Source organism: Humulus lupulus, chromosome 7 (genome assembly GCF_963169125.1).
Source record: "Humulus lupulus chromosome 7, drHumLupu1.1, whole genome shotgun sequence".
NCBI classification, from domain to species: Eukaryota; Viridiplantae; Streptophyta; class Magnoliopsida; order Rosales; family Cannabaceae; genus Humulus; species Humulus lupulus.
Genome location: NC_084799.1, coordinates 141,936,952 through 142,009,040, shown reverse-complemented (window position 1 = coordinate 142,009,040; position 72,089 = coordinate 141,936,952). Strand labels below are relative to the sequence as shown.

At 36.5% G+C, this 72,089-nt stretch overlaps 3 protein-coding genes across 3 annotated transcripts; 2 read left to right on the top strand and 1 right to left on the bottom strand.

Moving 5' to 3' along the window:
* The first annotated feature begins 33,689 nt into the window (after positions 1-33,689).
* Positions 33,690-34,131, top strand: LOC133789946 (uncharacterized). Its single transcript, XM_062227597.1, has 2 exons — positions 33,690-33,777; positions 33,861-34,131. The coding sequence occupies exons 1-2, from the start codon at positions 33,694-33,696 to the stop codon at positions 34,095-34,097; spliced, it is 321 nt and encodes a 106-aa protein (XP_062083581.1). The 5' UTR covers positions 33,690-33,693; the 3' UTR covers positions 34,098-34,131.
* A 148-nt stretch (positions 34,132-34,279) lies between these two features.
* LOC133789945 (uncharacterized) lies at positions 34,280-35,247 on the top strand. Its single transcript, XM_062227596.1, has 4 exons — positions 34,280-34,408; positions 34,500-34,686; positions 34,804-34,902; positions 34,993-35,247. Exons 1-4 carry the CDS (start codon positions 34,386-34,388, stop codon positions 35,089-35,091), a joined length of 408 nt encoding a protein of 135 aa, XP_062083580.1. The 5' UTR covers positions 34,280-34,385; the 3' UTR covers positions 35,092-35,247.
* A 14,060-nt stretch (positions 35,248-49,307) lies between these two features.
* Positions 49,308-52,814, bottom strand: LOC133792244 (uncharacterized). Its single transcript, XM_062230152.1, has 7 exons — positions 52,582-52,814; positions 51,340-52,394; positions 50,549-50,714; positions 50,357-50,462; positions 49,752-50,261; positions 49,634-49,700; positions 49,308-49,489 (listed from the first exon to the last, which is right to left on the bottom strand). Exons 1-7 carry the CDS (start codon positions 52,812-52,814, stop codon positions 49,308-49,310), a joined length of 2,319 nt encoding a protein of 772 aa, XP_062086136.1.
* Between the last annotated feature and the right edge of the window lie 19,275 nt (positions 52,815-72,089).

Sequence of the window (72,089 nt, the reverse complement as noted above, 5' to 3'; positions counted from 1 at the left end):
GAAAGTTCTTAGCCATAGAAGGTATGGTGTATTTTGATTATCTATATAGCCTATTATTAGGTCCAAACAAAGTGAGTACAATAGATTGAATATATAATATATGCTAATAGAAAATGGTCACACTAACAAACAGAAGGCTCTGTATTCTTCTTAAACTGGCCCTGAATTGCAAGATATATGACTCTTGTTTTGTTTAAATGATGTTTAAATGCATGCTCATTCCATAAGAAACAAGGGCTGATATGATTAGTATAACAGAAAATAGAAAGCCATAATTTAAAAGAAAACAAAGAAATGAAATGCTTTTGTTTATTCAAGAGAGTAATTAGCTCGTAGAGGGAAAACTGCCAAGGCTAGAGGGAAAAGAAACTGGTAAGAATATGATGGTATGGTGGAATAAAATTACAATTAAAAAGTGTAATTTCTTCAATTAATTATAACCCAAATCTGAAAGTTCTTAGCCATAGATGGTATGGTGTATTTTATTATCTATATAGTCTATAAGTAGGTCCAAACAAAGTGAGTACAATAGATTGAATTTATAATTTATACTAAAAGAAAATGGACACACTAACAAACCGATGGCTATTTATCCTTCTTAAATTGGCCCTGAATTGTGACATATTTGACACTTGTTTTTTTTAAAATGATGTTTAATGCGTGCTCATTCCATAATAAACAAGAGCTGATATGATTAGTATAACAGAAAATAGAAAGCCATAATTCAAAAGAAAACTAAGAAATGAAATGCTTTTATTTATTCAAGAGAGTAATTAGCTCATAGAGGGAAAACTGCCAAGACTAGAGGGAAAAATAACTGGTAAGAATATAATGGTATGGTGGAATAATATTACAATTGAAAAGTGTAATTTCTTCAATTAATTATAACCCTAATCTGAAAGTACTTAGCCATATGATGGTAGGGTGTATTCTTATCATCTATATAGCCTATAAGTAGGTCCAAATAAAGTAAGTACAATAGATTGAATTTATAATGTATACTAATAGATAATGGTCACACTAACAAACAGATGACTATGTATGCTTCTTAAATTGGCCCTGAATTATGAGATATATGACACTTGTTTTGTTAAAAATGATGTTAAAATGCATGCTCAATCCATAAGATACAAGGGCTGATATGATTAGTACAACAGAAAATAGAAAGCCATAATTTAAAAGAAAACCAAGAAATGAAATGCTTTTATTTATTCAAGAGAGTAATTAGCTCGTAGAGGGAAAACTGCCAAGACTAGAGGGAAAAAAAACTAGTAATAATATGATGGTATGGTGGAATAAAATTAGAATTAAAAAGTGTAATTTGTTCAATTAATTATAACCCAAATCTGAAAGTACTTAGCCATATGATGGTATGGTGTATTCTGATTTTCTATATAGCCTATAAGTTGGTCCAAACAAAGTGAGTACAATAGATTGAATTTATAATGTATACTAATAGAAAATGGTCACACTAACAAACCGATGGCTTTGTATGCTTCTTAAATTGGCCCTGGATTTTGAAATATATGACACTTGTTTTGTTAAAAATGATGTTTAAATGCATGCTCATTCCATAAGAAACAAGAGCTGATATGATTAGTATAATAGAAAATATAAAGCCATAATTTAAAAGAAAAGCATGAAATGAAATGCTTTTATTTATTCAAGAGAGTAATTAGCTCGTAGAGGGAAAACTTCCAAGACTAGAGGGAAAAAAAACTGGTAAGAATATGATGGTATGGTGGAATAAAATTACAACTAAAAAGTGTAATTTCTTCAATTAATTATAACCCAAATCTGAAAGTACTTAGCCATATGATGGTATGGTGTATTTTGATTATCTTTATAGCCTATAAGTAGGTCCAAACAAAGTGAGTACAATAGATTGAATTTATAATGTATACTAATAGAAAATGGTCACACTAACAAAACGATGGCTATGTATGTTTCTTAATTGGCCCTGAATTGTGAGATATATGACACTTGTTTTGTTAAAAATGATGTTTAAATGCTTGCTCATTCCATAAGAAACAGGGGCGTATATGATTAGTATAACAGAAAATAGAAAGCCATAATTTTAAAGAAAACAAAGAAATGAAATTCTTTTATTTATTCAAGAGAGTAATTAGCTCGTAGAGGGAAAACTGCCAAGATTAGAGGGAAAAGAAACTGGTAAGAATATGATGGTATGGTGGAATAATATTGCAATTAAAAAGTGTAATTTCTTCAATTAATTATAACCCAAATCTGAAAGTTCTTAGCCATAGACGGTATGTTGTATTTTGATTATCTATATAGCCTATAAGTAGGTCCAAAGAAAGTGAGTACAGTAGATTGAATATATAATGTATACTAATAGAAAACGGTCACACTAACAAACAGAAGGCTATGTATTCTTCTTAAATTGGCCCTGAATTGCAAGATATATGACACTTGTTTTGTTTAAATGATGTTTAAATGCATGCTCATTCCATAAGAAACAAGGGCTGATATGATTAGTATAACAGAAAATAGAAAGCCATAATTTAGAAGAAAACCAAGAAATGAAATGCTTTTATTTATTCAAGAGAGTAATTAGCTCGTTGAGGGAAAACTGCCAAGACTAGAGGGAAAAAAAAATTGGTAATAATATGATGGTATGGTGGAATAAAATTACAATTAAAAAGTGTAATTTCTTCAATTAATTATAACCCAAATCTGAAAGTACTTAGCCATATGATGGTATGGTGTATTCTTATTATCTATATAGCCCATAAGTAGGTCCAAACAAAGTTAGTACAATTGATTGAATTTATAATGTATACTAATAGAAAATGGTCACACTAACAAACCGATGGCTATGTATGCTTCTTAAATTGGCCCTGAATTGTGAGATATATGACACTTGTTTTGTTAAAAATGATCTTTAAATGCATGCTCATTCCATAAGAAACAAGAGCTGATATGATTAGTATAATAGAAAATAGAAAGCGATAATTTAAAAGAAAACCAAGATATGAAATGATTTTATTTATTCAAGAGAGTAATTAGCTCGTAGAGGGAAAAATTCCAAGACTTGAGGGAAAAAAAAACTGGTAAGAATATGATGGTATGGTCGAATAAAATGACTACTAAAAAGTGTAATTTCTTCAATTAATTATAACCCAAATCTGAAAGTACTTAGTCATATGATTGTCTGGTGTATTTTGATTATCTATATAGCCTATAAGTAGGTCCAGACAAAGTGAGTACAATAGATTGAATTTATAATGTATACTAATAGAAAATGGTCACACTAACAAATAGATGGCTATGTTTTCTTCTTAAATTGGGCCTGAATTGTGAGATATATGACACTTGTATTGTTAAAACTGATTGTAAAAATGATGTTTAAATGCATGCTCATTTGGTAATGTTTTGTTAAAATCTACATATCTTTGAAATTTTTTGTATTTAAAAGCAGTCAAATATTTGGTAATGTTTTGGGTCAGGGAATGTTTATCTTTTTCTAAAGATTATTTCTTATTCATTGAAAGGAAAATTATTTCAACAACAAGTTTTTGGGTCAGCCATTTCTTTTTATTTGAAACCAGTAAATAATAATATGCTAAAATTAGTACATATGTAAGAAAATAGGTTAACCATAATCCTAGTAAAACTTTACCCATCATTTATATTCTTGCTCATAAAACTAAAAAATAGGAAGAGAAATCAGAGATCATAGATGGAATATTATACAAAGACAAAAATCTAAGTCTGACCATTGATGATACTGAAAGGTTAAATATTTTTGTTTATAAAAGAAAAGATGGTGCTGAGGCTGACCTTCTCATCCTTCATGTGATCTATTCTATCATACAAAAATAGTCCACACTCCAAACTACACACTCCACAAGCTGCTAACATGGCAATAGAATTTTGGAGGGGACCACTCTAAATACTAAGAAATATAATAATAATAATAATCTTGAGCAAAAAAAAAATAATAAAAAAAACATAAGAGATCAATGTCTTTTCCTTTTCTTTCCTTTTGGTTGGTTACCACCATTTGGATCATATAACCAATTGTTTTTACAGATTTAAACTGAATTAATCATATTATACTCTCAAGGAACAAGTTCTTAAGAGCACATGATGTAGAGTCTGCTGCCCACTAGACATAATATCCCTTTTTTTCTTAATCAAATTAAAAGGGTCAATGCCCACTAGGCCTTCTCATTGATATATTTACAGCCCACAAAACAATTGAGGTCGAAAATAACAATATTGTCAACTTCTCTATTAACATTGACTTAATGACCTTTCTTTTCTTCTTCTTCTTCTTCTGCATCTAACCCCAAAACAATAAAGGAATTCTTCAATTTTTTATCATTCATAGGATAAATAGCAAATATAGGATATTTAACTAAAGAAAAGGATCTTTTTAACTGGTATGACCTGAAATTCTCTTTTAAGATGACCTGAAATTCAACCTAGGCATGTTTTCTTTTAAAAGCATGTGTGTTAATGACCTTGTCATGACCCTGAAATTACAACTGCAAATAATGTGATTGTCTTGTCTAACAGTTGTTAAACCCAAACAAAAAACAAGATTTTATTAAGAGAACAACATCAAATTCAAATTCATTGGAGATGGATAAAAGTTGGATCCATCTTATCAGGTTAGTAACCAAAATCATATAGTTTATTTTGGGTATAAGTTTAAGTGTCAGTGCTTGATTATTGACGTATGCTCTAAAATTGTTGAGCAATGGTGGAATATGAGAAAAAAGCTAGGGAGTTTATTAAGACAGCCATAACGAATCTTGGATTTCTAGCCAAGATTCTTTTTCCATGCAACAAATGTCACAATCTAAGACATCAACTTTTAGACGAAGTTGTCGAACACTTAGTTTTGTGGGGCATGGACCAATCTTACAAAACATGGTTTCATCATGGGGAAGATCCAGTCCAAAGCAGCACGACAAACACAAGTTTTGAATATGATTTATTTCGGGCAACAGGAGTATTTTCAAGTAACGCCAATGATTTTGGTGACGATAACAATGATGTTGATTTTCAGAGTCTATTAGCAGATGCTGAATCTCCATTGTATGAAGGTTGTTCAAAGTATACAAAAATTTCGTCTATCGTTGGGCTGTATAATCTAAAAACAAAGCATGGAATCTCAAATGTTGGCTTTAGTGAGATGTTGGAGATGATCAAAGAAAAGTTTCCAAAAGATAATCTCCTACTGACATCAATGTATGCAGTTAAAAAGTTTCTAAAGATGTTTGATCTGAGCCATAAGCATATCTATGCTTGTGTCAACGATTTTTGTTTGTATACAAAAGAGAATGCTGATGCCCAAGTATGTCCCACTTGTCATATCCAAGATGGAAACAAAATGAACAGACAAAAGAGATTCTACAAGGGCAGCCTGCAAAATTGTTAAGATATTTTCCTATTATACCAATGTTTCAAAGGATGTTTAGAAAAGAAGAGACAGCTTTAAGCTTAAAATGGCATTCAACCAATAAAAGAACAGAAGGGAAAATGCGGCACCCGATAGATTCAGAGGCTTTGGATGCAGTTTATGAGAGATGGCCAGATTTTCAACTTGAACCTAACAACCTTCGATTAAGACTTGCTGCTGATGGGATCAATCCTTACAAAAATATGAGTTCTACATATAGTTGTTGGCCTATAATGCTCGTTGTATATAATCTGCCACCTGCGTTGTGCATGAAGGATGAATTTACCTTTCTATCTATGTTGATTCCTGGACCTAAACAACCCGGGAATGACATTGTGAAACATGTCCCCTAAGCTACCCGGTTTTTGCTCCCTAAGAACTGGCTATTCCAAACAGGCATAAAAAAAAACTTTACCCAGAAAATCACCCCAGAAAGTGTACCCTATGAGTCATGCTCCTAAATAGTTTTTCCTACGGTCGATGCCCCTAGGGTAAAATCCTACGCATAAAATACCAGCAAAAAGCAAGCCCTAAATAGATGAGTTACTTGAATTATGGAATGGTGTTTATACATATGATATTTCTACAAAGAAGTTTTTTAATTTAAGGGCCATGTTGCTATGGACCATAAATGATTTTCCAGCTTATGGAAACTTAGCTGGATGTGTGACTAAAGGGAAGTATGGTTGTCCTGTTTGTGGTGAGCACTCAAATGTTGTTTGGTTGAAGCATAGAAAAAAGATGTCATTTTGTAATCATATTCGATTTCTACCACAAGAACACCGTTATAGAAAGAAGAAATATACAACAGCTAGGGCAAGGGAAAGAGCACCACAATGTCCAATTATATTGACAGGTGTTGAAGTAGCTGAGCAGTTAAGCAAAGTGACTAATGACTTTGGAAAGGGAAAAAAGAGGATTCGTGGTATAGACACAGATCAAATCTGGAAGAAGCATTCTATTATTTTTTGGCTGCCTTATTGGGAAATATTAGTTGTTCGTCATAAACTTGATGTTATGCATGTTGAAAAGAATGTTTTTGAAAGCATACTTAACACATTGCTCGATTGCAAAGGAAAATCTAAAGATCACTACAACTCGAGATTAGATTTGACAGAGATGGGAATTATGCCTCATCTCCATCCGTATGAAGAAAATGGTGTTACTCGTCTTCCTGCTGCAGCTTATACTCTATCAAAATCTGATAAGAAGTTCAATTGTGAGAGGCTATTTGACTTGAAATTGCCTTATGGATATAGCTCTAACATTAGAAACTGTATAGATGTGGAGAAACAGAAGCTGACAGGACATAAGTCTCATGATTGTCATGTGATTATGCAACAACTATTGCCTATTGCTATAAGGGGTTTAATGGAAGAAGGTTGTAGAGAGACAATTCTTCGGTTCTCTAAGTTTTTCCATGGATTGTGTCAGCGTGTGGTTGATAAGGAGGAAATTATGAAATTGGAACTAGAGGCCTTTGAAATTCTTTGTCAACTAGAAGAATATTTCCCTCCTTCTTTCTTTGATCCAATGATTCACTTGGTTGTTCATTTAGCACGAGAAGTTAGACTTTGTGGTCCGGTGCAATTTCGATGGATGTACCATTTTGAGAGATATATGAAAGTATTGAAAGGATTTGTAGCAAATTATGCACGGCCAGAAGGATGTATTGCAAATCGCTATCTTGTTGTTGAATGTGTACGCTTTTGTGAAACATTTTTAAAGAAAAATGATAATCAAGATAGTACATTACTAGAAGAAAATCCACTATCAGCAGCAGAGTGCTTTGAGCTTGATCGATTGAACTTGGCAGTAGCGCATCGATATGTGTTGTTTAACTCGGATATTATAGAACCATTTCTCAATGTCCATATGGATGAGCTGAAAGAAAGACACTTAAATCTGAATAACAATAAAACTTTGTTGTGGAATCGACATTCTGAAGGGTTCCCGATATGGTTTTATGAAAAGGTTGTATTCTATTGCCAAAATAAAAGTTTACGTTTTGTTTTAGTGTACAAAATGATAATCAAGATAGTACATTACTAGAAGAAAATCCACTATCAGCAGCAGAGTGCTTTGAGCTTGATCGATTGAACTTGGCAGTAGCGCATCAATATGTGTTGTTTAACTCAGATATTGTAGAACCATTTCTCAATGTCCATATGGATGAGCTGAAAGAAAGACACTTAAATCTGAATAACAATCAAACTTTGTTGTGGAATCGACATTCTGAAGGGTTCCCGATATGGTTTTATGAAAAGGGTTGTATTCTATTTCCAAGATAAAAGTTTACGTTTTGTTTTAGTGTACAAATTTCTTACAAGTATATTTTTAATTTCAGATTTCTAACATGAACAAAGTAGATGACATGTTAGCTCAATTGGCTGAAGGTCCAAGTTGCGGTGTCACTTCCTACAAAGGGTACATGATTAATGGAATTCGATTCCATAAAAAGGAGCTGAAAAAACAACTCAAAACAGCGGTGTATACTTGGAAGCACATGACAGTGGGCAATTGAATGATAAAGAAGAGTATTTTGGTGTTATCAAGGATATAATTATGCTTGATTATCGTACTTTTAAGGTGCCATTGTTTTGGTGCGATTGGGCGAATATTCGAATGGGTGTTAAGAAGTCGGAGTTCTATACGCTTGTAAATTTTAATATAGGACAAGCTCAATCCATTAGGGATCCATTTGTATTAGCTTCACAAGTGAAAAAAACATTTTATGCAAGGGTGAATGAGTCAAATAATTGGTATATAGCTTTAAAGGATTCAAATAGAGGGTGTTTTGGACTTGAATCCAATGAAGAAAATTGAGTTTCCTATTGTTTCTTATGTACTTTGAATGAAACAAATCTGGTTTTATTACTCTCTATGGTGTACTTTATGATTTTATTTTAATTTGAATGAGATAATTCTAGTTTTATTGTTTTGGTGTATGTTTATTACTCTTTGGTGATTCACATTTCTGATTTAGATTCTTATGTTATCTTCTTTTTATATTGCAGCAATTTCAACTTGAAAAATGAGTACATTACGAAGATCTCCAAAAAAACACCTTCGTCCAGGTGTTTTATGCAATTTTGTGGCCAAAAAGCGAAAAGCATCATTGAAGACTCAAGCTGATTGTGACGATATGTTGCTTGGAAGCCCTGTTTTAAAGAAAAAGAGTGCTCTTCGTAGGTTTTCTACACCTGTTAGAGTTGTAATTGACTCACCACCTGCTCTTAATACTAGAGCAGCAACTCGTCGTATGGTCTATAATACAGAGCCAGATCCAAATGATGATGTGGAAGACATGGAGATGTCACTTGGAAGTTCAAAAACTAGACGATCTCTTAATTATGAAGTAGATAAGGTAGTTGATAGTGTTTGTGAAAAGGGAGTAAGGGAGGAACATGAAGAGATAGCTATGAGGAAAGGGTTGGTGTAGAATTTGAATAAGGGGCTGTTGCACAATGTGAAGAAGTGGCTACTGCAGAATGTGAAGAAGTGGCTGAGATAGAACTTGAACAACCTCTTAGAAAATCTGTTAGATTACAAAAAACAACTGATGAGGCAAATCAAACTGAGATTGAAGAAATACCTCAAGATGTAGATGCGAATGTAATGAACTTAGCCAAGAAGACAAGGGGAAAAACTCTATTGGAAAATCTTACCAAGAGGAACAATGACTTAAGGATAATAAATTGGAATGAAAAAGGGCAACCAATTGGTACTAACTCAGTGCAATTTTCTTCTTTTGCGGGCGCTCTTGTGCGAGAGGTTGTTCCTTTCACTATTTCAGATTGAAGGAAAGTTTCACAAATTATGAGAGATGTTCTTTGGGCATCTATTCAGGTAGAATTACAAGTTTTATGAGTGTATTTTTTTTATATATATTCAGCTCTACACTTAACACATATAATATGTTATTCTATATTCTATTGTAGGCACAATATAACTTACATGATGATTGGCAAAAAAAGATGTGCTCAGATTGGAGGAAAGTTTCACAAATTATGAGAGATGTTCTTTGGGCATCTATTCAGGTAGAATTACAAGTTTTATGAGTGTATTTTTTTTATATATATTCAGCTCTACACTTAACACATATAATATGTTATTCTATATTCTATTGTAGGCACAATATAACTTACATGATGATTGGAAAAAAAAGATGTGCTTTGAAATGATGGCAGAACTATGGAGAGCTGGGAAATCTAGACTTGTAAAGGAATCCAAAAAACGAGAGTGAACGACTAGCCTTAAAGCCAGATTGCATAAAAAGTGATGTAGAATGGAGAGCATTTGTTGCCAAAAAAATTAGTAAAGAACATTTGGTAAGAAATATGATGTAAGAAGTGATGTTGCTGCCTCTTTTATCTCTGTTGGTGTTAAATTAAATATAGTTCGGCCTCTTTTACTTATTTATTAAATAGGATATAAGGGCCAAATACCAAGAGAGAAGAAAGAAAGCTGTTCCACACACCTTAAGTCGAAGAGGATATGCTCGAAAAATCGATGATATGGTAATAATTAAGTTTTATACTGTTTGTATTTTTGCTTCCATTATTGTAGTCTCTATTTTATAATCTCTATTGATGTATTGTGTAGAAGAAAGAAAATGAGGATGTTAAAATATCTAGAATCGATGCTTTTCGAAGAGCCCATACCAAGAAGAATGGTGAACCTGTAAACCCAACGACATCTGATATTTTTGTGAGTATTAGTCATTTAATTTTTGTGAATTTTTACTTATTTTCCATAATGCATACATTAGTTATACTAATTTATATGCAGGGTTCATTGAATGGGATTCTCCTTGAAGACCCAAAATCTGGAACTACAGACAACGCTGATGAGGATGCCTTGACAAAATTGTTTGGTAACCCAAAATCTAGTCGTTTAATCGGACACGGAAGAGGCGTAACAAGGTCAAAGCTAACTGTTGTTAATATGTGTAATAGAAAGATCTCCAAGTTAGAAGAAGAGGAACATAATATGAAGCTCAAAATGACTGAAATGATGAATCTACTTAGAGAACACTTGGTGGTATTTCTATCTTGCACTTATAAACCTTAGTTTTCTTTTCTTCCAATGAAACTTATCTTGGTTTTATATTTAGGTTGGTGGTAAAGTGACACCAAGCGAAGGACAGTCTCGCAGTGTACCTCAGTCAAATAATATTCAAGCCCCTATGGTAAATTATTAAAGTTATTATTGTTTTAAATTTTCATTTTAGAAGAACAAATACAGAAACTAATATATTGTCTTTAAAATAAATTTGGTAGAGTATTGCACTAGAAAAAAGACATAATTTTACAGAAGGGAAGAATGCTTGCTACTTGCTTGACTGGGCAGATGTAATTGTTGCTGAAGGTCGTTGGGATTCTAGTGATCCAAAGATAACTGTACATGGAAAGCCTCTTGGACCAAACTTTATGTGAGTATGGGTTGATATTGATATTGTACCAGAATCTTACTTATTTCGTCCTAATCATGCGATGCTTACAATACAAGAAGCAGTTGGTTCCACAGTTGCATGGCCTTCTAAAAAAGTTATTCCAAGAGGTACATTTTCATACTCAAAAAAAAAACCAATGTCTTATAATTTAGTGTTTGGTTTCTTTGTTTGCTTTGGTGTACTTGTGAATTCATTATTTTGTATGTGGTGTCCTTTCTTGGATATAATTTCCATAGCATTTTTCTTGAAGTAATTTGTGATGCTAGATAATAACAATAAAATATTTCTTTGTTTATTTTGCAGATGTGACAAGCGAAGTAGAAAAGGATACTTAAGACTCCTTGAAAGTAGTAACTTTGTTTATTTCTTTGTATTGAAAGTAGTAACTTTTAACTATGTTAAATATTTAAGACTCCTTAAATACTTAAAAAACATTTTGTTGTTGATGACAGTGTTGAATGTTTTAAACTAATTTGTAGATTGTTAATACAATGTTGAATGTTCTTACTTTTTGTTATTTGAAAATCAAGTTCATTTGATGATGCTAGTATATATTAGAAAGCTAATTTTAATTATATATAAAAAATTAAAATATAATAGAATAAATTAGTGTTATATAAATAAAATATATAATGAGAATTTAAACATATCTAAATATAACAATAATACGAAAATTGTGTTATAATATCTATTACAATAACACTATTTATGAAAAGAATTGTGTTATGCAAACTTCATTATATAACACAAATAATGTGTTATACTAAAGTGTAGTATAACACAAAAAATGTGTTATACTAAACTATAGTATAACACAAAAAATGTGTTATACTAAAGTGTAGTATAACACAAATTTATAAGTATTGAAATGTGTTATATAATCGACTATAAATAACATAATTAAACACTTATCGTTGACAGTATAATAACACAGAAAGTGTGTTATCGTTGACAGTATAATAACACATCTGTAAACAATGATAAAGTGTTATGTAAAGTACCCTGACCTACGATAACATAGTCGGTCTTAACACATCAAAAAGTTTTATGGTATGTTTTGATAACACATTTTCAGTGTAATTAAAAGCATTTTTTCTTGTAGTGCAAAATATACAATTCAAACAACATACAATAAGTTTCTTCCTTATAGCTCCGCAGCACACACCCAAATTTCTCAGAACCTACTTCACTAAAACACACAAGTTCTCAACCTTCCGTTATCACCGCAACACACAATTTTAATCTCAGAACCTACTTCACTATGGATGAATATTTATGATATTCAAACTCTTCTAACATTTTTTTAATAATATTAAAAGTAAAAGTAAAAGTAAGAGAATATATATGTACCTCTTCCAATTAATAATCCAAAAGCTAGCAAAATTACTTCACGTAGTAATCAAATTTATTATTAAATCCACAAACCAATAAAATTAAATTAATAAATAATAAATAAAATATCACTAAATATCTAGCAATAGATAACATATTATTGTAATTTTAGAAACTTAATTACCTCAAATGTGTGCTTGATATAGACATTTTGATGCAAAAATACCCTAAAATCTAACCAACAAAATAGCAACCTACGAAATTAAATTAATTAATATGTAAAAGTTACTAGACAAATATCACTAAATACATAATAAATAAATGATTGCTAAACAAATAAAAAAAATCCAATGAGTAACTCATTAATGTAGACAAAAAATCAATAAAACTTTTCATAACCTAAAAACTCAATAATCAACAAAAACATAAATTTTTTCATATATTTATATTTTTTAAATTATTTAATAAATTTATTTTAACATAACTATATATAATGAAAATAAATAAAAAATTGAATAATAAGTCGTAATAAGCAGGAAGGCAAAGATCGAGTTTATGCAAAATTGGACAGATTTTTAGCGATTCATAAGTGGCTGGACAAATATACTATAGCTGAAGTCACTTTCTTCCCTGAAGGTAAGTTTGATCATTCTCTTGGCCTCCTCTCTATTTACCTGAGTTTGCAAAATAGTAAAAAGCCTTTCAGGTATTTTAATTTTTGGAAAAACTTGGAAGGATTTATTGATACTGTGAATCAGAATTGGAAGGTGAAGATAGCTGGTACTCCTATGTTTTGTCTTGTTTCCCACCTGAAGCAACTCAAAATTGGTTTCAAAGTATTGAACAGACAAGGCATGAGAAATGTGGAGATTTAGGATCATGAAAGCTATCAACTTATGATCAAAAGTCAACAAATCTTGCATCATCACCCTGGTAACGCTGAGTTAATAGAGGCAGAAATAAGAGCTCGACAATTTTATGTAAAGTCTCACATGAATTATATTAGTTATCTTAGCCAAAAAGAAAATGTAGCTTGGATAAATAATGGAGATGATAATACTAAAGTTTTTCACGCAAGTCTTAAAAGAAGGAGACAACAGAATACAATTTATTCCATCAAAGATCAGATTAGAAGATGGATTGATGATCAAGAGGGTGTTATCAAAGCTTTTTTATAGTTTTATCACAATCTGTTGGGATCTCGTGGTACTAATAAAACTAGAGTTCACAAGCGAATTGTTCAAGAAGGACCATTGGTGACTCAAAGACAAGCTAATTGGTTAGTGTAAGATTATACTGAAGAAGAGGTGAAAGCTGCCCTGCATTCCATTCCTGATGATAAAGCACCGGATACAGATGGCTATAGTAGTGCTTTGTTTAAAGATACTTCGAAGATAACGGGAAATGATCTGACTGAAGTTGTTCTGTCATTTTTGAACTCAGGAAGATTACTAAAAGAGATTAATGCTACAACAATGACTTTGATTCCTAAATCAGTTTGCCCAGAGTCTGTGAGTGAACATAGACCCATTGCTTACTGCAATGTGATATATAAAATAGCCTCTAAAATGATATGCAAGAGATTACGAGAAGTTCTTACAGGAATCATTTCAGAGAATCAAAGTGGTTTTGTTAAAGGAAGGCAAATTTCTCATAATATTATGATTTGTCAAGACATGGTTCGGGGATATGATAGAAAAAGTGCAAAGCCCGCTTGTCTATTCAAGATTGACCTTCAAAAAGCTTATGATACACTTGACTGGGAATTTCTTCAAGAGATGCTTACAGCTCTAAACTTTCCTAAAAAATTTGTCAACCTTATCATGGAGTGTGTAACCACTCCTCGATTTTCTTTCTCCATTAATGGTGCTCTTCGTGGTTACCTCCAATCTCAGCGAGGTTTAAGCCAAGGCGACCCAATTTCCCACCTCCTGTTTGTTATAGGAAGGGAGTATTTGTCTAGGATATTGATCAAAGTGGCTAAGGAGGCTGAGTTTCATTATCATTCGAGATGCAAGAATTTAAAGCTCACTCATCTGTGCTTTGCGGATGACCTCCTCTTATTATGTAAAGGTGATTACAAATCTGCTACTCTGTTGCTGAGAGGTTTTAAGCTTTTTTCAAACTCCTCAGGGCTCAAAGCGAATGTTAGAAAATCTGCAGTGTATGGAGCAGGTATGAATTCTATCTCTATTGATAGAATTATGGATTTATCTGGTTTTCAGAAGAGTGAGCTGCCTTTTCAGTATCTGGGCATGAAAATTTGTTCTAAAAAGATCTCTAAAGCTGATTGTGAGTGTTTGGTGGATAAGGTGTTAGTAGAATTCGGATTTGGAGCAGTAGGTATTTATCATCTGCGGGTAGAACAGTGTTAATTAACTCGGTTCACTACACCAAATAATACTTTCTATAACACATTAATATAAGCTAATTTAAAAAGTATTATAATTGATAATATAAAAAGCGGTAAAGTAAAAATTGGCAAAACAAATGGCGCCAGAATAAAAAAAATGTGATATCCTTTCCTCTCTCTCCTTCTCTCGTTATTTCCTTCTTTTTTTTAATCTTTTTCTTGTATTCTTTTTTATCTTTCTCTTTCTTTTCTTCTCCTTTTTCCTCAACGTTCTCTCTCCTCTCTCTCTGATCTCTTTCTCCCACCAGACCTCTCTCCTTCCCTCTTTCTCTCTCACCTGTCTTTATGGAGCCCGACCTTCCCCTACACGCGCTGGCTAGGGATCTTCAGAGGCCGTCGACGGGCCCAAGCCCTCACACGACACCAGAGGTGAATGACGACATCGGAGACCAGCTAACTCCATCAGACTTCAGTTCGGTCATTCTTCGTCGCCCAGGGTTTCTTGACTGCCTTTCTCTTTCTCTCACTCAGGGTTTCTCCAATTTGTGTCCCTCTCTCAATTACAGTAAGCTTTTTTTTTAATATCCATTTTTGTATTTATGGGGTATTTTTATGCTCCGATCACTCTGTTGTGCTCATAATTTATTGTGTTTTTTTTCCGGTCTCACTTCATTACAAATATGGTTGGAAAAAGTTGATTTAGGGCTTGATTTAAACTTTCAAAAAAGGGGAAAGATCTCTAGAAACTGAATAAGAAGGTATATTCTTTTAAGATATTCTGTTTTTTATTTCAAATATTATGCTTGATCTATATACATGTATGTGTTATATATATGTGTGTAAATTTCCTTATTAATTTTCTGTGCATTGTATACGCTTGTGTTTAATATGATTTATTATAATGCGTGTCTACATGTGAAATAAAGAATAAAAATAAGAGCATCCTCTTGTTCAATTTGGGTCATTCTTGCCCGATTGGGTGTTGGTCAATTAGGCTTGATATTTGAGGTGTTGAATGCAGCCGTGAGGTGTGAGTTTTTAGACTGGAGTGACTATATTTGTACTTTAGGTCCTGTTTATATAAATGATCACCATTTTTACAGATTCGCACATATAACCACTTCTTTGCTCTTTTATTCTTTCAATTGAGGTACACGTCTTCTCTTCTCCACTCTGTTTAAGTGTGTAGTGGTATATTTGTAGAAGCTCTCTTTCTATTTGTGAGTTAAACAACATCTTGGAATGTTAACTTTGCTTGATTTTTTAACTATGTCAATATATATAAAGGGTCTCCAATACAGCAAATACTTTAGCACACTTTTGAATGATTATGTTGGCCTATACTTATTTAGCACACTTATCATCATATATGTGAACTTATCACAACTACATTATATGCTTCTTTATACAACAAAAGCAACATTTGTTTTCTTTAGATAATAAATAATTAAGTATTTCTCTATTTACTTTTTGTTGGTGTTTAGATATCCTGTCCTGTTTAGATATCAATTTGGATTGAAAAAGATAATGATTTTTTTTTTTTTATCTCAAGTTGCTGATTTTGCATTGTATTGTTATTATGTTTCTATGTATTTTAATCATGCATATACGAATATAGTTTAGCAAGGTACACTTCCAACTATTCATTTTCACTTCTTTGACTTCATTGTCTTTGAAATCCTCATAACTAATATAAAATTAAGAGGAATATAGATGATACTTGGCAGTATACAATCTAAAAAAAAAAATTAACTGATACACTTCTTTGTAATACATTTGGTTTAGCTTGGTTGTCGTTACTTTTATAATTCTGCATTTTTTTCTTTGTCGTTGCTTGTTTGATGATTCTTCATTGCTTGTAATGTCTACATTTTCTAAGTATAGAAACACACCCTAATTATAAATAAGATTTACATAATGTCTCTTAAGAAATCTTGACTAAACACTTATTAGTTTAGTTTTAGAGTGTGGTATATATGGTTTTGTTTATGGTAGTTTACAATCACCATGCTTGAATTTTATGTGTTTATATGCATTATTCTAGTGAAGTCTCTATCCACCCATCACCATATTCAAGAGATTGATCTTCTTAGTGAAATGCCTTGATTAGCTATTGCCTAGCCAATATTAATTGAAGTTGCACATAGTGAACTCATCTATATGCCAATTTCAACATATATCGTGCATATTACATCCTTTGTTGTTTTTCTCTAACCTTTTTTGCACATCAAATTAATAAGTCAGTCAAGTTCTTCTGAACCAACGTGTCGTTTACATGCATTATTTAAAAGGGTAGAATAAGAACTTGTTTTGTGAGGTGACTCTAACTTGCATTCTAATATCCCTAAAATTCTCATTTGGTTCACTAAGTCTTGCATATTTCCGTCAAAGAGACTGAACCACCCTCTCTTTGTTGTATTAAACACTTTAAACAAAATACCAACCATTATTTTTTTCTTTTCCTTTTTCTTTTAAAAATTAAAAAATTAAACAAGATGAAAGAATAGCTTTGGAGTTTCTTCAAAAGTTTATAAGCATCTTGTGTATCAGGCTCACTTGGAAGAGCTCTTCCATTCTGTCAAAAAATCTAGCCTGTTCATAAACATTAATCAGGATGTTATATCTATTGATGTCTACTTTATCTATAGAATGTCACAAGCTGAAAATTTTGTTCAACAGGTTGAAAACAGAGCTGAAAAAACTCTCTTTACAAACTTTCATTTCACTAGGAAAGTCTTATTGCTTGATCTATGGAAGATTTTGCTATGCTTTCTTTAATATGATTATTTCTAAATTATTATAGCTTAAATTAAATTTTTTGAATGCAGGTGGTGATGGCTTTCATTGGAGAAACTAGAGGCATTCAAAAGTGATAGAGTTGGAGGGTGACAAGGGTTATGGTAAGATATATTATATAGTACATACCCTGCAGACAAGGTGAGAAGCTTTTTAAGTAAAGCAAAATGTACGCCATGTACCATGATTCTTTTTTTCTTAACCAATATAGCAAAACAACAACAAGAAGAAATAACAAGTCTGGCTATTAGAGACTGTTGGTTTATACCTTAGGGAAAATGGGGAAGGGTGATGTATGTGCTGTTATAATTTTGATATATGTATTTGTGAACAAATTTCATCAGGTCTTGTAAGTGTCATTGTGGTTTTGGACTGTCAAACAGTCAAAGACACTCTAACTGGTGTCTTTTTTATTAATTTTTTAATGAATTTTCTAAACTAAACTAAATTTTATGAATTATTCACACTGATTAAGAACTTTAATTCTCATTTAGAAAAAAAAATTCTCTATTAAGATTATTTTCTAGGCTAAAAAGAAATTCTATAGTTTGTTATTTTGAGGATAATGAAATTTGAAATATCAAATACTTTAAAAGCTAACTGAAATTTTCTGTCAATATGATTTGTGGGTCTTAAAGAAATTCTCCTTTTCCGATCGCCATGGGAAAAGAAAGTTTGACATTGTCCATTGTAAATGTGTAGTTTAATTCGAGTAAAATTAATCTTTGCATTGTTAATTAGATTCCTCTTATCCATATGCATAAAAGTAATAAATAGAAGCTAATGGTTCTATATTTTGTTTGTTCATAGACTAACAGAAAAGTAATATGTAATATCAATTGAAGATAAGAAACTAATATTGTGTTGGGGTTCATATTTCTTATTGTCTTCTTAACTTTTTCTATTATTTAATATATTGTTTGTTGGATTATAAGGGAGCTTTGAGAACCTAGGCCCCAATACATACATGCAGGTACTATTATTTCTCTCTCAATTTCTAGTTCTATAGATAATTATTTACTCTTCTCACTTCTCCTTCACAGGCTTAGATTGGACTGAGTTGCTTGTATTATTTTGCTAATTAAGAAAAGTGAGAAGATTCATTTGGCTTCATTTACATATTTTGCTCAGTTTTTTTATTTCTTATGCACTCAAGATGTTTGAAAAAATGCCTAATAGAATGACAAAACAAAGTGGATTTATAATTAATAATATTCTAATATATATATACACTTATAAGCTTTATTTAGGCATTAGTTTAATCTCTTTGTTTTTCTGAGTTCTATAGATATATTATATATATAACTCTTCTTTTTTTTTACTACTATTATATAAATTAATTTGTTCATTTACTTTTTTTGGCAGAGGAAGATTAAATTATCATATATAAAGCTCAGGTGTAGTTTTAGAAATGGAAGAGAGTAGCTTTGGGCCTTATAACCAGGTACTACACTCGTAGTCTCTTGATTGTCTACTGAACATCTTTGAATCTTTAAATCTATATGTATCTGTGTGTGTAGAGTTTCCACTATTTTTCCATTCTATCATAATTGGTAAAGTAGATTGTTTTTTCTGTTTTGGTGGGTTTGCTTTGATCTAGGTTTCTTTTTGTTTCATAATTCATTTATGCACGTTGGATTGAATGGGAGTACATAATCTGATATCTAATATGGGAATTGGGATTTTTTTTGCGTGGTTGACGTGACGTGACTTTCTTGGGTTGATTATGCATACCAAATTAGTAGGTAATGAAGCTGAAAAGTTAATTGCTTTTTTTAGTGAAGAAGGGTCCAGGAAGTCTCTTTTTCCATCTCTATTTTGTTTTTGCATTTCACTCTCATTCTCTCTATTTTAGTCTCTTTACCATATTCCTTTTCCTTCTTTATAATATAATTGTCGAATAGCTGTATATATTTGTGATTTCTTATTCTGGATTTAGAGAAAGTTGGAAGTTTTACCATAGTTTTTCTTTTATTTGCAAATCTGTTGTTCTTATATTTTCTTAGTCGTTCCAAGTTTTTGGTTTTGTTGCTTATTTTTAATCAGTAATATATATTTTGATTTGGTGTTTGAAATATATTTGATGATCTTATATATGTAATCAGTATTTTTGGTGTTTTGGTGTTTAATCAGTATTGAATAACCTGGTATTGCTTGAGTTTCTACCAAGTTCAGAGTTTCTGACCCCCCAGTTGAATTCAACTTCTTATTTTTGACTGCAAAGTCATCAAAAATGATGGGACTATATCATTTTAGTATATATGTGTACTTCTTTAAATTGTATTAGTCACTGGTTCAATTTATCAGCAAAATAATAATCAGATTTAACTTGTTCATTAAATTTGACCATGGATTACTTTATATATCATTGCTATAAGACCAGACCAATGACTATATTCTTAGAAAATTCATCATATATATATTAATAATTATCTATAAATTCCCTATGTTTTGTATTTTTTTAATCAGAAATAAAAATAAATGAATAATTATTTGTGACAGCATATATATCCTTCTTTGTGGTTATAGATTGGAAACAGAGGAATTGTAGCTGTTGGAGAGAATTGCAAGTCCCTGACAGATCTTAGCCTCCGATTTTGTGATAGGTGAATTCTTCTTTTCATTGTTTATAGAATTACAAATATTTGAGTATGAATCACACTTTGATTTCTGTCTTCACTCACATATTAATTGTTAGGGTCGGGGACGAGGCACTTGTTGCCATTGGTAAGTACAACTCCCTACAGTATCTAAACGTTAGTGGCTGTCATCAAATTGGTGATGCTGGAATAATAGCCATTGCTAGAGGTTTTCCTCAACTTACCTACCTAGACGTGAGTGTTCTCCAGGTGTGTTCTCCTACTTAATAACCACCAATTACCACCACTTGATTATATGTACACATAGACCCACTACTTTAGTGCAGGTTTATCTTGCTCACTGTGGTAGAGCATATTTTTTCTGTGTAATAATGCTTATTACCATCATTTGTAATCTCGTTAAAATAAACCTTTATGATAGCTCATTGATGCCAAAGTATGTCTAGGTTAACTTTGCTCTGTTTGCTTGTATATTTTAGGGGCTATCAAATTTTTTAAAGTTTCTATGTTTTCTAAGCTTAGTTTTGATCCAATTCATACCAGCCATCTAGGGGACTCGGGAACAAAATTAATCAATAAAAGAAGTTATAAAATCAGCTTACACGTTAAAATGAGTTCATTGTGCCCTGTTTCATTGTGTGTAGCAAAGGACATGGTTTAAAAAGTTAACATGTGTTGTTAAACATACTTTTATCTGTTATCTACCTGTTTGGTTCTTTTACTGTAAAGATATTAGATAATTCTTAGTCCTTACCATCCTAGTGACACATTTCTATTTATGCTTTTGCAACCTGTCAATAATTACTATATGAATGGACAATTTATATCTCACTATATTCTTTTTGGGCTATTTGGTATTTGGACATATGTTTTAAGTGTTGTTGACAGTTGTGTATACTGAACCGTATCTTATCATTATTAGATTAAGATATCACTCTTTTAGACAAAATGGTTCTATATTTCAAATGGTATAGGCTTACCTGGTATGATTAAAATAGGACCTTGAGAGTGTTAAGCTTGGTGTAGATCACATCAGTGACCCATCTCTATGGTATCATGATGAGTAGGTCACATCATTGTGCCCCATCTTTGTTTTTTTCTTGAATTGAACCTCAGTTTCTGACGCGAATGCGTCAACTAAATGTCTAAACATAAAAGCTAATAAGCTATATGTATTTTCATTCATATGATATTTATACACTCCAATTTTGCTATGATTATTTCTCACATGTTAGATGTAACTTTCTAGTTCCTAAGGAGTAACGACTGTGTACTCTTTCTGATCCTATCTTTCTTTCTTTACAGGATCGCTCTCTTGATTTCCATGCTTTATGTGCTCTATATGCTGTCACAGGTACAATTTTTTGTTCTCCCTTTTAATCTACTCTCGGATTATTTTTACTCAGCAATGATGCATTCCAATTTTCTTACTTAATTTATTTCTACGCATACCTTTTCTCTCTTGATTTCCTTATTGTAAACTTACCTGCCACCCTCTCTTTCCCTACTTCCTTTGGGGTTTGAAAAAGCTATCTTAAAAGTCATCTTTTACATCATATTAGCTATCTGTTTCTTTGGATATAAAAAATATCTCTGAATATTGTTGCTAAGAAACTCTGAGAATGAAAGACAGAGTGAAGGAGCTTCTTCCAAACTCTCACAACCTTTAAGAAATAGACTCTTCAAATTAGCTTGAGATAAATCTGGCATATGAATCAAATTCTTTGAAAATCAGGAGGAAAAACATCATTGAAATCAATGCCTTCCCTTTGTATGAACCCATGAGCAACAAGCCTAGCCTTGAATCTGCCTTTTTCAACCCTAGGAATTCCTTTTTTAATCTTGAAAATACACTTACAGCTTACCAATCTAGAACCAGTAGGCCTTTTTACTAAACTCCATGTATTATTGTCATATAGAGATTTCATCTCCTCATCCATGGCTATAAGCCAATTTTTTTTATCCTTACAAGCAATAGCAGTTTTAAAACTCTTAGGTTCGTCATCAAGGACTTCACTTGCTGCCACTAAGGAGAAGGCCATTAAATCTGCATAACCAAATCTCTCAGGATCTTGTAGTGTTCACTATGTTTATTTAATCAATGAAGTGTTAGTGCTCTCTTCTTTGAGGCTTGGTTCATACCAAAAAAAAATCTGGTCTATAAAGTACAATTGAACATCAAATTTGAGGCTATTAGTACTTTTTGCTTTTATTTTGAAAACAGGGAAACGGAAAATAGTGTGGTCTATAATTAGATTGAAACTCTTGTAAAATAGTTATTTTGATTTATTAATATCTATTTTTTAACTCATAAGGATGTCAAAGTATATGATGATATGATTGACTATATCAATAGTAGTTTCTGGTACAAAATAATGGTAAGCCTTTTATTTTGGTTGCTTTCTCACGAGGATTCAATTAAGTATCAACGCAGAATTCCAACTATATTTAGCTAGTCTCTCACAAGCCTATTTTCACTTTTGATTTCTATAGACATGACTTTCCTTCTTTATTTCTTTTATTTGTAGCAAATCATACAGTTTAACTGTTATGTATGCTTTTCTAATTTTTTCCATTCATACTTCTCTTGTTTAGGTACCATTTTCTATCTTATAGTTATGTAAATTAGAACTAGAATTTTTCTATGCAAATAAAACCCAACAGCGGTGCTCGCTTTTGAGCAATTGCAATGGTGAATCTAAGCATAATAGTATTGACTCTCAATATAAATGTAATAAACTTTAATTGGACTCATATAAGATGAGTTTTTGTTTTAATTAAGAAGTTTCTGATTTTTATGCCATGCTTAGGAGGCTGGAAATTATGTAAAAGATGATGTATGGCCTGCCCTTATTGTTGAGACAAGCAAAACTTCTGATCTCCATGGATATACTGTCAGGGCTTTATACAGGGCATTCTAACATCATGTGAACAGGTGGGCTTTTTATTTCCCTTGTGCACACTATAAATGATTAATGGAAAGATTGTAGTAATTTTATTACTACAAATTTTTCTATTAAGTGGTAGCTTCTAGATCTGTTATGGTTTTCTATGAATCTGTTAGTCTTACTCGACTTTTTAGCTCATTATAAGTGATGTATTCTCTTCTTCTATTTAACACTTCTATATATTTCAATAAATTTCAATTCATTCATTCTCTATCCTCTCTAATTTTCTCATTCACTTTCATTTATGAATTTAACTGTTTGTTTTGTGGAAAATTCATATGCTTAGATTTTTCTTTCTTAATAGGCTGATACGATCATGTTAGAAGACGAACGACCAACAAAAAGATGACTTTCATCAGCCCTTGTCAAGGTATAAAGAAGAAAGTCTTTTGTTGTGCTTTAGAATTATGCTGCTGAATGTTTCTTTCATTTTCATTAAGTTTTAGGTATTGATAGAGTACTCTGTTTCTTTCATTTTCACTAAGTGGGAAATTTTTCTTTTATTACTGAGCTTTAATTGTTTATGCCTCTTAGTTGGATTTTTTATTACTGGGCTTTAATTGTTTATGCCCCTTGGTCATTTGTTTCTATGTTTTCTGCTTTTGCAGTAGCAATTGAATCTTGCTGTTCTATGCTTTTTATGTGTTAATAATTGAGTAACACTTTTATTTTTTGAACAGGTCAGTACATCAGAGCTGTCTTTCTACATTTATGCTTCGTACTTCCTGGAAATTTCATGATCTTCCTATGCATGCAGGTTTTTGAGTTTTTCTCTGTTTGTGCTAGGATTGGATCTTTAAATTAATTCTCTTTAAATTAATACATGCAGGTTCTGAGTTTTTCTCTGTATTTCTTGTTTAATTTTAGAGGGATGAAGCAATATGTTTTGTTGCTTCAGTCGTTGTTTTGCATGGTAGTACATCATGCTATACCCTGCTGTTTCGTCAAGTTTTGGAGTTATTACAAATTTAATTTAAACTTTATATGCTTACAGGTGGAAACTAGCTTAAGTGTTATGTTCTTAATAATAAAAGGACTTTTTTTTTTACAATGTGCAGGTTTATTGAGTTGATTTCTTTAGAGCAATTCTTGACAACATTTGTAGTTGAGGCCTTTAGAATGGAAGAATGTATTTCACTAATTTTTGTATAAATTTCTTGTTTTGTATTTAGTGATTAAGGAATTTGAATTTGGCATAAATTATGTTGTAATATGATTTCTTAAGCCTAGACTAGTAGACTAAATATTGTAATTATATTTTGAGTAATTAATAAAAATCTATTTATGTTACCTTATTTGGCTTCAACTTTCATATTTGTTTTCCTAGTTTTGTGTAAGTAAAAAAAGATTATGTTTCTCTAAGCTAATATAACACATGTGTTATACTAAAGTGTAATATAACACAAATAATGTGCTATACTAAAGTCTAGTATAACACAAAAAAAGTGTTATAGTAAAGTATAGTATAACACAAAAAATGTGTTATACTAAAGTGTAGTATAACACAAAAAAAGTGTTATACTAAAGTGTAGTATAACACAAATTTATAAGTATTGAAATGTGTTATATAATCGACTATAAATAACATAATTAAACACTTATCTATTTATTAAAATAACACAGAAATTGTGTTATCGTTGACAGTACAATAACACATCTGTATAACACTGATAAAGTGTTATGTAAAGTACCCTGACCTACGATAACATAGTGGGTCTTAACACATCAGAAAGTGTTATCGTATGTTTTGATAGCACATTTTCGGTGTTATTAAAAGCATTTTTTCTTGTAGTGGTTCTTCTCAATATAAATTCTTATTGGTCGCAATTAGTGAGTTTTTCGAAATCGGTCATTCAAAAAATTAACCAAGTGTGCAGAGCTTATCTTTGGAAGGGTATTGAAATGTTAAATGGCTCGGGGAATGTGTCTTGGATAAAGTTGTGTCGTTCTAAAGTAGAAGGGGGTTTAAGTTTTAAAGATATTGCCTTATGGAATTTATGCGCCATGGGCAAGCATGTTTGGGCTATATCTTCTAAAAAGTACAATTTATGGGTAAAGTGGGTGAACTCTGTGCATATAAAGCGAGGAGAGTGGTGGGATTATGAACCACCCCTAGATGCTAGCTGGCATTGGAAGTGAATAGTGCTTGTGAAAAATAGAATCAAAGCAGTTTTTTCTCTCAATGAATTACATAATTTTAAGTTCTTCATATATGCTTTATGTTATAAATTGCAGAGCTGTTTTATTGGCAGATGGAATTTTGCTATGATTTGGGATAAAGTTTGTATTCCCAAACATAGAGTTATAATTTGGGTAGCCTTGCTTGAAAGACTTCCTACAAGAGATCGATTACAAAGATTTGGGCAAATTCAGCATAATTCTTGCTTACTTTGTGGGACTCATGCTGAATGTCACTCTCATCTCTTTTTCTCTTGCTGTTTTAGTTCAAAAATTCTGGTTGAAGTTCTGAAATGGAGTGGTTTTCCGTACAAGGGGCATGATCTTAAGGGTCTTTTGAAGTGGTTGATGAAAAAGAAATTGGCGCAAGGAAGAAAGAAAATTGCATTCAACATTGTTTCTGCTATTGTCTATTTCATTTGGCATAGCCGAAATAGTATTCTTTGGGATCAAAAGATTTCCACAATTGATACTATTGTAAAGAATATTATTCATACTGTGTGTGAGATTACAATACATGAATTTAACCAAATTCAATAGGATATATCAAGATTGGGTGGAGGCTTTTTAAGAGCTTCTAATTAACTGTTGGGCTTTTACCTTTTCTTTGTAATTGTTTTTTTGTAGTAATACATAGCTGTGATTTACCAAAAAAAAAAAATAGAAAAAAATTATATATAAATAAAATAAAATGGTTTATATATTTAACATAACTAAAATATTTTTTTTAGATATATAAACAAATATAACTAAATTTCTAAATAAATAATAATAATTAAAAATAATCATAAACATATATATATATATATTTAATGAAATCTACACAATGCGATATGTAAATTTAAAATAATTTTTACATTGTCAATAAATTATACATTTTCTTACAAACTAACTATGGGAAATCTAAGAAAATCCTACAATCTATGAGAAAAGTTCATAATAATGTAAAACAAACACAAAATCGCATTTACTATTCATTTTTATGCATAACCTGACATTTTTTTTTAAAAAAAATTAAGTAAAATCATGAAAATAAAGTGAAAACCTTACCTTTTGTGCCCTAGAAATCGCAAAAATCGTCTGAATGTGCATCTGGTTTGTGCTCTCTGATATGCATGTGTCTAAGAGAGGGAAGGAGGGTTAATACGAGTGGGGACTTCCAATGCCTCCCACTGGAAGATGTGCTACGTGTCCCACGTCTTCCAATGGGAGACGTTGGATGTCCCCACAAACACGTGTTTTGTGACAGTCAGAATCCCGTGATCCGTAAGGGGAAAGACCGGGTAAGCTGTGCAATCCCACACCGCCTGGGGAATGTCAAGTGTGATGATTCTAAGACTGTGTAGGTATGGGACTACACAGTTGAAGATGGCTTAAATGGATTGATGGGTACTACCTATATCAGGAAGGTGCATCTTCTTTTCGGTAGCTCATCCCTTGAGAACTCCATGGTTAAGCATGCTTGGCCTGGAGTAATCTAGGGATGGGTAACCTCCTGGGAAGTTTTCCCAGGAAGTGTGCGAGTGAGGACAAAGCACGCTGGAAAGACTTGTCTTGGTTTGTAGGGCCAGTCGTTATTCTAGAAAGCAGCCATAGTGACGTGGGGCGTCACATGTTTAGATCCCCAATTTTCAACGTCTCCTTCCATTTTTAATATCATACAATTTTAGTAATTAATAAAAAATTTCAATGTCTCCCAACATAAGACATTTAAAATCCCTCATAATTTTTAATGTCTTACACCATTGATGTAAGATATTGTAGAAAGTCATTGAATCAAAATTGTTGTAGTGATATTTAGTTATTGATTCTACAAAACATTGAAAATTTGCTTTTATGTATAATATAATTAGCTTTTGTTTTCAATCAACGAATAACATTCATTTGTCATTTTGTGCACGAGAGTAATACATAATCATATTATCTAGATTACACAAACAATTATTATATATATTGTTTTAATTTGAACATTTGAAAATGATCATATATATATATAAGTAGTGTCTTTACATATTTCACTATGCTTTAGATTTCTGATTGCAATATTATCATGAAGACCACTGATCTACGTACAGTGTCCGTCAACCGTTTTCCTCAAAATTCTATTTTTCGAAGTTCCACATTTAAATTATGAAAGAAAAAAATGGGGTAGTTATTTGGTATATATAAAGGCAACAATGCATTTAAATTTTATCCTAGTGAATGGGCCACGTTTTGTTTGTAAAATGTTAAGTAAAACGACAACAATTATCATCAGACAGCACATAATATAAGAGAGATCTATAGTAAAAGAGCATGAGCTGTCCAACTTGTAATGAGAAGATTATGATTTGGCGTCTGATGAAGACCTTTCCTAATAGTATGAAGCTCTCTCATCTCAGAAGAGAAATTCAACAAATCTCCTATGTAGCTTAATTAGCCCTGCAAAAAACCACATTATTAATTTGCATACATATTTCTCTCTCTCTCTCTCTCACTTACATGTCTATGATGCCTCACACGAACTCGTTTTTAGCAAATACTCCTTAACTTGTTATTCCTCGACGCCACTGGAAACAAAGAGGGAGAAGGGTACTAGAAGAACGACAGAAATTAAGAAGATGATCAAAAAAGTAAAAGAAAAAGATGTGTCATAGAAAAGTTGACGAAGCCGAAGGTGGTCCAACAATAGCACGTGCTCCCACGTGTCCCTGCTCCTTTTTTTTCTTCTTTTTTTAAAAAAAAAAACAATAAAAGCGTTTCATTAATTTACACAATCACGTACAAGGCTATCGACAATAGGAACAGGAGCCACACCAACCAAACCAAGTTTTATCACTCCCCAACCCTAATGCATCCTTAGGTAAAGAATGGGCAGCATTATTGTTCTCTCTTGGAACAATACACGTGCATCAGGGAATATTGCAACAACAGCTGTTTAATACAGCAAAGAAAATCACTTAAAACTGAAAGATCTCTCTTGTGAGTTATTAGACCATTAACCACATTTTTCGCATCAATCTCCACTTCCTGAATTTGAATTCCATATCTATTCAAAGCACCATTTCAGTGCCAAGAACAGAGCCTTTCCTTCCAAAACGATTGGAGAATATAAACCAGGAATATGAGATGCAAACGCCGCTTTTAGTATGCCTAGAGCTGTCCCTGACAATGGCTCGATCTAATAATCTCATCTTATTATCCTTAAAAGAAAGCAGTCCATCAACATTAAGCTTCAAATTACCAGGCGACGGATGCTTCTATTGACTTGCAACCTGCTAATTGGAGTAGCGGCTGAGAAGTATTTCAAACTGCAGTGACAGCATTTTTGTACTCTTGCAAAAAAGAATAAGCTCTCGAAACCACCGCTGGAGGAACATTAGAAAATCCTTTGGGAAGATGATCACTCCCATTATTCCATATTGGCCTAAGCAATCGAAGCAAAATTTCCGACTAAAAAGTAGAGAAAGTATCATTTGTTGAAAACTAAGATAAATATGGGAGAAAACTTGAAGACTTTCTTGAAAATTAAGGTTAATATGGGAGACAATATAACGATGGAAGAAGCTTTTTATTATAGAACTCAACTTATATTTTTGGTTTGAAACAAAATATTGGGACTACATCTCTATTAAATATGACTCTATGAATAATTAAATTTTTAGCTAGTAGATTATTCTAAATAATTCTCATCTACTAACTAAGAAATAAGAGTTCTAGAGTACTAAAGTACTCAATAAACTCTAGTAAATATATAAAGACTCTAGAAATTCTAGTAAATACATGAAAATTCAATATCTAACTATTCTAATTAAATCAAGTTTATTAATAGAATCTTCTTCTTCATATGGTTTTACTTGTATTTTCCATTGTTGTCTTGTCTGTGTGACATGGTTGTGAGTTTAGGGTAGGGGTTTTCTAGTGTGTTTCGTGTCTATAGACACTACAACAAATTTGATATACAATGACTCCCTACAATGTCTTACACCATTGGTGTAAGACATTAAAACTTATCAGGGGTTTTAAATGTCTAATGGTGTAAGACATTGAATGTTTATATTAATGGCTACAATTGGAAGACATTGAAAATGGTGGAAGACGTTGGAAATAGGCTGGGTAGTGTTTATGGGTACATCCAACGTCTCCCACTGGGAGACGTTGGATGTGCTCCCTTCATATATGACCAAAAATGCTTGTCTTCCTCACATATCATCACCAACCCGAGAGCATGCAAACCAGAGGAGAGTATTGGGGCTGCGTTTTTTTAGGGTTCTAAGGTATGTTTTTATTTTATTTTATTGATTTTTAGTTAATTATTTTGCAAATAAATCATAGGTTTTGTATTAGGATGAGTAATATACATGATTTTGTGTTAGTTTTACATTTTTATGCATTTTTTTATATACATTGTATGTTTTTGTGGTTTTTCCATGGAAGTTTTTAGGGATTTATGATTTTTTAGTTTTTTTTTTAGTTTAACCTATCACATTGTATATATTTCATTAGAGTATATATGTTCATGATTTTTTAAAATTTTTATCATTTTTTATTTCGAAATTTAGATATATTTTTGTATATTTGAATTTTTTTTTTAAATTGTAACTATTTTGTTATATATATAGTTATGTTAAAATAAATTTATTAAATAATTTATAAAATAGAAATATATGATAATTTTTATGTTTTTGTTTATTATTAAGTTTTTAGGTTATGAAATTTTATATTAATTTTTTGTTGAGGTTATAATTAGCGGCACATTCGGATTTTTTTTATTTGTTTACCAATATCATTTACTATTATTAGATATTTAGTGATATTTGTTTAGTAATGTTTAACATATTAATTAATTTAATTTCATAGGTTGTGATTTTTGTGGTGAGATTTTAGAGAGTATTTTGCATCAAAATTCCAATATCAATCACACATTTGAGGTAATTAAGTTTCTAAAATTACAATAATACGTTATATATTGCTAGATATTTAGTGATGTTTTATTTATTATTTATTAATTTAATTTTATTGGTTTGTGGATTTAATAGCGAATTTGATTACTAAGTGAAGTAACTTTGCTAGCTTTTGGATTAAAGATTGCAAGAGGTACATATATATTCTCTTACTTCTACTTTTAATATTATTAAACAAATGTTAGAGGAGTTTGATTATCTTAAATATTCATCCATAGTGAAGTAGGTTCTGAGATTAAAATTGTGTGCTGCGGTGATATCGAAATAGTTTTTCAGACGCAAAATCGTGTCCTACTTGTAGTGAGTCACGATGGCAAAAGAAATGAAATGGTGACGATGTCAAGGAAGGAGTACCTGCCAAAGTTTTGTGGTACCTTCCGCCAATTCCTCGTTTCATCCGATTGTTTAGAAATGCCGAACATGCTAAAAGTTTGTCGTGGCATGCTAATGAAAGAATAAAGGATGGTAAATTAAGACATCCAGCTGACACCCTTGCTTGGAAGAGAGTTGATTTGAAGTGGCCTTCTTTTGGAAATGAATCTCGTAATATTCGTCTAGGTATTTCGACTGACGGGTTTAATCCACACGCATCCCTTAGCAGTAAGTATAGTTGTTGGCCTGTTATGCTTGCTATTTACAATCTACCCCCATGGTTGTGTATGAAGAGAAAGTTTACGATTTTGACCTTGTTGATATCAGGACCTAAACAACCTGGTAATGATATTGACGTCTATCTAGCTCCTCTTATAGATGACTTGAAAACTTTGTGGGATGAAGGGGTTAAGGTTTATGATGCGTATAGGCAGGAAGAATTTAATCTTAGAGCGGTCTTATTGTGGACAATTAATGACTTTCCTGCTTATGGAAATTTATCTGGGTTTAGTGTGAAAGGATATAAAGCTTGCCCCGTTTGTCAAGAAAAAACATGTTCTGAATACTTGAAACACTCTCGGAAAATATGTTATATGGGACATAGGAAGTTCTTGCCTAATGCGCATAAACTTCGGACTTGGAAGAAGGCATTCAATGGTAAACAAGAGTTTGAAGAGGCTCCTGAGTCATTGAATGGGATGTCTAAAATTGTGTTCAAGTTAGGGAAGCCCAAAGTTCGTACACCTACAAAGATGAAACGTAGTCGCAAGGCCAAGGTTGTGGAGGAGCCAAAAGGGTGTTATAAAAAGAAATCTGTTTTCTTCGAACTTGAATATTGGCCTTTCTTACTTATACGTCATAATTTAGATGTTATGCACATAGAGAAAAATGTATGTGATAGTTTGATTGGCACTTTGTTGAATATTCCTGGGAAAACTAAGGATGGAATTAAGGCTAGACAAGACTTGGTTGCAATGGGTATAAGGGATGAATTGACTCCAAAACCAGATAAGAGACGAACATATTTACCTCTTGCAGCTTACACTCTTACTAAAGAGGAAAGAATGGAAATTTGTAGATGTTTGTTTAATATAAAAGTTCCAGACGGATATTCCTCAAATATAAGGTCATTGGTAGACATGAAAAATTGTATTCTGACTGGCATGAAATCTCACGATTGTCATATTCTAATGCAACATTTGCTACCAGTGGCCATTCGATCTGTGTTGCCTAGGAGAGTTTGAGATGTAATCACAAGGTTATGCTTGTTTTTCAAGTCACTGTGTTGTAAGGTGATTGATCTGCTAAAGTTAGCTAAGTTAAGAGATGAAATTGTTGAGGTATTGTGTAAGTTGGAGAAATATTTCCCGCCGGCATTTTTTGATATAATGATCCATTTGACAGTTCACTTGGTTAGAGAACTAAGATATTGTGGTCCAGTTTATTTAAGATGGATGTATCCATTTGAGCGATATATGAAGATTCTTAAGGGGTATGTTAGGAATAGAAGTCGGCCGGAAGGATGCATCGTCGAATGTTATATTGCAGAAGAGGCAGTTGAATTTTGTTCTGAATACATGACTGGTGTACAGAAAATTGGGTTAAATGATGTTGAAAATGTTGAGATTCAGAGTCGTCGTGGTAGCGTTGTATGCACAGTAAGTCGAGATCTTCTAGATGAAGCGCATCGTCTTGTGTTGCAGAATATAAATGAAATTCAACCTTATATCGAGTGAGTTATATTCATATAATACATTAAGCTTAAGTTGTGTAATTTCCTATATTCAATTGTTTAACAGCATATTTATAATTGAACGGAACATTTTAATTGGATAAAGACCAAATTTCCATCCAAGTCAAGGAACTCAAAATGGTTACAAGACAAACATTATCGAACTTTTAGTAGTTGGATAGAACAAAAGGTAAATTGTGTTGATTATTGAAAGTTGTCATTAATTAGTACTTAATTACAAGATGACATTTTTGGTTGTTTAGGTTGTGTCAGAATTACAAAACACATCAAATAAGGTTTCAGACATTGTTAAGTGGATTTCTCGAGGACCTTCACTTAATGTCATCAAGTTTTAATCATACATGATTAACAGTACTCCATTTAACACTAGGGAGCGCGATAACAACAGAAACACACAAAACAGTGGTGTTAGCCTTGTTGCTAAAACTGTGCAAGTCTCTAGTGCAAAAGATAAAAATCCAGTTGAATGTGATATGAATTTTTATGGAGTAGTTAATGAAATTTGGGAGTTAGATTATATCACAACTCGAGTACCTGTTTTCTTTTGTGATTGGGTGAAAAGTGACAGCGGCATAATATATGAAGATTTTGGTTTCACATTAGTTAATCTAAATCGAATTGGGCACAAATCTGATCGATTTATATTAGCTTCACAAGCGAAACAAGTATTTTATGTGAATGATCCTTCAGACAACCAATGGTCAATTGTTCTTCCAACGCAAACAAGAGAATGGAACATTAAAGATGGTGATTTACATGATATACCTCTCGAAGAAGAACTTGTCACATTCACCGCAATAGAAGATAATGACGAAGTTGATGATGATTGTATTTGTTTCCGTGAATGGGCACCTGATGGCCCTGATGATGTGCTGACGAGAGCGTTGGGCACTCCTGAGCCTCGAGGACGTGTTAGGGCTGGAGGACACGGTGTGTCCCGCTCAGTATACTGGAATACTCCAACACCTACCTCAACGAAAAATAAATCAAAAGCCTCTTCTTCGAATGACGACATTAGAAAGGAATTTGAAGAAAGATTTCGAAAACAAGAAGAAGAGCATCGTCAACAAGCACAACGCCTAGAAGAGCGCCTTCAGCAACAAGATGAGCTCTTGAGAAAATTATTGGCCCAACAAAGCGGGTCAGGATCTAACGTTGGAGTCCCACCAGCGCCATCATCATACTATGTGCCCGACCCACCAGTGCAGGCGTCCTACTATACTCCAGACCCAGTAGTGCCTCAAGCAGAACACCACATTGTTGCACTACAACCGCTTTTGCAAGAGGTAATTAAACTTTCTTGAATATTCTGAAACCAAATAAATTTCTTTACTGCTTCAACATGATTATTTGTATATAATATGTTTCTTATGCAGGGTCGAGCATGCCAATTAGCAATTTGTTCGGTTTCAAACTTTGTTGCATCAGGTACACTCATTGAAAGAGAGGCAGGCAACAACTTCCAAGTTATGATTACGAGTGTTCTTAAGCCAACCTGTCCTCTCCCTTATGCATATCCTGATTTGGACATGTACATAGTTGCTCAGGCCATTGGGACGCCAATAGTGTGGCCTAAGGATTTTGTCATTATATCTGAAGATGTAACTCATGAGGTGATGCCATGTTTTTACATAATTATCTTTACAATTCTATATTTGTTTGCAATTTTTTTAATTGTTGATATAATTGTATACAGACTCCCTCTACAAGTAGGACCAAATCACAACGACCAAGAGCTCCATCAACACAACAACCTCGAGAAAGAAGACGACAACAAACTCCTCCAACACAATTGGCCCACACTCCATTGGAACGATTACAGAATATCGTATCTCATTGGGATGATGGCGAGTGTGTCAATCTAGGCATAGAGTCTGAAGTTTTTGATCAGGATATGTCTCACTGTTATATATTTAAGGATGACATACTTTAGTTTGCTCGAAAGGAGAAGATTGGACAAGCAGTACTCGTCAGCTACATGAGGTATATATCTCACAAATAAGTTTGTTCATTTAATTTTCTAATTTGATTTATTCATTCATATAACAATTTTTCATATTTTTGTATTAGGTTCATTTACAGATATGTGGTACAACAAGGTCGCCAAAATAAGTTTTTATTTGTCAATCATAATATCGTCGCCACTCAAGGGAGTTCATTCGACGATCGTGTTCAGAATCTGTTCAGACGTTGCAATGACGTAAAATCAAAAGAACAAGTTATGCTTGTCCCTTGGAACCATGGGTAAGTTTAAAATCTTGTCATTTTTCCGACCCATATCAATAATTTCTTTGTTTAACATTTGAGCTATAATTTTTTTGTTTTTCTTATACAGTGAACATTGGATGTTGCTTATTTTGGCACCATATGCATATCATGTTTATTGTTGTGATCCGGTGAATTCAGAGCTAAATAACCGTGAGGAGATTGTATCAGTGATCGTCAGCGCTTTCAATCTTTTTTTCTCTATGAATCTTCCTGATGTCAAGATCCCTGATACTCTACGCATTAAGCAACCTCAGGTAAGTAACTTTAGCAGAAATTTTTGAACATTTATAATAATTAAGTAGAATAATATGTATGCATTTTTTAAAAAGTTTCAATTTAATAATAAATTACTCATATTTTTAAATAATTAGTGTCCACACCAACCGGACAATGTGGCATGTGGATACTACTTAATGAGGATGTTGAAGGATTTGATTGAACATGCGAGTCCTGGGCATTACTTGAGAACGGTATTATTAATTAAATTTTACAAATTATTTTTGAAACTATAAATGTAATCAAATAATTAATTAATATATTTTACTTTATATTTCTTGCAGCTAACAAGCACATCATATACAGAGGCACAAATTGATGAGTTGCGACAAGAATGGGTGACATATATGTTGCTGATAATCCAAAGTTACCGACCTCGTTGATAGGTTTTTTTTTTTATTTTTTAACTCTTTCTTCATACACAATGCAATATTTGTTCATTTTGAATATTTCTAACAAATATTGTATTTCTTGTATATATCTAACAAATATATTTTTTCTTTCAATTTAATTGATTATTAAATTAATTTAAATTTAGATTAAAATAATTTCAATTTAAATTAATAATATTTCAATTTAATTAATTATTAAATCAAATTAAAATAATATTAATTATAAATTTATTTAATTTATTTTTTTTAAATGTGGGAGACTTTCAATGTCTCCCATTGGGAGAGGTGGGAGACTTTCAATGTCTCCCATTGGGAGAGGTGGGAGACTTCCCACGTCTCCCAATGGGAGAGGTGGAAAGTCAAGGGACTTCCCACATCTCCCATTGGGAGAGGTGAGTCACTTCCCACGTCTCCCAATGGGAGAGGTGGAAAGTCAACGTTTGACTTTCCACCTCTCCCAATGGGAGACGTGGGAAGTGAGGCACGTCTCCCAATGGGAGACGTGGGATATATACCTACAATGACCCTAGCAACAACGTCTCACTTAGTGGGAGACATTGTAGACTTCCAATGTCTCCCAATTAAAGTCATAAAACATCTATTTTGTTGTAGTGAGATATGGGATCGCTGGATCGGAGTATTAAAGATTTAAAATAAAGTTATGCTAAGATCAGAATTGAAGAAGAAGAACAGGGCAATCTCTGCTACAACACAGTAGGGGCCGAAATCTCTGGTCTTGATGCTAGATGGTGTTTAGTGGGAAGGTTCTTGGTGGACAAACCATTGGATTTTCAGATTATGCAGCACATGATGGTAGTATTGTGGAAGCCATGGCTTGGATTGTATGTTAAAGAATAGGAATGTAATCTCTACATCTTCCTATTTATCTTGAGATAGACATTCAGAGGGTCATTAGCGGTAGCCCCTGGACATGTAATCGAGCTCAATTGATCTTCAAAAGATTGAATCTAAATGAAAATCCCATATTGTTAAAGCTTCGTCATCTCGACATTTGGGTTCAAATTCATAATATGCATCCTGGGTTTATGGCAGGGATAGTAGTTCGAGATATTTGTAATTATCTTCACTACTACAAAAAAGGCTTTTTAGGACTCGTGCCCCGCGAGTCCTCTATTTGAGAGCCTTAAAAACTCGCGAGTCCTAAAAGAATGTTTTTAGGACTCGCGGTACAAGTCCTAAAAGAATATTTTTAGGACTCGCAACGCGATCCTAAAAAATTTCGTTGAGTGCCTTTAAGTAAGTTTTTAGGACTCGCAGATGTTTTAAGACCCCGTTGAGTGTCTTTAAATTAAGATTTTAAGACTCGCTTTGCATGCCCTTACAAGTAATTTATTTTTTTTAAAAATGCAACTATAATTTTCATTTTGATTTAAAAAAAATATATCCCTTTGAGTGTCCAAAATGTATTAAAAGAAATTTGAAAAGAAAATACTAAGAAAAGGCCAAATTTTTTTCTTAAAAGAAATTTAAATTTCTCAACATGTATTGTAATAAGCTAGCTATTATAACATCATTCATTTTTCTATAACCAATTGTAAAAATCACATCGCCCATTCTTCTCGAACTTCGTCAATTTCTTGAGTAGTATATGGTTTGTCAGAGGTGAACTGAAAAAACAAAGAAACAAAACTTTAATTAGAATTATATTAGTGGTAATAAATTCAAAGCATATACAAAAATTATACTACATTAATATTATGTAGTTGTATATTCTTTGTTACCTGTTTCGACAAGAAATGTTTGATATGAGGGGCATTGATAAGTACATTCTTCATCATCCTCATAATGGAATATCCGCCGTTGATATTGTTTGGTTGTTTACGACACTATACAAAGATTGGTAATACATGTACAAATCTTAGTATCAAATATCTTAAACATCTTTACATATACATAAACTCATATACAAATAGAAACATACCGTAGGTTGGAAATACATTATTCGCGCTGGGCGTATGTTGATCTTTTTACGTGCTTTCATTCTTTTTGTGAAATACATCTCAAATGCATCATGGATGGTCTCCTTGATGGTTGTCCTGTTATCTAATGGTGCATTGAGAGGATCGAGAAAACAACAATAATGCCAATTGGGATATAATAAAAATAACTATCAATGAAAAGCATATTAATTAAACTTACCCATGGTTATAAGGCATAACTATCAAATCATGCTTTTTAGACGTGAAATATAACATCCTATCACACAAAGCTTAAGAATGACTATGTGCATGAGTCACGGAAGTAGATCCTTATTCGGATTCATAAACAACAACGATCCTCTCTTTTCCTCGTCTAATAATAGTGTCTGGTACAAAATCCTACCAACAAATATCATTAATTAAAGAGAAAAGTTAAAAGAAAACTAAATAGTTGATGAAAGAAAATGCTTACACTAAATATTATTAACTTCATATAGAGCATACCTCATGTAGAAGACAGTGCATGATTGTCCAATCATCTTCTTTCTACAAAATTCAAGTATTTCATCCCGAAACAAAGCAAAGTATTCACAAGCATAGCCAAACACATCAAATTCAATGGACACTTAAACAACATAATCATGTTTAGGCCAATCATTGATGATTTCATATACTTGTCCCAGCTTAGGCGACAATGGAGATGGTTGTTGCACCTCTTGTGACAATGATGCCTTAGGTGCTCGTTTTGGAACTAGTTTTTGAGTTTGTGGTGCTAATGGTAGAGAAGTTTTTTTCTCAGCTTGCTTTCCTGTTTTTTTCACGACCTCCTAATGAACCCATAACAAATAACTCATAATGGAATAAGTAAATAAAAGTTTAATAGTCTTAAAAAAAATTACCCGTGTCGCTCCATTGAAGATGACTAGCGACTTGGGGCAACGTATCAAACTCCCATTAGCTTGTTTGATTGTATAAATTTCACTGTTAGGGATCGGGTTAACAAGTAGAGCATTAGGTTGGTCAGCAAACTCAATTGCACCGCAGTAATTTTCTCCATGGATGTCTGTGCTACTTGTAACTAGAATGTATCCCCTACCAACGATGTTGGTGATAGAGCCTAATGCAAATTTGCATTCAATCATTTTATCCTACACAAATTTAGATATGTATAAATATGTTAACAAGGTAAAAAATTTAGATTCTAAAAAGATAAAGTTATACCTGATTTGAGCCAGGAGTGGGGATAAACACAGGTGCCTCTTCTGGTTGTGGGGGCATTGATGCTAGAGGTTGATGCTGCGATTTCGGTGATGCCTGATAAGATGGTGTCGCCTGATCTATGGGTGATCCATGGTTTGACACTGACGCATGAGAAGATCCTCCAAAGCCACTATGTTGTCCTTTCATCTGTTCCATAAATTGTCGCATCATTTCCTCTTCTATTTTGATCATTTCGTGCTGTTGTTTCATTATTTCTTCTTGTTGACGGTATTTTTTTTTCCATCATTGCAAATTGAGCGTCAACTGAGGAAGTCTCAAATTCTTTTCCCTTTTTCTTACTGGATAGTGGGGTTTTCCAGAATTGGCTAGGCGTTACACCAAGCCCAATACCCCTCACTCGCCCTCTACTCTCAGGGGTGCCTAATGCCATAGTAAGCACATCCTTAGACCCATCAAGTTCAAATTTTCTATCACTCATGAGCTTAGTATAGTGCTCCTGCAAACAAAATATAAAAATATAGTTATTCTCATTAAACATAATTAATCCAATCATATAAAAAGTAGTACACTTAATATGTTGTGAGCTACGTTTGTTGCCTCGGTACCAACCGACTCACCCTTTTTGTTAGAATGTCCCACCAACCACAACTTTGACCTGTTGATTTCAGACACCTAGAGTCCAATTTTTTTTTGTTACATCCTTTCCACTGCCAACAAATACCCACCTCGTGACATATGACGGTCGTGTTCATTTTTTTTTCTACGATCTTGATGTATTTTTCTTTTTTTTCTTCCAATCATCAGTCATGCGCGAAACACAGAACTCATCTATGGATGCTCAAATTCAACACCCGCATCTCATGCCTAAGGTCCCTGGGAGGTCCAAAGCAACCATGTCTAAAATCCCTTTGATCCCTCGAAGGGATTCCCAAATCAACCTTGCTCCAAATGACCACTTCGCCTCGGACACCCACGGGCACCCCAGACGGCTCGTGGGACTCATCGCCTTACAGCAGCCAAGGCGCCTCGCACCTCATGGGTACATACGTCGCCTCGCGGATACACATAGCGCCTCGCGCCCATGTAGCCTCGCAGGTGTATGAGGGTCTCGCTCACCCCTGATGTCCCACAACCGCCTCGCGCGCCCCAGGCGTCTCGTGAGCCATGCCGCCTCGCACGCCCCAGGCGCCCAGCCGTATCGCCTCGCGCGCCCCAGGCGTCTTGCGAGCAATGTAACATCGCGCGCCCCATCCGCCTCACGAGGCCTCTTCGCCACGCACCAGCCGTACCGCCTCGCGAGGCCTCTTCGCCATGCACCAGCCGTGTCGCCTCGCCTCGCCCCGTGTATGCGGCTGCACCCCTAAGGGCGTCATGAGAGATGCCCTCGACTTGCCCCGCACACTTGTCGCACCATGGGCCTTGCGAGAGACGCCCTCACCTCGCCTCGCACGCCCTAGGCACCCCGCGAGACCATTGTCTTACCTCGCCTCATCACGTCCGTGCCACTAGGGTTCGCGTACGTAGTGGGCCTCGTTGGAGGGGCTTTATCCCTCCCCTTATGATAAGCGCTACCAATGGGGCACCACAATTACTTGTGGCTAACAAGAGGTAAGATCAAGGACCTCCCTAAAACACAATTAAGGACAAATTGGGGAGGGCTCATAGCGATTCACTAAAAGTTAAAAGAAGTACAGAGCACCATGACAAACTGAGAAGAGCTGAAGCATGGACACAAGGCCCACGCTAGACAAGTAGTGGGAGTACTAGGAGAGGGGACATGGCCTGTATGCTTCCAACTAGATGTCAGAGTCGACACCACTACCACCTGCACCACTCCTCTGACACTAGTACGGATCGAGTAGTGGAAATATCCTCATGGTACCTGGCCATGTACTGGAATCAACACCACTACCCCTGAAAGCACTCTCCTGACAGTGTACTTGTGTACCACCTGGTCCCCTGCACCACCATGTATCCAAGGCCATTAGAGCCCACTATAAAATAAACTCCACTTCCACATGGGTTGGGGTTAGAAAAAATACTGTAGCATCAGACCATAAGAAATACAAATTCAGTTCATCAATTTTCTTCTGCAAGTGTTCTTTAAGTTTCCCATTTGATCTTCAAAGTTTTTCTTTTGATAATCTCTACGTTTCTATTTTTACAACTTAACTTGGTTGACGAGTTCTCACCGTCAACAGTTTAGCGCCGTCTATGGGAAGGATAGATTGCAAGTCACTGTTCTCCCGTCGATTCCGATAAGAAAAAAATGTTGAGATGTTTGAAACAGTTGAGAGAGCCGCGTGAGGTGGAGGTCCACCTTGATGAAGATCAGCTAAAAGCCTCCGTGAGGGATCTTCCTCCACCTGCAAACATGGAGGCCCTAAGGGAGCTCGAGGTGCCCAGAGACGAAAGGGAGGCCTCGTCCCCGGAAGTCCCACCTGAGGAGGATTTCCCAAGGTCGGCGGCTGCCCCAGCAAGGGGTGCCATTGAGTTCCTTCCTCTAAGGCCGCCGTAGGTGCCAAACCCCGGTCAGTAGGATCCAGGCCCGTCGAAACGCCGGGCAGACAAGCACCCTCGGGTCCACTCCGTGAGCTCTAGTTCTAAGTCTCAATTCTACGAAGATGAGATATGAGAACTTCACCATAAAAATCAGAGGCTAGAAACCACCTTGGAGAACATGCAAGAGGTGCTAAATGGCCTGTTGCAAGGGAGGTCACACGTGACACTCCCTAAGCAGAAAGAGAGAGGCCAGGGGGGAGTAGAAACCACCCTCCCAGTAGATGATGGACGGACCCGAATGTCCACTAGTAACACCCTCCGGATGAAGCAGCATGACTTCCCTGGACCACCGAAGCAGCCCCAGGGGCCAGGGCCGAAGACCAATGTTGCCCCTCGTAATGATAAAGAGGTTACCTCAAAGAGAGCACCCTCATATCTACGGGAAGAGCTCAACAAAAAGAGGGTGGGTAAAAGGACCACAACCCCTATGGCGCCACGAGAAGGCAAAGGAAAGGGGGAACCTAACCCGTCCGCTTTGAGAGACTCCCTAAGCTAGAGAAGGCAAGACCTGGATACAGAAATGAGGAGCCTGCGAAGAAAACTTGTCACCGCCTCCGGAGGTCAAGCCTTTGTGGAAGAGTTCAATCATGAGTCACCCTTCATCAAGGAGATCCAAGCCATCTGGCTCCCAACCAACTTTAAGGAGCCCCATATGACCCCCTACGAAGGAAGCACAGATCCAAAATACCATCTAGATACATTTAACGACCTGATGAAGCTGAGGGGAATTGGTAGCGGGGCGAGATGTCATTGCTTCGCTGTCACATTAAAAGGACCTACGTACAAATGGTTCAAAAGACTTAGACCGTGGTCCATCAGATCTTGGCAACAGTTTTCTGATGAATTCCTTCAGTAGCACCACACCGTGCGAGACTACATGATGCCAGGCACTAGCCTCGTAAATGTGAAGCAAGGAGAAAATGAGAGTCTGAAGAGCTACATTCACAGGTTCAATATGGAGGCAACTAAAGTAGGGAGCCTGACCCGCCGAGAGCTGAAAATGGCCATCACAGCCGGAGTACGCCGAGGAAGCAAGTTATGGGAAAACATGCTCAAGAAGGAGGTCACAGACTTGGATGATTTCTACGAGCGGGCAAAAAAATACGTTCGCATGGAGGATGGTCACGAGAACCTCAAAGCTGGAAAAGGCCCGTCGGCCCCGAAACCTACGATCCGAGAAAACCAATGTGGTGCAAAGAAGAAGGGGGTTTATGAGGGAACGAGAGATGATTGACCCCGGAAGCATCAACGCTCTGATGAGCGCCTACAGGGCCCATACACGTTTACACTGACCTCACCCATGCAAGAGAGCATATTTTCGTTACGAACGAAAACTAGGTCCCTTTTAAAAGGCCCCCGCCAATGAAAAAATACCGGTCTAAAAGAGACCCCGGCAAGTATTGCCAGTATCACAGGGATATCGGCCACACCACCGCAGAGTGCAACCATTTGAAGGTGGAAATCGAGGAGCTCATCCGCAGGGGACATTTGGGCAGATATGTGCACAAGGAGAACCAGAGGCAAGAAGAAGGAGCGTCCCCGCCGCAGGCGCGAGAGGTGGCCCCAGAAGTACAGGGAGAGGTAAGGACCATCTTTGGAGGTCCTGGATTCGGAGGTGATTCAAGGAAGGGACGAGACAAATATGCCAAGGAGGCCAGATGAAGTCCACCACCGTGCGTCTTAAGTTTGGAGCACGCCCCCTGAAGAGTTTCAAGGGCGAGAATGACTCGATAAATTTCACTGAAGAAGATGCGCAGGGGGTACATTTCCCTCATAATGACCCCCTGGTGCTAATTGTCCAGCTTGCGAACATGAGAGTACATCGGGTCCTAGTGGATAATGGAAGCTCTGTAGACATCCTGCAACGCCCCGCTTTGGGGAAGATAGGACTGAGCGTCCGACACCTGAAACCCTGCAATTCCTCCCTTTACGAGTTCACAGGGGACTCGATACAGCCCCTTGGTGCAATTGAATTAGCCCTCACCATGGGGGAACAACCCAGGCAAACCACCATAATGGAAAACTTTGTCGTGGTGGATTGCGCCTCAGCCTTCAATGCAGTATTAGGGAGACCCTTTATGAGAGAATTGAAGGCGATAACTTTTGTGTATCACCTAGTTTTGAAATTCCCAACCCCTGGGGGAGTAGCATGCATGAAAGGGGAGCAGAAGGAAGCGAGGGAATGCTATAACATGTCCCTCCGCATAGCCACAAAACCATCGGTGCCGATGGCAATGGTTGTGTATGAAGGCGCGACCCACACGAGTTGGACCCACGAGTTACGGAACACCTCGAGAAATGCTACCAGTGAGGCTTTGGCACCCGGTGCAAAGAGGACCTATGTTTAGTTTGTTCCTTGTTATGTTATCTTAGTAAGTAAGAATCAAAGAGGCTACCTAGTTAACCTCCCAATTAGATGTAACCCTTTTTTATATATGCCGTTGTAAACCACATGCTATGATTGAAACTGTTCGCAACTTCAAGTGTTATTTTTCTTCTCTATGCGAGCATCAGCCAAAGTGCCTGCCGAAATAAATTTCACCAAACACTTGGGGGACAGGACAGAAGGCAAAAGCATACAGCAAGCAAGAGGATCCTAAAAAGGACCCTCTAACAGGAAATCCTAAAAAGGACCCTCTATCAGGAGGACCCTAAAAGGGACCCTCTTTCTAAAGGAACCTAAAAAGGGACCCTCTATCACGAGGATCCTAAAAGGGACCCTCTAACAGAAGATCCTAAAAAGGACCCTCTATCAGGAGGACCCTAAAAGGGACCATCTATCAGGAGGATCCTAAAAAGGACCCTCTAACAGGAGATCCTAAAAAGGATCCTCTAACAGGAGATCCTAAAAAGGACCCTCTATTAGGAGGACCCTAAAAGGGACCCTCTATCAGGATGATCCTAAAAAGGGCCCTCTAACAGGAGGATCCTAAAAAGGACCCCTTGCATCAGAGCCTTAAACAAAATTCTTTAAAAGAGGAATGCAATTTGTGGTGAACCCTAACAAACAGGGAGGAAATCTTGCAAGGCATCTCCTGAAGTTCACAAGGATTAGCTACCCTTATGAACATCAAGGAAGCCAAAAGGTCTAATAAGCCTAGAGCGGCCACCATGCCGGCTAGCCAAAAAGGGTCCTAAAAGAGGCCCTTGCAAAAATAGTACTATGAATAATGACGAGAAGGACACTTCTCGCAAAAAAAATAATAAGCGCGTGCAAAAATATATAAAAAGATAGCTAGAACCTAAGGGGTCAAAATTTCCTTATAAAAATAATCAAGAGGCACCAAAAAAGGACCCATTGAACCCCTTCAAATGGGCTCCAAAGGACCTCTAGCCTGATAAATAAAAGAGGGGAACCTACCTAAACCCATCACACAGGCTCAAAAAGACCTCAAACACAGAGGAATAAGAGATGAATAACCACACATGATATATAAAAAGAAAAGAGTCTTGGTAACATGGCAAGACTTACAAAAAAAATAAAATAATAATAATAATATTACAAAGGCTCAAATGAGCATACACCCACAGCGGGCTAACTGGCAGAAGTAATAAAATAACAACCTCAGGGCCTCCTGCCCCGGGCGTTCCACACAGCCGCCCGGGCAACGACATGCTCACCAAAGGAGGAGAAATTGAAGTTGGGATCCTGCCTCCATATGCCATAGAGAGCGTGCTCTATTGTCCTATACTTAGTGGTTGCCCTGTCCACTTCTAAAGAGGCAACCCTCTCCTGCGACGCAGCTACATCAGCTTTGGCAATTTCAAGTTCGACCTCTAGGGAAGCGACCCTCTCCTACGCTGCAGCTGCGGTAGCCTGGGCACCTTGGAGTTCACCCTCTAGGCTGGTAACCCTTTCCTGCAGCATCGTGGCCTTGACAATCGCCTTCTTCTTCCTTTTTGACGAGGCAGAAAATTTGGCCCGAACCCTTTTTAGCTTAGACTTGGTTTCATCAAGCTCTCTCTCGAGCTCCTGGACCCAGGCCGTGAGACAGTCCCTCTCGATACTCGACGCGGAAATATTTTGAGCTAAGTCGGCAAACCGTTGAGCCACAGTATAGGCCTACACAAGAAAGATAACAACAACAATGATAAGTAACAAAAAAAAAATCATTATAATATCAAGGTCGACACAAGATGCATGAACTCGCCCAAGCAGTAGTGCGCATCAATGTCTTCCCAAGGTCCGACAGGGCGAAGCTCCCAAGACCATTCCAATTAGTTTCGGGGAGGTCTGAGGCGATTTGGACATACCGCCGCCCGTAGGAGGTTGCCATGCGATTCACCCAGGGCACCCCTTCCGAGTCAAGGGCACCTGGATGGGTAAGTACAGACGACCCACTCGCCTAAATATGTGGGGCGTAGGAAAATTTGAAAAATGGATGCCCGGTAGATCGGAAGGGGGTGCAGGAAGATTGGGAAAGTAAGCCCCCGATGGATCAGAGTCGAGAGGAGCCTGAGTAAAAGCGTCAAAATCCGCGGGGTCGGGGCAAACAAAATGCCCCGGTATGGCATGTTGGCCTTGGGAGTGGAAAGCCATGTCTGGGTCAGAAGGGACAAAGGTAGGACACCCCCCAGGAGATGAGGATAGCTGGTAAGGTCGCCCGTGTCCAAGGGGGGCTTCCTTCGGCACATCCTCAGCCTCACCTTCACCCGGGCAAGGTTCAGCCGATGCAGGCTTCATCCTCTTTGACCCAGGAATCGTCCACAGCAACCTAGGATCTGAAACCGGGGACAGCCAGTGAAGGTTAAGATTTTCCACAGTGCATAGTTACGCACCTTTTTTCACGTCAGGGTTAGCATTGATAAGATCCTTGACGGCGTCCGCTTTCGATCCAACAACCTCGGGTACGGAAAATTTCTCTACATGATCCACACCATTGTCAACACAAACATAAGTTATAAAACAATAAGTTCCAACAATAATAAAAAAAGGAGAAGAAAAGGTGGCTCAGGGTACTTACTGGGAGCAGCACGGAAGTGCTCGCGAACAAAGAGGGCCTTTCACGAAGAAAAATTCCTACTTCCAAGACCCCAGGTTGGACACTGAGCCTTCCATCAAAGGGACCTCGTTATTGGCTTTTTGCAAGTAATAAAAACCCTTGGACTTGGGAGAGGGCATGAGATTATACAGGAAGTGCACCTCTAGCGTCGTAGGAGCACGTTTGACAAGTTCTGCAAACGCGATAAAAAGGCAACTCAAGTTCAGCCAGCTGTTGGGTGCCAGCTGAAGTGGGGCAAGGTTGAAGTAGTTGAGGACCGCAATGAAGAACATGTGTAATGGGATGGTACCACCCTCCTTCAGGATGTGATCACTAAGGGCCACGAAGCCGGGACTAGGGAAGTCAGCCCGACAGTTGTCCGAAGGGGTGTATACGGTGTACTCCGAAGGAACGCGGTAGTGCTTCACAATTTCCCTCAGTTTATTTTTTGACACATGGGACACCAGGGTGGATGCCAATAAAGGGGCATCGTCCTGTTCATTGGTGGATACCTGTCGTCGTCCCCTCGACATATCTGCAAAACCAAAAGAAAAAGGTGAGGAAGAGACAGAACACTTGACCCTCCATTTTCTCTTCCTAGCAAGAGTCTTCCACCAGAGCACCGGCTGCGGAAGCGTTAAGCTAGGGAAGATCGAAAATAAGGGCTGAAGAGAAGCAGAAGCGGCCCCATGATAGTCATCAGGCGAGGATGGGCTAGAGGGCTCAGGCGAAAGATGTCCCTCCATAAACTCCAACTCCCCCTGCAAATCTAAAAGGGTCACCCTAAGGCTCGCTACGTGGTCACTAAGGTCAGGGGGGAAAGTTGCTCCATCTCCTCTCAACACCGAGTCAATTTCACTCTCCACCACCCAAACTTTACGCCTAAGTTCAGCCATGTGCTCGAGATGATGAATACGGGCCTGCCTTAAGGAGTCATAGTCTTGATAAGGGTTTTCCTCAGGGGACTCTGAGTCTGAAGACAAGTCAACAAACTCAACCCCCGGAGGTATGCTGAACGGATCGTCACTTGCAATGAGACCTCGTCCCGAAAGCAAAAAGGGGTTCACGTATAAATGAGGGGATTGCTACAAAACACAAAGGAATGGGCTCAAAACCTCTAGGCACAAACACTCTAAATGACCCGCCACAGGGTGTGAATAAAGAGGCATGTCTTAAAACTAACTCTCAACAGGCTCAAGCCAAAGTACCCCATCCCGAGTGGTGCTAATATTGACCCAATGAAAACAAGGGAAAAAGAGAATATACCTCAAGCAGGAAAAATGAGACGCTGTCATGGTCAAAAGGAGGTTGGGGGCCAAAAGTACCATCACGGTCAAAAGAGCTAAATGGTCGAAAGTGCACATCTGCAAAAATAAACAGAAAAGATGTGTTAGCCTCCAAATTTATGAAAAGGCATAGACATACCAAAAATTAGCCCAAATATATATATATATATAAAACAAAAAAAAGGAGGGAGGAAACCATGATAAAAGTGAGGTGGTGGGAGATTGAACCCCTTACCTCTTGAAAGGAGCAAAGGTCTAAATACCACTAAGCTAAGAAAATGGAGTGTAAATAATAGGCTTGGCATGGAGGCCTATTTATAAGAATTAAAGAGAAGAGTCTACCAAAGCACCTAAAGGTCCTATCCTAGACTGGGGGGCAAGTGTGGATGCTCAAAATTCAACACCCGCATCTCATGCCTAAGGTCCCTGGGAGGTCCAAAGCAACCATGTCTGAAATCCCTTTGATCCCTCGAAGGGATTCCTAAATCAACCTTGCTCCAAATGACCACTTCGCCTCGGACACCCACGGGCACCCCAGAAGGCTCGTGGGACTCATCGCCTTGTAGCAGCCAAGGCGCCTCGCACCTCACGGGTGCATACGTCGCCTCGAGGGAAACACATAGCGCCTCGCGCCCATGTGGCCTCGCGGGTGCATACGGCGCCTCGCGCCCATGTGACCTCACAGGTGTATGAGGGTCTCGCGCACCCATGATGTCCCACAACCACCTCGCGCGCCCCAAACGTCTCGCGAGCCATGCCGCCTCGCGCGCCCCAGGCACCCAGTCGTACCGCCTCGTGCGCCCCAGGCGTCTCGCAAGGCCTCTTCACCATGCACCAGCCATACCGCCTTGCGCGCCCTAGGCGTCTCGCGAGACCTCTTCACCATGCACCAGCCGTGTTGCCTCGCCTCACCCTGCGTATGCGGCCGCACCCCTAAGGGCCTCATGAGAGATGCCCTCGACTTGCCCTGCACACTTGCTGTGCCATGGGCCTTGCAAGAGATGCCCCCACCTCTCTTCGTACGCCCTAGGCGCCTCGCAAGATCATGGTCTCACCTCGCCTCATCATGTCTGTGCCACTAGGGGTCGCGTACGTAGTGGGCCTCATTGGAGGGGCTTTATCCCTCCCCTTATGACAAGCGCTACCAACGGGGCACCACTCTTACTGTGGGCTAACAAGAGGTAAGATCAAGGACCTCTCTAACACACAAGTAAGGACAAATTGGGGAAGGCTCATGGCGATTCACTCAAAGTCAGAAGAAGTACAGAGCACCCTGAAAAACTTAGAGGAGCTGGAGCATGGACACAAGGCCCACGCCAGACAAGTAGTGGGAGTTTCTAGGAGAGGGGACATGGCCTGTATGCTTCCAACCAGATGTCAGAGTCGACACCACTACCACCTGCACCACTCCTCTGACACTCGTACGGATCGTGTAGTGGAAACATCCTCATGGTACTTGGCCATATACTGGAATCAACACCACTACCCCTGAAACCACTCTCCTGATAGTGTACTTGTGTACTACCTGGTCCCCTGGACGACCATGGATCCAAGGCCATTAGAGCCCATTATAAAATAAACCCCACTTCCACATGGGTTGGGGTTGGAAAAATTACTGTAGCATCAGACCATAAGAAATACAAATTTAGTTCATCAATTTTCTTCTGCAAGTGTTCTTTAAGTTTCCAATTTGATCTCCAAAGTTTTTCTTTTGATAATCTCTATGTTTCTGTTTTTCCAACTTAACTTGGTTGACGAGTTCTCACCGTCAACATCATCCCATTCTATTTTAGTGATCAACTGTAAGTAACCTCTTGGCATTTTGAACGTCTTGATGGTCAGATTTGCATCAAGCATATCATAGATGCGTACCTTAGTTAGAGAGGATTTGAATGATCTCCATCGTTTTGCCGCCCTTGACATAATTTTTCTTTTTGCTTTATAGTCTATGTCAAATGTAGCCTACAATTGAAAACAATACATATCATTAGTCTATATTAAAAATACAAACAAAATATATTATAGTGATAGAGAAAATACCTTAATGATATCCCAAAAATTTCTTTGTCTGATTCTGGGACTTTATCCGCACTCGCATGTGTGATTGAAGCACACATCTTTATAGTTGATCCGATCATTGATCCTAATTTTGATCTCGTTGTACCGATCGCTTTTCCATATTCATAGAACTTAATTCGTACCTTAACACCTTCACTTCACATCTTGGCTATGTCGGGCATGGTACATAGTCCCCTACCAGATCTCCCATCCTCTATAGCATTATCATCATTCTCCTCCTGACCAACATCATTTTCAAGTCCAGGAAGTAGACAATCATCATCAAGTCCAGGAAGTGGAAAATCATCATAAAAACCTCCTGGATCAGCCATGGAAATATCTGAAAAGGAAACGATTATAAACAATGTTAATAGACAATCATCAACATAACAGGAATATTAAATATAAAATGAACAAATCCAACCTTTAGAAGAAAAAAAAACAAGTCAACATTTATCAACTTATATATGATCAACCTAGACACCGTCACCATCAAAACGCAAACAAACATCGTCATCATCTACACCATCATCAATAGGGTATTCGGTAAGCTGTGGTTCGGGAATTGTGACAGGTTACTGAAGGAGTGGTAAGTCATGTACATCATTCTCTTTGTCTCTCCAATCTATCAGTTGAGTAGGAACCACGACTGACCATTGCTTGTTTGATGGATCATTCACATAAAAAACTAGTTTGGCTTGTGTTTCCATTATGAGATGATCATTTTTGTGCCAAATTCGATTTAAATCAATTGATGTAAAACCTAAATCATCAACCTTTACTCCCTTGTCACTTTTCACCCAATCACATAAGAAGACTAGAACTCTATTTGTAATATAATCTAATTCCCAAAATTCTTGGATTACTCCATAAAATGTCATATCACACTCTACAAGATTTTGGTCCTTTGAACTAGAGATTTGCATAATTTTTGCTACAATACAAACTCCACTATTCTGTGTGGTTCTTACATTATCTCGTTCCAAAGTATTGAATTGAGTACCATTGACGATGTATGATGGGTACTTAAACACATTCAAAGAAGGACCACGGGAAATCCACTTAACTATGTTCGACACATGACTCGATGTTTGGGTCACTTCAATTGCAACCTTTGTTAAAATCCAAAAATGAAATAATAATTTCTAACATGTCATGCAATAAAAAAAATATATATATATATAAAATTATTTACTCAAATCAATACCTTGTTCTCTAACCAAGTACTAAACGTACGATAGTGTTCATCTTGGATCCATTTTTGGTTCTTTGACTTAGATGGATATTTTTTTCGAATCCAAACGAAATGATCCCTTCATATATGTATACAAAATTAGTATGAATCAATACAAATATCACAACAATGTTTTATCATATCATACTGTCAAAGATAACTTACTCGATGTAAGGTTGAATCTCATCAATGTTTTGCAATACAAGACAAAGTGCTTCATGTCTTTCATCTTGAGTTATTGAGCATACAACACTGCCTTTTCCACCATAACCACCATTACTTTTATTTAATGTAGATTGATCGCCCACACTTGTCACACCATGCAAGTATTCTGAACAAAATTCAACGGCTTATTCTGCAATATAACATTCAACAATACATCCTTCAGGTCTACTTCTATTTCCAACATAACTCTTAAGAATCTTCATGTATATCGCTCAAATGGATACATCCATCTTAAGTAAACATGCCTGCATAGTTTAATCTCTCTAACCAAATGGGCTGTAAGATGCACCATTATGTCAAAAAAAGGTGGGAAAAATCGCTCCAAGTAACACATGATTATAGCAATCTCCACTTGTAAATTGTCCAAGGTTGAAACATCAATCGTCTTACAACATAAATATTTGAAAAACAAACACATCTGTGTGATTATCTCTTGAACCTTTCTAGGTAGCACACCACGAATAGCCACATGTAGAATGTGTTAGAATAGGACATGGCAATGATGAGATTTAATGCTGACCAAATTCAAATTCTTCATATCCACCAACGTTCTTATGTTTGAAGAATACCCATCTGGAACTTTAATATTGTACAAACAACCACAAAGTTCTTTTTTGTCATCCTTAGTGAGTGTGTAACAAGCTACTGGTAAAAATGTTCTGTTAGGGCCAGATTTGGATATAGTTTTTTTCGCAAGCCCAATACAGCCAAGTCTTTCCTTCCTTTAATACCATCCTTACTTTTACTAGGAATATTTAACAAAGTTCCTATTAGACTATCATACACATTTTTCTCAATATGCATAACATCTAAATTATGTCGCAAAAGTAAGTTTTCCCAATATTCAAGCTCAAAGAAAATTGATTTTTTCTTCCAAGGACTTTTAGACTCATCTGCACTAGTCATTCTAACTTCAGTCTTATCCTTACCAACACTCTTTCCACGACCCTTCTTCTTCTTAATTGGACAAACAATAGGTTTTCCTACCTTAAACTGAATTACAGATACTTTATTAAGTACTTGATTCCCACTCAAAGGAACTGGAGCCAAACCAAACTCTTGTCCACCACTGAATTCATTTTTCCAAGTTCTAAAATAATGTCTCCGGGGAAAGAATTTTCTATGTCCCATATAGCACACCTTGCGGGAGTGTTTCAAATATTGAGAGAAAGTCTTCTCCTCACAAATAGGATAATCTTTGTATCCTTTTACACTGCAACCAGATAAATTTCCATAAGTGGGGAAGTCGTTGATTTTCCATAACAACATCACTCGAAGGGTAAACTCTTCTTTTAGGTATGCGTCATAAGCCCTAACTCCTTCATTCAATAAAGTTTTCAAGTCATCAATTAGGGAAGCTAAGTAGAATTCAATATCATTACCAGGTTGTTTAGGTCCTGATATCAGCAAGGTCAATAAGGTAAACTTCCTCTTCATATAAAGCCATGGCGGTAAATTATATATGACTAGCATAACAGACCAACAACTATACTTACTACTGAGAGAAGTATGAGGATTAATTCCGCTCGTAGAAAGAGCTACACGAATATTTCTAGGTTCATTGGAAAATGAAGGCCATTCACAATCCACTGACTTCCATGCTGGTAAGTCAGTAGGATGTCTAAGTCTACCATCCTTTATTATCATATTTGCATGCCAAGTTAAATTCTTAGCATGATCAACATTTCGATAAAACCGAATTAAATTAGGAATTGGAGGAATATACCACAAAACTTTTGTTGGTACTCCTTCCTTATCTTCCTCTGAATTCCTTTTCTTTTGCCATCTGGACACACCACAAGTAGGACACGAATTCACATCTACAAGGCTATTTTGATATAATACGCAATCATTAGGACAAGCATGTATTTTTTCATATTGCAAGCCTAATGAGCACATAGTTTTCTTAGCCTCGTAAAATGATACAGGCATCTCGTTTTTTTCAGGCAGTAAATCTTTCAAAAAAAACTAACAATTCCGTGAAACTCATATCACTCCATCCCTTTTTGGCTTTCATATTGTACAATCTAAAAAAGGCTGACAACTTTGTAAATTTAGTGCAACCAGAGTAAATCGGCTTTTCAGCCTCACTAAGAAGATTTTCAATCTTAACGAGATCTACTTCTGATTCATAATATGCATCATCAATCATTTCATCTAAATTATCCTCATGATCAAATTGCCTATAATTTCGAACTTCATTCATACTAGGAGGGTCCGGAGTAACATGAAGCTCTTCACCATGCCAATACCATATTTTATAACTTTTGTCTATCCCGTGGAAATATAAGTGCTCTTTTATCATTGTGGCGGTCATTTTTTTTCATATTTCCACACTTAATACAAGGACAACAAATATAGTTTGGATCTTTGGCATGATCCAAACTAAATTTAAGAAACTCATTGACCCCTTTTATATATTCTACTGACAACCTATTAGCTAACATCCATTCTTTTTCCATATTGCGCCTATTTATTTTAATAAAAAATTAAATTAAGAAAATAAAATAAACATACAAAACAAAAATATGTACAAAAAAATCTATAGAAAATCGGACAGCATATCTCCTAATTTTCTAGCCTAGCCATTTGTCACAATCAACACCAACATGTCAAACAAATCAAACAACACACAGGTTTTCATCTATATATCACCACAACACACAAAATTCTCAGAACCTACTTCACTAAGACATGAAAGTTCTCAATCTTCCGTTATCACCACAGCACACAAAATTCCATGAACCTACTTCACTACGGATGAATATCTAAGATATTTAAACTCCACTAAAGTAATACGGTTATCATTCAAAATTGTAAAATATTGAAATTTTTTAAAACTAAATCAAATACAACATACCTATTGAAATTAGCTACCAATCCAATGCATTAAGACCTATCAAAATATTAACCTATTCGTTTTAATCAACATTATAAAAAAGGAAAAGGTCAGATGTTGACATTTAATTTTAAAAAGTTCACATAAATATTGCAATGATATGGGGGAATTTCACTTGAGCATATTTTTCCCACCTAGACCACAGTAACAAGCCCCAAAATAGACAGCCTTGTTCCCATGTGTACAAATTGAAGAGCAAAATTCCAAAACCACAACCCACTTTGTGCCCCTCTATTTGTGAGCAACATTATTTGTCTAAAATGTGTCATTCTAATTTTATTAAAAAGCAAAAGAATTAAAAAAATTGTTGTGTTTTAAGGTTAAAATCAACACAACAAATATATGCATACATACTTGTATATTCTTTTGCAAGTCATACTTGTATCAGCAGCTATTATCTGTCTAATAAAATCATAAAGGGATTTTTTTTTATTTAGACATATTTTCTGTGTGTGTGTCTAATTATATTATATATATATGTATAAAATGTGTCATTCAACCATTTTTTATATATAGAAATATATTCATATATGAAAAGATGGTATGAAGGACTATAATAAGCAGCCAATTTTTATAATGTTTATCTGAACTTTTTGTCATTAATTCTTGGACCTGTGATGATGACAGCGAGGAGGAGGAGCTAGAGCACATGAATATTGCAGAAGAAGTGGAAGGCTCGGGTTCTTCCATGATCTTCTTAAGACAAGAGCTAATAGTTTTTAAGTAAATGAAATAAAACTAGTATGGGGTGTATATAAGCAAAGAAAAGAGATTTAAGAAGTGAAAACAAAATGTGAACTGTGAAGGAAGTGTTTATATGAATTTGAGTTGAGTAGAATAGAGGTTGAGTTAGTGAAACATAACAAGTAGTCCTTTTTTAAGTCCAAAACCCTTGATCCATTCCTTATCGATGAATGGTGGCTGGATCTTTGGTGGTGTGACGGTTAGGAAAAAAAAACTGCATTATATGGTGGTTGAAAAGTGAGTTTTACAATATATCACACAAGTGTTGGAACTTTATTTTAAATATAACCATTTCAAAAACATTATCCAATAAATACTCAATGATGACTGGTTAAGAACTTGTCTTAGAAATTTTTTAGTGTTGGACATAAAATTAAACTTTAGTTCTTAACAATTCCTTAAAAAAATATAGTTACCACTTTAATTTCAAATTAATATTCTAAATTATAAATCTTATGTTTCGAGATGGTTATAAAATACTAACATTTAGTTACTTTGTTTTTAGTTAACTACCATTCTTTTTCCATAATGCGCCTATTTGTTTTAATAAAAAATTAAAATTAAGAAAATCAGACAACATATCCCTTAATTTACTAGCCTAGCCATCTGTCACAATCAACACCAATATGTCAAACAAATAAAACAACACACAGGTCTTCATCCATATATCACCGCAACACACAAAATTCTTAGAACCTACTTCACTAGGACATGCAAGTTCTCAATCTTCCGTTATCACCGCAACACACAGAATTCCCAGAACCTACTTCACCACGGATGAATATCTAAGATATTCAAACTCCACTAAAGTAATACAATTATCATTCAAAATTGTAAAAAAAACTCATTAGAAGAAAAAACTTGTGCTATATCCCCTAACAAGCTAACTTTGGGTTTTTTTTCATTCACTTTTATATTATCTATTTTGTTACACTAACAAAAATAAGGGAAACATATATGATATACGTTTGAATAATGATACTTAATTTAATTTATTTATTGTTTTATGTATTTTATAATTTCTAAAAATTTGTATTTAAAATTCTATAATCAACTTAATTATTAATTAGATGGTCAAATGTTAAATATCCGGATCACCAAAACCGAATCTGAATATGTATATGTACACATATGTTAGGGAACTTTTGATCAATAAATAAGTCTAATTAATACATTATGAAGCTTTTATTCATTCATATAATTTAAAACACATGATGTAAAATATATGATAAATTCATTTAATTTAGAAACAATTTAATTGTATACGAATAATAAAGTTTATATATATAGTTTTTGTTTTTTTTTAAAAAAGATAACCTATAAATTTTAAATGAAGAAATAATAGGAAACACTCATTTATTTCAGTTGTACTTAGAAAATTGCACATGGGTATTGGTATTTTTTTTAATCATATTTTATGTTTTTAAATCAAAAGTATATTTATTTGTATATTAAAACTTAAAATTATATTATTACCCTATATTATCTATAAATTAAAATATGAAATTATAATATTACCAATTATAATATATGTAAATAGCATATATATTTATATAAGTAAAGAAATAAAAAAAAAAAAAAAACTTGCTGCAAAACAAGCCATGAAACAACTGTGAACCTAGAGATGCCCACGTTGAGAACGCACGCCGCCGAGAGCTAAGGAGTCGAGAACCAACGACGCCGGAGAAGATTTCCCTGGGTCCCGAGAGCCCACGCTTGCTGGAGGCGTTCACCTACCGTCACCATCGTCGTTCACCACCCAGCCGCGATCGTTCACCAACCCTTCTCCATCAACCCAAGCCCTAAATCCCTAAATGTGTGATTGAACCAAAATCCCCAAATGTGACTGATGAGTTTTCTCTATTGTGTTATTATTTGCGCTAGAATGGAAGGTATCCAATCAAGTGGTCATCGAAGATGATTACAGATTCCAAGGACTACTCATTAGGAAGGAGGGATCTCTTCTATTGGTTTTTGTGATTCTCATGAAAGGTTAGATGTTGGAGATGCGAGTCTCCATGGACATGGCGGTACTAGGAATACTAAGGGACATGGTAAAGAACTTCTCTTCTTGGAGGAAGAGGTGTTCATACCTGATCCTAAACGAAGGAGAACTAGAGGTTGTGATGAATCGATGGTCCAAAGGGAGGAAGAAGAGGATAGTGGTCAAAACAAAGATGACATTTCAAAAAAATTGATGGCGGCGGTGTAACGCTCCACATCACATTGGCTGCTTCCTGGAATGATGACTGGCCCTGCAAAACCAACACGAGTCTTTCCAGCGTGCTTTGTCCTCACTCGCATGCTTCCTGGGAAAATTTCCCAGGAGGTCACGAATCATGAGACTACTGCTGGTCAAGCACGCTTAGCTTTGGAGTTCCCAAGTGATGGGCTACCGAAAAGAAGACGCATCTTGTTGGCATAGGTAGTACCCATCAATCCATTTAAGCCATCTTCAACTATGTAGTCCCATACCTACACAGTCTTACAATCATCACACTTGACCTTCCCCAGGCGATGTGGGATTACCCAGCTTTTACCCGGTCTTTTCCCCTGCAGATCAGGGGATAGAAACCATTATAGTCCTCTTCCTACTATTTAGAGGTAGGTTTAGACACAACTATAGTCTATGATAATGATAAAAATCTCAGGATTTGCTGTCTAAGCAACCATTTTTCCCAAGCGACTAAAAGACATAAAAAAAACATACAAACATATAGCACATAGCACATAAAATCTAACTTATTTTCCTTACAAAAAACTAGAGTATTGGAGACAAGTGCGGGATTCAAAACTCCTAAAACCAAACTGTAAAACTATAAGTTTCCTAAAGAAAAGAATATGAAAAAAAATATCTAAACCATCAAGATAAGAACTTACTGAAAACCTTAATTTTCAAAGAAATCAAGCACCTAACCAAAAGCCATTATAATGAGTTACGATTTGAAGTAAAAGAGAAGAGTAAGAGGAATAATAAGGAACTAAACCTAAGGATTAAGTGTACCTTAGATAGCTTAGAGCTTCGATCTACACCTCAATACTGAAATCACACTCTAGCTTACTTCCCAAGTGTTTAGAAAAGCCTAGATTTGAAAGGTTTTAACCCCAAAACCCTATTGTTTCTCTCTAGAATGAAATTGGCAGCTTAGAGGCTCCAAGAAGTGTTTGAAAGATGATGCAAATGGCTGAGTGAAGGTAACTACTTATAGAATTCAAGGAGTGAAACTAACTCCCATTAAGATGAATAAATAAATGAATAAAAATGGAATTTTCTATTCAATAGATGCCCAGAACTGGGTCATAATCGTCCAAGAGCAAGTCCAAGTTGTTGAGGGCTGTTTCTAGCTTCGGACTCCACGGACTTTCAAAATGAATTGATGGAGCCGATATATCGCCCCTATAGGCGATATATTGCATGCCCCATTTTCCCGAGGCTCCGTGGTTTCATTCGTGCAAAGTCGACTTATTTTTCATATCAACATAGGCGATATATTGACTCGTGTAGCTACGATATATTGGCTTACGCAGATATAGTAAATCATGTTTTTGCACATTTTAAGCACACTAAAAGTTGTTTAAACCACTTTGACTGAGTAATACGAGATCCTAACATCTAAGGGAAGGTTCTAGACTTCCTAGGTTTATCCTTGATTATTTTATTCATCTAAAATCTTTAATAAACATACATGTGACAAATGTCACATTCTTAATTATTCTGTCTAAACCTTAGGTTATAATAAATAATATTTCTAGGACCAGCTTCAATAATTAAACCTTATGATAAAATTAATAATTATAAACTATAGGCTAAACTTATAAAATCCATACCTATTTCTATGAGTTTCCAAATAATTCCTAGCTTGAACCAATATCCAAAAAAGCTAAAATACTACAGCATAATATACTACTATCTAACTAAGTAAAATTCTGAGGTGCTACAATTCTCCCCTACTTAAAATAATTTCATCCCTGAAATTTACTTACCAAACAATTCTGGATACCGTTCTCAGATGTCTTCCACCAATTCCCATGTTGCCTCCCATTCTGTGCTATTACTCAATAAGACCTTAACTATTAGAATACTCTTTGACTGTAATTCCTTTACCCTTTTCTCTAGGATGTGAATCGGTCATTCCTCATATCTTAGGTCTTTCTGAAGTGCTAACGTATCGTACTAGAGAACGTGGGATGGGTCTGACACATATCTACGCATCATCGAGATGTAAAACACATTGTGGTTGTCAGATAGATTTGGCAGTAGGGCTAATCTATATGCTACTGGTCCCACCTTGTCCAATATCTTAAAAGGACCTATGTACCGGGGACTAAGTTTGCCTTATTTCTCGAACTGCTTCACTCCTTTCATTGGAGATATTCTTAAGAATACTTGATCTCTGACCTTGAATTCCACATCTCATCTCTTGGCATCCGCATAACACTTTTGTCGACTCTAAGCAGCGAGAATACGCTTTCTAATCAGTTCCACTGCGCCTTGAGCGTCTCTAACAACTTCGGGTCCAAGAAGTTGTCTTTCTTCTACCTCGTCCCAATGTAACGGCCACCGACATTTCCTTCCATAAAGTAGCTCATAGGGTGCCATACCGATTGTTGCCCGGTAGCTATTATTGTAGGAGAGCTCTATAAGTGGCAAATACTTACTCCATGATCCTCCGAAGTTTAGTACACAAGCGCACAACATATCTTCTAAATTTTGTATGGTACGCTCGGACTGTCTGTCAGTCTGAGGATGAAATGTCATACTGTCGGATACTATGGTCTTAGGGATTCCATGTAGTTGTAGAATTTCTCAAACATAAATGTCTGCGTACTAGTCTATAGTGTATGTAGTCTTGACAAGAAGGAACTGAGCTGACTTTGTGAGTCTATCCACCACAACCCAAGTCGAGTCATGTTGCTTACTTGTCCGTGGTAATCCTGTCACGAAGTCCATGGCTATGTCTTCCCACTTCCATTCTAGAATACTAAGCAGTCACAATAAGCCTGAGGGTAACTGATGTTCTACCTTTACTTGCTGGCATATTAGGTATTTGGACACGTACTCTGCTACAACTTTCTTCATTCCCAGCCACCAATATAGTGCCTTAAGGTCGTGAGTCATCTTCGTCGACCCTGGGTGAACTGAGTATGGGGTACTGTGTGCCTCTTCTAATATCTTCATCTTAATCCCATGGTCATTCGACATGCATACCCGACCTTTATATTTCAAGAACCCCTATCCTGATATAGAGAATTCCGTAGTCTTGCCTTTTTTTACTGAAGTCATATGCGATAATAGTGTGTCATCATGCCCTTTCCCGATCTGTATATCCTCTAGTAACCTCAAATATATGGACAAGTTAGCCAGTTTACCCATGACTTTTTCTATCCAGACAATAATCAGCTCTTGCCATAGCGACTTTTCAATTTTGGATAATGCTGCCAGATTTCCATAACTCTTCCGACTTAACGCATCTACAGCTACATTTTCCTTTCTTGGGAGGTATAGGATTTTGCAGTCCTAGTCCTTTACTAGTTCCAACCACCTGCGCTGCCTCATATTGAGCTCCTTTCACGTGAAGAAATATTTTAAGCTTTTGTAGTTAGTATAAATCACACACCGGTCTCCATAAAGATAGTGGCGCCATATTTTTAGTGCGAAGACCACCATTGCCAACTCTATATCGTCAGTTGGATAGCGTTGCTCGTATTCCTTCAGCTGTCTTGAGGTGTAGGCAATCACCTTGTCATTTTTCATCAGCACACAGCCTAAACCTTGCTTGGACACATCACAGTATACTACAAACTTGTCGTTGCGTGTCAGTACACAAAGTACTGGTGCTGAATACAATTTATCTTTGAGAAATTGGAAGCTTTCTTGACATTTATCCATCCAGTTGAACTTCTGTTGTTTCCTAGTCAGGTTGGTATGTGGAGTGGCTATCTTAGAAAATCCATCTACAAATCTCCGTTAATATCCTGCTAGCCCGAGAAAACTTCTAACCTCTGACACATTCTTAGGTCTTGGAAAATCCTTGACAGCTTCTACTTTAGTTGGGTCTACTACGACTCAATCCTTGGATACTATGTGCTCGAGGAACATTGCTTGTGATATCCAAAATTCACATTTCTTGAACTTGACATAAAGTTGGTGCTCATTTAGTCGCAGCATGGTTAGTCTTAAGTGTTTCTCGTGCTCGACTTCATCCTTGGAGTGCACCAATATATCGTCAATGAACACCACGATGAATTTGTCCAAGTAATCCTTGAAGACCTGGTTCATTAAGTCATAAATGGGGTTGGAACGTTGGTAATACCAAAAGACATAACTAGGAACTAGTAATGCCCGTATCGAGTTCTAAAATCTGTCTTTGGTATATCTTCTTCTCTTACCTTGAGTTGGTGATAACCAGACCGTAGATCAATCATGGAAAATACAGTTGCTCCTCAGAGTTGAACAATCTTTTTATTACCATTGTTAGTTCGTGCTCTTTTGTAAACGTTGGTCTGCTTATTATCGGGATGCTTTCTTTTCTACCCATTATTGTTACGCTGGCTCTTGTTGTTTCAACCATTATGAGTTTGATTCTACTGCTTGAGTTCTTACTTGTTTGCCTCCTCCATGCTAACATTTTCTTGGAGCCTTTCCACCTCTATAGCCATTTCCAGAACATCGGCGTAAGAAGTGGTTTCGAGGATTGCAAGCTTGACCCCTAATTCATTCTTGGGTTTGAGTCCCTTGGTGAACTTGGTTACCCTCAAGTAGTCATTTGGGACTAACTCTGGTGCAAACTTTGATAGCCGATCAAATTGTCGAGCGTACTCGACTACCAAAAAATTGCCATGTTTCAGACTAACAAATTCTTCCACCATTGTAGCGATGACATCCGAGTTGTAGTACTTTTTCTGAAACAACTCCACAAATCTGGCCTAAGTCATGGTGGTGATATCGTGAGTTTCCTGCAATAGATCCCACTAGATTCTGGAATCATTTTTTAGTAAAGATGAAACACAGGATATGTGATTTGCGTGCTGAGGTTCATGTGTGACAAAATCGGCTCTACATTCCTGAGCTATTCTTTAGCCTCAAAATAGGGTTGGTTGTTCCTTTAAAATTTGGAGTGTGTTGCTTTTAGAAGCGCTCGTAGACTGGCTCTATGTACTGAGTTTGATAGGGCGCATAATTTTCCATCGACCATCCCCCATATGGATATCCTCCATTCTGCTCTTGCTGGGATGCTTGAGTCGTTGGCTGCGGCTGAGGCAGTAGCTGAGGTTGCGGCTGAGGTTGTCGTTGTTGCAATTGTAGTTCTTCTACTTGTTGTCATAACTGGATAATTTCAGCGTCATTGTCAACTAGAGGTGGTGCATTTCTAATAGTAGTAGCAGTGGCAGTACACTTTTCCCTTCTTCGGACTGGAGGGGCCTCGTGTGTCTCATTGGCGGTGCTCAGGGCATTGTCGTTAGTGTCTGCAGACCTTTGGAGGGACATCTTTAGTAGAGTTCTAACACATCAATCCATTTAAGCCATCTTCAACTGTGTAGTCCCATACCTACACAGTCTTAGAATCATCACACTTGACCTTCCCCAGGCGATGTGGGATTGCACAACTTTTACCCGATCTTTCACCTTGCAGATAACAGGATTCTGATTGTCACAGGTGGCATCTGTTACAAAGACCTGCCCAACTCAATGAGTATCATGTCTTGGAATTACTACGGGCTTGAGAACCCATGGACTACTCAATTCCTTAAGGAGATTATCTCTCAAAATAAACTCAATTTTTTGTTTCTCTGTGAAACAATCTATAGGAAGGATGGTTTGGTAAGGTTTAGAAGGAAAGTGGATTTAGAAGGTCTTATTGTGTTGGATCCACAAGGGAGGAGTGGTGGTTTAGCCATACTTTAGCATAATAAGGATGAGGTCTTTTTGCTGGGTTATTCAATGAATCACATTGATATGGTGGTTTAGAAGGAGGGTAGATAGGATTGGAGTTTGGTTGGATTTTATGGTGAACCCAATCGTGCATTACGTAGACGTTCTTGGGGATCAAATTTGCACTCTTGCTCAGTCCTCTTCTCTTCCTTGGAGCCTCATTGGCGACCTTAATAATGTGCTTAGTCAATCGGAGAAAAGAGGTGGATTGCCTTATCCATCCTGGCTAATAGAAGGTTTTCAGCAAGTGGTGTCGAACTGCCATTTAGTGGATATGGAGCTTCAAGGGTATAATTTCACTTGGGAGCGTGGTAGGGGTACTCAAAATTGGGTGGAGGTTAGAATTGATCGTGCGTTAGTGTCTCATTCTTTGGTTGCTCAGCACACTTTTACTACTTTGACGAATTTGGAGGTTTCTAAGTTGGACCACTGCCATCTCTTGTTGATTCATATTATGATGTTTATCACTAATTGCAGCCACTCTTTTCACTTTGAAAATGCTTGGTTATGTGAACCCATGTGTGGGTAGATTGTGAATGATAGCTGGATTGTGTGCTCTGGATTTATTTTGGCCAAGAAGGTGGATCATTGTAGCTTTAATCCAACCAAATAGGGTGAGGAGATAACTGGTCAATTATGAGAAAGAAATAAACATTGTTCTTTGCTCTTCGTCACTTGAAAAAGCGGAAAGATAGCACTTCTATTCAGCTGTATGCAGAGGAATCTAGGAAGTTGACAGAGATATTGCATCAAAAAAAGGTTTATTTGCGACATCGTTCTAAACAAATACTTAATTCAAGCTTCGAATCTAACCGCCACTGTAAGTGTTTATGTTATAGTTGTTATGATTATGTGTTTAGTTAATGTTTTAGCCCTTATGTGTTTAGTTAAGAATATTTGTAAATTAGTTTATTTTCTTTATTTATTATCTTTGCATTTATGATTGTTTTTAGCAAAAACCTTTTTTCCAAATGAATATCATTGTTATTTTTGAATGACATGTATGAGTTTGATTTTTTTTCTACAATCATAATAAATAATAAATTTAATAAATAATGACCAAGTTCGGCGAGGGTGAATACAAATCAATGGATCGGGTTCTATATTGAGAGTTTAGGGGGCCATAGTAGTGGGAACAATTTTATTGATCCCAGCCCTCCCTCAATATGGTAAACTTTGGAACAACGACGGGTTTCGAGCCTGAGAATTAAGTCATATAGGATGATTAGAAACAAACTTAGTAAATTATAAAGATGGATTATTTTTCTATGTTTAGAAACACACCCTAATCATAAAGAAGGCTTACATAATTTTTCATAAGAAATCATAATTAATAGGTCCGAGTTATGTTTTCTTAGATTAAGTTTTGCCTTAGAGCATATTAGGGTAAGTTCTAACATGTTCTCGATTGTTAGAGCTTTTGTTGAAGATGTCGCTCAGAAGGTCTACACGCACGAGTGTCAATGCCTCCAACGTTGCTCCTGAGACTAATGAAGCCCCTCCAATTCGAAGTAGGGGAAGGCATGCAACCACTACTGCTGCTAACCGAAGTGCACCACCGCCGCTGGTCGACAACACTGCAGAAATTATCAGGCTACGACAACAAGTGGAAGAATTGCTGCAGCAATAGTGACAACAGACTCAGCCTCAGCCTTAGCCACAACCACAGCCTCAACAAATGGCTCATGCACCCCATCATGTAGGTCATTATGGGGGATGGCCAATGGAAAATTATGCACCATACCCAGCTCAGTACATGGAGCCAATCTACGAGCGGTTTCGTAAGAAACACGCTCCAAACTTTGAAGGGACAACAGACCCCTTCGAGGCAGAAGAATGGCTAAAAAATGTAGAGCCGATCCTAGAACACATGAATCTCAGCAACGCAGATCGCATATCTTGCGTTTCTTCTCTGCTTAAGAAGGATGCTAGAATATGGTGGCACTTAGTTCAACAGACTCACAACGTCGCCACCATGACATGGACCAGATTTGTGGAGTTGTTCCACAAAAATTACTACAACTCGGCAGTCATTGCCACAAGGGTCGAGGAGTTCACTAGTTTGAAGCAGGGCAACTTGATGGTAGCGAAGTATGCTTGGCAGTTTGACAGATTAGCCAAGTTTGCACCAGAGTTGGTTCCACCTGACTTTCTGAGGGTGACCAAGTTCGTTAGAGGACTTAGACCAAAGATTGAGTTAAGGGTTAAGCTAGCAAACCCTGGAACCACTACTTACGCAGATGCTTTAGAAACGGCTATAGAAGTAGAAAAGGCTTCAGGCAAATTTTAGTAAAGAGGAAGCTATTAAACCTGAGCCTAAACAGCAGAGTCAACCTCAAAATGGTCGGAACAACAACCACAACAACCATCAGTCTAGCAACAACAATACTAATTGTCAGAAAAGAAGGCATCCTGACAATAAGCAGTCCGATAACGATAAAAGGGAACATATGAACAATGGAGATAATAGGCCGGGTTATGTAGAATACCGGCAATGTGCTAAGTGCCAAAAGAAACATCTTGGTGAGTGTCGTACAAACACCAAATGATGCTTCAACTATGGTCAGGAAGGTCACCAAAGGAGGCAATGTCCCCAGCTCAAGCCAGAGGAGAAAAGGGACCGCAAGATGGCTCCTGCCAGAGTCTTTGCCTTAACCCAGGGAGAAGCTGACGCTAGCAATAAAGTGGTCATAGGTAAGATTCTTATCCTCAATAGTATATGTTCTAGTATTGTTTGATTCGGGAACAACATACTTGTATATCTCGTTAGGAATGATAGAGAAATTAGATAAACCTTATAGAACTAGGTTTGAGACATAGTTGCCTTCGGGTGAAGTAGTCCTATCATCACGGATAGTACGAGGCGTACCGATCAAAATTGAGGATGTAGAACTAGAAGGAGACCTCATAGAGTTAGAGATCAAAGACTTCAACGTAATACTGGGCATGGATTGGCTAGCAAGGCATGGCGCAACCATCGACTGCAGACTTAAGCAAGTGATGTTCGAGACTCCTACGGTCTGAAGCTATGCTATATGGGAAATTTTTTAGGACTACGTATGCTGCTTATTTAATCTCTCAAAGCTCAAAGGATGATAGAAAAAGGATGTCACACATTCTTAGCCAACGTCACGGATGTGGTAAAGAAAACACCACTAAAGGTTGGAGACGTCCACATTGTAAAGGAATTTTAAGAAGTATTTCCTGATGACTTACCAGGATTACCGCTGACTCAGGAAATTCACTGATCGAACTCAAGGAGTTAAAGACGCAGTTAGAAGAACTCTTAGACTTGGGATTCATTAGACCGAGCGATTCACCATGGGGAGCATCGGTTCTATTTGTGAAGAAGAAGGACGGAAGTATGCGGATGTGCATAGATTACCGTTAGCTAATTAAAGTGACGATTAAGAATAAGTACCCGTGACCCCGAATTGATGACTTGTTTGATTAACTTCGAGGGGATACCATATTTTCAAAGATTGATCTACGGTTCGGGTATCACCAGCTCAAGGTACGGGAAGAAGATATTCCGAAGACGACTTTTAGAATTCGTTATGGACATTACGAGTTTATAGTTATGTCTTTTGGTCATACCAACGCTTCAGCCGCATTTATGGATTAATGAATAGGGTCTTTTGGAGAAATTTTTCGTAGTATTCGTCGACGATATCTTGGTGTACTCAAAGGACGAAGCTAAGCAGAGGAACATTTAGGGATGACCGTGTTACTTTACGCCATGTTTACAAAATGCGAATTTTGGCTTTCACAAGTAGTGTTCCTCGGACACATGGTATCCAAGGAAGAATTTGCTGTAGACCCATCTAAAGGAGAGGCTGTGAAGGATTGCCCAAGACCAAAGAGCACGTCAGAGGTAAGAAGTTTTCTGGGACTAGTAGGTAATTATTGGAGGTTCGTAGAGGGATTTTCTAAGATAGCCACTCCATTTACCAACCTGACCCGGAAACAACAAAGGTTCAACAGGACGGATAAGTGTGAAGAGAGCTTCCAGTTGCTTAAGGATAAGCTATGCTACCTACACCCAACGATAAGTTTGCAGTCTACTGCGATGTGCCAAAGCAAGGGTTGGGTGGTGTGATGATGCAGAATGACAAGGTAATAGCCTACGTCTCAAGGTAGTTGAAGGAATACAAGCAACGCTATCCAACACATGACAAGGAGTTGGCAGCGGTGGTCCTTGCGTTGAAAATATGGCGCCATTATCTTTACGAAGAATTGTGTGAGATTTATACAGACCACAAAAACCTAAAGTATTTCTTCATGCAAAAGGAGCTCAACATGAGGCAGCACAGGTGGTTAGAACTAGTAAAGGATTATGAATGTGAAATTCTATACCACCTGGGAAAGGCAAACGTAGTTGCTGATGTGCTAAGAAGGAAAAGTTATGGAAGTCTAGCAGCATTAGCTGGAATAGAAAAGCCGCTACAGCAGGAGCTGATCAATGCCGGAATAGAAGTAGTCATTGGTAAACTGGCTAACTTATCCATCCAGTCAAGTCTGTTAGAAGATATACAGATCGGGCAAGGGCATGATGACACATTAGTAGAACATATGGATGCAGTTAAAGAAGGCAAGGCCACATATTTCTCGATATCAAAACAGGGATTCTTGAGATATAAGGATCGGGTATGTGTGCCGAATTATCATGAAATTAAGATGAAGATTTTAGAAGAAGCGCACAATACCCCACACTCAGTTCACCTAGGGTCGACCAAGATGACTCATGACATTAAGGCAATGTATTGGTGGTCAGGAATGAAGAAAGATATAGTAGAATATCTATCTAAATGTTTAGTATGCCAGCAAGTGAAAGCAGAACATCAGTGGCCTGCAGGTTTATTGCAACCACTTAGAATTCCAAAATGGAAATGGGACGATATAGCAATGGATTTCGTGACAGGATTGCCATGAACAAATAAGCAGCATCACTCGGCTTGGGTAATAATAGATAGATTAACCAAGTCATTTCATTTCCTGCCTGTCAAGACTTCATACACAACAGACCAATACGCAGACATTTATGTTCAGGAGATAGTACGACTGCATGGAATCCCTAAGACTATAGTGTCTGATAGAGGAACGGTGTTTACATCAAGATTTTGGGGAAGCTTACAGCAAGCTATGGGTACCAAGTTAAGTCTTAGTACGACATTTCATCCTCAAACAGATGGTCAGTCCGAGCGTACCATACAGATTTTAGAAGATATGTTGAGCACTTGTGTACTTGATCATGGAGGAAGTATTTGCCGCTAATAGAATTCTCCTACAACAATAGTTACTAGTCAATGAATGGGATGGCACCTTATGAGTTACTCTATGGAAAAAGGTGTCGATCACCGTTACATTGGGACGAAGTAGGACTAAGGCAACTTCTTGGACCCGAAGCTATTAGAGAAGCTCAGGATGCATTAGCACTTATTCGAAAACGTATACTCGATGCTCAGAGCCGTCAGAAAAAATTATGCAGATGACAAGCGGCATGATGTGGAATTCAAAGTCGGACATCAAGTCTTCTTAAAGATATCTCCTGTGAAAGGTGTGAAGCAGTTTGTCAAGAAAGGCAAGCTTAGTACTCGGTTTATAGGTCCTTTTGAGATATTGGACAAGGTGGGAACAGTTGCATATAGATTAGCCCTACTGCCAACTTTAAGAGATAGTCACAATGTATTTCACATATCGATACTGCGTAGATATGTGTCAGACCCATCTCACGTCCTCAAGCACAATACGATAGCACTCCAGGAAGACTTGAGTTACGAGGAACGACCAGTTAGAATCCTAGATAGAAGGATGAAAGAATTACGGTCTAAGAGTATTCCGATAGTCAAGGTCCTATGGAGTAATAGTTCTGAATGGGATGCAACGTGGGAGTTGGAGGAAGACATGTTAGCCCGGTATCTGAAATTATTTTATAAGTAAATTTCGGGGATGAAATTCATTTTAGTGGGGGAGAATTGTAGAGTCCCAGAATATTTTTTAACTAGCTAGATAGTAGTAGTAGTAGTAGTAGTAGTAGTAGTAGTAGTGGTGGTAGTAGTAGTAGTAGTAGTAGTAGTAGTAGTAGTAGTAGTAGTAGTAGTAGTAGTAGTTAGTATTAGTTTGTAGTATGTTAGATTCCGTAGAGTTTGGTTCAAGCTGGGACTTAGTAGGACACTCATAGCAATAGTTATGGATTTTATAAGTTTAACATATAGTTTAGAAATATTAATTATAACATAAGGTTTAATTTTTTTTTACTAGTTATGATTATTATAGTATAGTATAGTTTTATGATATTAGTAGTCTTGTTTGTGGAAAAGGGGGGTGATTTCAAAAGAATAAATTAATTATGATATTAATAAAAAGTGTTATGGATTGAGCCTACATAAAGCCCAAAAGCCCAATAATATTTTGGACTTAGTAAATTCGAAATCAGCCTAGGGAATTAGAGTTTGTTATTTTATGGTTAGTTAAGATATTTGTGGATTAGGTTGTTATTTAGATAATTAAATAGATTTTCCGTAACTTTAGGGTACTGTAACTTCCAATCTATTTTTGACCCAGTTATATTATGAATTTAGAAAAATAGTATTTCTAGAAAGTTGTAGATAATTAAATTAGTTTTCTAATGGTATAAGGATGGTCTAAATCGGAATCTTACAGCTCCAGTTATGTTGATCTTACTACAGGTCAGTTTAGAGTTACGAGATTTAGGAAGTTAGAAGAAATTAAGTATTTTTTTAAATAAAAGAAAGATCTAGAAACTCTAGAACATTCCAGAACCACTAAGAGCATGACACTTGTCATAATCATGTTCATTTAAGGATTTAATTATAAAAGAAAGTTCTAGAAACTCTAGAATCTTCTAGAACCATTAATAGCATGACACTTCCCATAATCATGTTTATTGAAGGATTTAAGTATTTTTTTTAATAGGATAGTTTCACTCCTGAAACTCTATAAATGGGACCTAGTACTCAGCCATTTTTCTTCATTCTTCAAGCTGTGTTCAGAGCCTTGAAGCTACTAGGATTTCTATAGAGTGATACACATGGGTTTTGGGGATAAAAGCTTTATCATCTTAAGCTTTATAAACACTTGGGTAGTGAGATAAAGTGTGTTTTCGATATTGAAGTGTATATCGGTTCTAGTTCATCCAAGGTAATATTATTCATAAGTTCTATTCTTTATGATTCCTTAGTTTTTGTTAAGTCTATTTCAGATCCTAACTTCTGTTTATGGTTTCGTGGTTAGGTGTTTAAGTTCTTAAACATTAAGGTTCTCGGAGTGTTCCAAATCCCGTCCTTGTTCTCAAATATCCCGGTATTGGTAAGGAAAATAGGATAGATTCTATGTGTTTATGTTTATGTTATGATAAGTATATGTATATTATGTTTTGTAGTCCTTGGGCATATGACTTGTTTAAACAACAAGCCCCAAGAATATGTTTTTAGTCGCTTGGGCACATGACTTGCTTAGATAAGAAAGCCTCGAGAATTTATGATTGGGCATATGACTTGTTAAGATAACAAGCCCCAAGAATGGATGATTGGGCATATGACTTGCTTAGATAAGGAAGCCCCAATAAGTTATATTGGGCATATGACTTATTTAGCTAACAAGCCCCAATAGTTTATATTGGCCATTAATGTTATAGTCATATGTTTTATGGTATATGAATATGATGTAGTCTTATGTTTATGATATATGTTATATGTTGACAGTAGATTTTCCTTACTGGGCATTAGGCTCACTCCTTTATTTTTAGCTTGATGCAAGAGAATGAATATGGAAGGCGGAAGGATTCTTGGCAGCTTGGCTTGTGTGTTGAGGATGAATGGATTTGATGGGCTACGTGTCGATCGAGTATGACGTTTATTTTAGTTTTTTAAAATTATGTTTTGATGTAATTCTGAAACTATTTTTTTTAAAGTTATGCTTTATTTGTTGTAAACAATGGGATCCCATACCATGTCACATTTTATTTTATATTTTTACTCTATTTTGTATTGGTACAATGTTTTGGGTTTTCAATAAAGATATGTTATTTCTATTGTATCAAAATAGTAGCTATGTCTAGAAGTTTTAATGGTCCAAGGTCTTAGAAATAGTTGGGCCATTACAGATAGGAGGGCACGGGGTGTTTTTGTCGGTTGTCTGGGCAGAGGTGACAACTAGAGGAGTTTTTGAGTGTGTCCTCGTTGCAGATGAAGAATCCAGGGAGAGTGCAGGATGAGGGCCTACTTTATCTGTGGGAGTGTCAATCATCTGAAGAAGGACTACCCACAAGCCAAGAAAGAGGAGCCGAAGCAGGGTGATAGTCTCGCTCCTTCTCGAGTGTTCACCTTGACTTAGACTGAGGCGGAGGCTAGCCCCTCAATTGTGACAAGTCAGATTTCTAGTGCTGGGTCTTCTTATACTGCATTGATTGATTCAGGAACTACTCATTCATTTGTGTCTGCTAGAGTTATAGATCAGTTGTGTAGACCTAGTGTTTTGTATGCTAGGGGTTTTCAGACTCTGTTGCCGACTGGAAAACTGGTAGTCTTTAGGAGATGGATTAGAGAATTTCCAGTAGAGATAGACGGTAGGGAATTGTCTGTTGATCTGATTGAGCTAGTGATGGATGACTTCGATATGATTCTAAGGATGGATTGGTTATTGAAGTATGGGATGACGTTTGACTGCAAGCGTAGGATGGTGAATTTTGAACCAGAAGGGGAGGTAGCCTTTGTATTTATGGGGACAGTTATTGGACCACGGGTACCTATGATTTCTGCATTGAAGGCTAGAGAGCTGATGCAGGAAAGTTGCATAGGATTCCTAGCAAATATTGTGGATACCTCTAGGGTTGTGTCGGTTGGACCAAGTGAGACTAGATTGGTATGTGAGTTTCAAGACTTATTTCCAGTAGACCTGCCAAGGTTGTCACCGCAGTGGGAGATTGAGTTTGTTATAGAGGTGGTGCCAGGGGCGGAGCCAGTATCTAGGACACCTTACAAAATGGCTCTGGCAAAGTTGAAGGAGTTGAAGATTCAGTTGCAGGAATTATTGGATTTGGGGTTCATCAGACCGAGTTTCTCACCATGGGGTGCTCTAGTGTTGTTCGTCAGGAAGAAGGATGGAACTCTTAGGATATGTATTGACTACAGGGAGCTGAACAAGTTGACTATTAAGAACAAGTACCCTTTTGCCTATGATCGACGATTTATTTGACCAGCTAAAGGGAAAGACAGTGTTTTCCTAGATTGATCTCCGGTCAGGTTACCATCAGTTAAGGATCAAAGAAGAGGACATACCAAAGACCGCTTTCTGCACATGATATGGACATTATGAATTCCTAGTTATGTCTTTCAGATTGACCAATGCCCCAGCAGCTTTTATGGACATGATGAATAGGGCTTTCAAGGACTGCTTGGAAAAGTTTGTGATTGTGTTTATCGACGACATTCTGGTGTACTCTCAGTCAGAGACAGAGCATGAGCAACATCTACATTTGGTATTGTAGCGGTTGAGAGAGCATAGGTTATCTGCTAAGTTCAGTAAGTGCGAGTTTGGGCTACCACTAGTCACATTTCTGGGCCACATTATCAGAAAAGTGGGGATTCTGGTTGACCCAAGTAAGATTGAGGCAGTGAGAGACTGGCCTAGATCGAGCAGTGTTCCTGAAGTTAGGAGTTTTCTGGGATTGGCAGGATATTATCGGCGGTTTGTTGAGGGGTTCTCCAGGATAGCTACGTCGTTGATTGAATTGACGAGGAAGAAGACTAAGTATGTATGGATAGATAGGTGTGAGAACAGTTTCAAGGAACTGAAGCGGTGACTAATCGTCGCGTCAGTGTTGAGTCTGCTGACAGACAATGAGAAGTTTGTGGTTTACTGTGATGCTTCTAGACAAGGTTTGG

Coding starts and splice junctions, on each gene's coding strand:
- LOC133789946 (XM_062227597.1), top strand. CDS start 33,694: ATGTACATAGTTGCTCAGGCCATTGGGACGCCAATAGTGTGGCCTAAG. Junction 33,778..33,860: donor CTGAAGATGTAACTCATGAG/GTGATGCCATGT, acceptor AATTGTATACAG/ACTCCCTCTACAAGTAGGAC.
- LOC133789945 (XM_062227596.1), top strand. CDS start 34,386: ATGCTTGTCCCTTGGAACCATGG. Junction 34,409..34,499: donor CTTGTCCCTTGGAACCATGG/GTAAGTTTAAAA, acceptor TTTCTTATACAG/TGAACATTGGATGTTGCTTA. Junction 34,687..34,803: donor TACGCATTAAGCAACCTCAG/GTAAGTAACTTT, acceptor TTAAATAATTAG/TGTCCACACCAACCGGACAA.
- LOC133792244 (XM_062230152.1), bottom strand. CDS start 52,814: ATGAATGAAGTTCGAAATTATAGGCAATTTGATCATGAGGATAATTTA. Junction 50,262..50,356: donor GTACTTGGTTAGAGAACAAG/GTATTGATTTGA, acceptor ATTTTAACAAAG/GTTGCAATTGAAGTGACCCA. Junction 49,490..49,633: donor TTTGCGTTTTGATGGTGACG/GTGTCTAGGTTG, acceptor TTTCCTTTTCAG/ATATTTCCATGGCTGATCCA.